The following is a 72,089-nucleotide window of genomic DNA, read 5'->3' as shown; positions in this document are numbered from 1 at the left end:
TGAACAAGTGGAGGGTGAGCAAGGCAAAGAGGTGCTTTATTGAGCAACAGAAGAGCTCAGAGGAGACCCACAGTGGGTAGCTCCTCTCCGTAGGCAGGTTGTCTTGTCATATGCCCAGTGTATCTAAATTTGGGTTTTTATGGGCTTCAAAGGGGAGGAAATGCCTGCTGACTGGTCCATGGGCAGCCATGGGCAGGCCCAGAAAAAGCACAGTAAGTTCTCACTCCAGTCCATGGAACTGGCAGCCCGGCCCTCAGGCCTCAGGCCTTCCCTCGTCTGAAGGTGGGGTTTCACCAGGGACCTGCCTCTTTCCACCCAGGAGCCTGTCTGCCTTCTGCTGCCGTTAACCTGCTGCTGTCCACGCTGCCCACAGAGCCAAGGTTGTTCGTGCCCATGGTGCCTGCATTCCTGTGCTGAGCCGCCCTTAGTCCCCACTCAGCCTCCTGCCAGTGCTCCTCAGTGCCCAGAGTCCGGAGGGGGCCGAGGTGGCAGTGGGCTGGCTTGTCAGCACTGCCCTGAACACACACACAGCTGCCAGGTCATGATAGAGCCCTGGCTGGGCCATAACTTTGCTCGGAAATAGGAGCAGTCACCGGGAGTGGGGAGAGGCCAGGCAGAAGGAGCAGGAACTTCCGAGCCTGCAGGGCAAGGTCGGGTGGGGGGCGGCTTCCCAGGTCCGCAGCTGCAGCCGCAGCTGTGTGGCTGCAGCTACAACTAGGAAGGTAGGGCCCCCGCCCCTCCAACTTGGAAGCGGGCGGGGCTTTCGCCTGTTCCCAGATCCGCTCAGCTTCGTGGAGCACGCAGCCCCGAAGGCGCCTCCCCCACTGCAGCCAGCGTCATGGCAGCCCACTTCAGACAGGCTGACACTGCCATCAAAACTGGCAATCAAGGAGATCACCTTGATTTGTGTGACTGCAGCTGAATCACAGAATCACTAATTTCAATTCTGTCGGCTAAGAGGACTTTCATTACATTTAGTACGCTGTTTTTGAGGCAATAGAGTATCTCTATACTACTTATTCATTTATTTATTCAACAAACGAATATTAACCATGCGCTATGTTCTGGGACCTATGCTAGGCCTAGAATTTAAGGCCGTTGCCCTTAAGGGTCTTATGTTTAGTGGGGAGAGAAAGACACTTAAACAGATGATAGCAATGTAGTTGGAGTTTTGAAGATGAGTAAGAGTTGGCCAGATGAGTAAGGCAGAGGGATTACTATTGGTAAGAACTGGAACTATGAAAGACTGTGTTGTTTAAGAGGACCACTTGAGGTAACAAAATGGGAAGTTAATAAGGTTGGCATTGGCCATGAGGTGGTGGGTCTATATACTGAACTCTGAAAATTTTACTTTATCATGAAGGCTGTGAACAGCTGCTGAAGGTTTTTAAACCAGAGTGAAGATCAAATGTGTGTTTTAAAAGAATTACTTGGGCATTCACTTGGAGTTTAGATTAGAGGAACTAAAGATTTAAACCAAAGATACCAGTGAGGAGGCTACTGCTCAGTTGAAAAATGATGAGTATTTGAACATCTGTACTAATGCGCTCTTAATAGTGAACTTGTATGTGGAGAGAACAAGAAGAGAGAGAGAGAAAGAAATAACAGGTCCATTTCTGAAACTTCATCCCACTAGGATTTAATCAACTGTGGTCCTACCAACATATATAACATTCTTTTTTTTTTTTTTTTTTTTTGAGACAAAGTCTTGCTCTGTCACCCAGGCTGGAGTGCAATGACATGATCTTGGCTCACTGCAACCTCTGCCTCCTGGGTTCAAGTGATTCTTCTGCCTCAGCTTCCCAAATAGCTGGGATTACAGGCGCCTGCCACCACACCAGGCTAAATTTTGTATTTTTAGTAGAGACAGTGTTTCACCATGTTGGCCAGGCTGATTTCCAACTCCTGACTTCAGGTGATCTGCCCACCTCTGCCTCTCAAAGTGCTGGGATTACAGGTGTGAGCCACTGTGCCTGGCCAACATTCTTTTTTATTAAAATATTTAATTGAGAATTGATTATTAAGAATAGTAAAACTGAATTTTAGAATAATATGGTAGGGAATAATGAATAAAATTATTCTAATATTGTTGAATCAATAAATCATATAAATTATATGTAAATTATAGCAATAATGCTTCTAATTTAGGAGAATGGTTAGTGGTCTAAAATCTACTTTTTTTCATTGATCCCACACTAGTTAGCGTAACAGAGGTAGCCTTTTCAGATGAAGAATTTCAAACTTTGTTTTCCCTGAGAGTATCCAGACATGACTTTTAGAAGTTGGTTTAATTATGAACTGGACTGCAGTAGTTTGCCATGATTCTAAACATGATACTGCCTAAATTTAGAATAGATTCCTGCCCACTGAAAGTCCCAAGTTGAATTTGCTAGAAAATATCAAAAGCTAGGGTTGGAAAAGGAGGGCATAAAAGACAGTTTTGACTTGGGGCCATTATTCTCAGCTTATGGATATGTTTAAACAGAACAAACCCCAGAATAAAACACAAAACAAATATCATTCCACAAAGTTGAAAACATAATTTTCTAATAAATATTCATATATATTTAATTAGTAAAACTGCTCCACATCCTCTTCTGTGATAGAAAAAAAGCCAGTTATGCTGAAAAACTCTTTATCAAAGGTATTTTAAAACCAGGTGACATATTTTTATATGTTGAGTGATTTTCAAGTCATTGTGTCAACACTAATTTTCAAAGGAAAATATAAAATCATATTTCTGCTTTAAAGATTGGTATTCAACTTTACCTGGAAAATGATGTTATTAAGGTCTGAGCCAGGACAATGCCTCCTCAGGCAACAGATATAAAAGCCCAACTCTTAATATGCAGTAAGTCTGAAGCTAACATCTTTACTCTGCTCACTTTCTTACTTTGTTAGTTAAATGTGTATTGTGCCATGGAAAGCTGTGGCACATCTGCTAACAATGCACTTTTCATTATTCAAAGCCTTAAAAAAAGATCTTAGTAATTTTGCAGTTCTGAAGATTAGATTGTCATAAATGTCCAGCTATATAAGATCAGAATTAAATCATTTGTAAGCAAAGTAGCTTAGAAACTAGCAAAAAACACTTCAGAATTTCTGTATTCTTCTCTATATTCACAACACCGTGCTGCAGGTAATTTTGAGGTGGCAGCACTCCATTTATTGTACAATTATGTCATGTTATTTTCTTATTGCCACAAAGCTGCCATGAAGCATGCTCCATATATGCCTGAAGAGTTTACCTTGTGTGAATATTTGCATTAAATAAATGAAAATTCACCTCTTTCTACAGATATCATGCAGAGACACAAAAGTGTTCCCTGCTATTAGAAGTGGGCTTTTACCCATAAAAATTGTAAATGAATTTTTGGTTGATTTGTTCCATTTATATAAAATAGATTGAACATGCAGCTTTATGAAAATGTGTTTATTTAACCAGAAACCACAAATATTTTTAAGAATGCACTTTCCTATTTAACTTTTAATTCCAGGATTTCTCTTTATGAATGTTCATAGTGATTTTATTGAACTGTAAGCTAAAATAAATGCACCAGTGGGATTTTATAGTGTTTCTTTTTTTTCTTAACAAAATGTTTGTTTGGGATAGAACATAACTTTAGAGCCATGATTGATAGATGGTTGAAATAAAATAACTGCAAAAGCAGAGAGAGCAAATTCAGGACAACTTCACTCTGAATATTTAACCATCCAGGGCAATGTAAACGCTAACGGACAAAGGAAATCTCCCAGAGTAATTATGCATTTTTATTGTGATTAAAAATTCCCACATGACCATACCTTTCTTCATTTGCAGCCTCAGCAAGAAAAAAGTGGATCCTTTATACAGTAATTTTATGACTATTTTGAAATGCTAGGAAGCCAAATAGAAATAGCGGTGTCCATTGTGAACATTGGTGCTTGTACTCTATTCTCTGCAAAAAGCATGCAAATATACATAGATAATAATTAGTTATAGAATTTAAATAACATCTGAAGAAAACAAATGCATCCAGAGAAATGAAGTCAAAGTACAGATGTATTTTGGTTATCCTGTCGGTAATTCATGCTAGATAATCATGAACCCAGCAGTTAATGACCTCTACTCTGATACATTAAGTCCAACCAAAGATAATCGTGTCCTGGGCAAATTAACAAACCCAGTGGTAAACTTGCTTCCAGTTCAGCAGGAGACAGTGTGCAAATTAGCGTAAGTTCTTAATAAGATCAGTGTCCTGCAATCCTCAGTTCTTCAGTGTTCATAATGCTGTCTCTTTTCAGGTGAAAATTGTTTCTCCTGAGAAGCCTTACACAATACGTTCTCTTGACAGAGATCGTTGTCATCCTAATCAGTCCCCCACCTTAAAACTTTCTCCATTTTTCCCACTTTCATGCTGTGAAGGCTGCTGTGAGTTGTTGAGAATGATTATTCATTTGTAAGCTTTTTTAATAACATTTTTGTTAGATGTTGAGGTTCCCGGTGGAGTCAACGAAGAACTTGATTTTATAATTATAACCATTCATAAAAAGTTACGGTCAGTGTGTGGGTAATCTTGGTGGAATTTACTAATCACCACCTTACATATCTTTTTTCAAACAGAATTTATATTTTGTTGAATAACTGGAACACCCATAGACAAGTAGGTGCTGAGTTACTTTGTAGGACACTGGATCTCTTAGGCATCTATGTCTGTCCTAGGTTACATTTGGAAAAGAATAAGACCTGCAAGGAAAGAAGGGGGTTATTTTTAAAATCCACTTGAAAGGCGTGTTTTACTACAGAGTTTGGAAAATTACCTATATTTGAAAGCAACTATTTTTGTAAAACCTTGTGATACATATGATATTGGTGCATATCTGCTATTTTTTTGAAATAAGTGTATTTAGCTTCATAGAGTACCTGCTAAAAATGATATATGGAGTCTTAGTATTTCAAAGAGATGACACTTAAGTGTCTAAACAAGTAAGGAGTGTGCTTGTGCATGTGTGTGTGCATGCTTGTGTATGTACATTTATGTGTTTACAACCACCTATCTTAGAGTTGAAGCACAAGATGATGAAAGAGTGCATGCATATTTCCATGGGTTTGGAGTGTTTGGGATACAAGTTCTCATACATTATCTGTCAAAAGTTTCGTAAGCTAAAAAAAGTTAAATACATGAATCTTGTCTGAAGAATCCTCTCGTTGTAAAATGTTTACCTTTTGTGACACATATTATTATTTCATGATTATGTTAAAATACTCTTAAGGAGTTTTACATGTTAACCAGCTACTAAGAATGCCTTAATAGAGTACTAATTTTTGTTAGAGGTGTCTCGACAATTTGAATTTTATATGCATGCATTATATTTTCTAAAAATGGGAAAATTATGCATCTGAAGGAATCTGTCTAGAATAATGGGGTTCTATAGAGGTTACTTTAATCACGTTCTCCAGCAGTTATAGCTGTTTTACATCTTATTTGCAACAAAAGGGAACTCTAATTATCTTCAAAAAGAGCATAAAATGGTGTGTCTTGCTGCTGATGTAATGTTGATTCCTGAATGCTGCTGATAGGAACTGACAACTAAATGCATGTCACACTTTTCAAAAATCAGCCGTGGTGACAGGATAACCACCTTTTGTGACCTAGGAGCCCAAAAAGGGAGTATATATTTGCCTGTTAAGTAGAAACAATTTGCAGTCTTTCTTTTTTAAAAATAAAAATACACTTGTCCTTAGGTTAGCAATAATTTATTTACTAATGTTAAAACTTGCTTGTGTGATTTAAATTTTTAGTAGCCTTCTATTGTAAATTATACCAAGTGCATTTAATCTCAGTTTGAACCATGGGAGAGGAGAGTATACTGAATGTCTGACCCCTCATTTCCTTGCTTTTTTTTTTTTTGGCCTATATACATAGGTGGGTATATATTTACACCCAATACCAGAGTTCTGCAATATGTGATTAACATGTGCTTCAGTTTTATATCCAACTCACATGGATCTCATTTATAAACACAAATGAGATGCATATAGCCTATTACAAAATATTAAAATTAGAATTGAAAAGAAGATTGCATGTTTTAAGCCTGGCTGCAGTCGTCGTGTTATACAGTGTTTGTGAGATTGAACTGGTTGATTCTGAGCCCTACATATGAAATTAATCAGTGCAGGTCTGTAATATACTGCAAATAACCAACCTGTACCACAAGACTTGATTTAAGGTTCACATTAAGTGATGGTGAGCTGGTTTAGAAAAGAAGTCACACATCCATACACAGCATGTTCAAATATACAGAACTCAGCTGCAAAACTAAGGTTGAGCCTTTGTGAACAATAAAACTTATAGTTTACACTCAGGCCGACTTTTATGGACAACAGTGACATGACATCAGATCCTATTGCTTCTATCTGTCTTTATTCCTCTCCTGCCTAGAGTAGGAGATTTGAAGGGGGTTAGGGGGCAGAGGTGAAGACCAGAGGAGACATTTACCTGTATCATATAGTAAATTACATAAAATATATCTCTATTACGATTGCTTAGACCAGAGCAGATTTTTAGTGAGCTCTGAATTTTGAACATATAATACACATTTATTGGTCAACTATTCACAAAATGAATTGTTACTTTTAGAATTAAATCGGCATTCGCTTTTTTCCTTTGCCTGGCTATCATTCAAGTTTTCAATAATACAACTGAACTATAAGGAATCATACTAGGCAGAGAGACAGACAGAGAGAGAGAGAGAGTTAAAAATAGAAGGAGGAGGCCGGGCACGGTGGCTCACATCTGTAATCCCAGCACTTTGGGAGGCCAAGGTGAGTAGATCACTTGAGGGCAGGAGTTTGAGACCAGCATGGTCAACATGGTGAAACCCTGTCTCTACTAAAAATACAAAAATTAGCTGGACATGGTGGTGCACACCTGTAATCCCATCTACTCAGGAGGCTGAGGCAGGAGAATTACTTGAATCCCAGAGGTGGAGGTTGCAGTGAGCCGAGATTGCGCCATTGTACTCCAGCCTGGGCAACAAGAGTGAGATCTATCTCTAAATAAATAAATAAATAAATAAAAGGAGGGATGCAGAGAGGAGTGGAAGAAACATACATCTGCAATCAAGTTTGATAAAATATAAATAATCTCAAATAATTATTTGCCTTTTAGGATATGTGTACCTTCTACTTCAAATATAGTAAATAAAAATGGGTAGAAATGAAACCTTACATTTGAGCAGATGATATAACTCGAATGTATTCCTTCATTCCTCCAACAAATATTACCGCAACTTCTCTTGAAGGAGGTAAGTAGCCTAGGTCCTGAGGACACAGAAGTGAACAATGCCACTAAAGAGATGACATTGTAGTTGAGGAGATACAGGATATGATTAATAATCAAATTACAATCCTGATAAGGTCAAAGGAAAGTGCGAGGTACTCGGAAGTTAGGGAAGATATTTTTGAGGAAATGGTGCACAGGTTACAGAGGGTAGGAAGCAAGCGAAAAGTGATGGCTGTCCAGATTGTTTGCAACTGTAGAGTGTAAGAGATGAATAATGTCCCTGGAATTTAGTCATTCTTATACTCCCTTGGTGGTAAAAGCAGTGATACTCTTCACTGTTCTTTGCTTCTTAGATCAAGGAAAGATTCTTGAGTGCTCTGTGACTGTGATGATAGAAAAGCATTTTCTATTGTCCAAATTAACTAATTTCTTTAGTTGTGAATATAGAATGGTATGTGAAAAAGACTAGCTCCAACAATTTCTTTTTTTTTCTTTCTTTCTTTTTTTTTTTTGAGAAAGAGTTTCACTTTGTTGCCCAGGCTGGGGTGCAGTGGCACGGTGTTGGCTCACTACAGCCTCCGCCTCCCAGGTTCAAGGAATTCTCGTGCCTCAGCCTCCCACTCCAACAATTTCTAACTGTGTAACTTGGGGCAATTTACTTGGAGTCTCCATTTATTCATTTGTAAAATAGAGAAAACACCGACATTACTGGGTTATTGTGAACAGCAAAATACATATAACATCACACCTAGTACACAATAGGTACTCAGAAAAACGAATCTCTAGTTAAATTAGTTAGTAATTAGTAAACAAAGATTTTCTGGAAGAGATTTTGAGATACAAATGGAAGAAAATAAAAGCAAAGAGTTGGACATTAATGGAGAGAGTGATTCCCAGAATGCCTGCTACCTAAAAATCCCTTAGGCAAGAATACCTTACTCCTTGCTCACTTTCAAAGCTCCACCATCAAATAACCCATCATGTTCCTGTCCTTGGAATTTCAACCTCTCCAAGCCGGATGTCTTCATTCTGCTTTCATTTTTCCTATACCCTTACCTGGCATAGGTTGTATCAGAATTTCAGCAAGTTAGTTTTATGGGATATTAATACATGTTATATGTAAAAAATAAACCAAAAGTTTTTTGGCCAAATTAATTTAGGAAGCTCTGGCTATATAAAGCCAACCCTTCACAGAACTTCTTTATTTTTTAACTTTTATTTTAATTTCAGAGGAACATGCAGGTTTGTTACATAGGTAAAATTGCTTCATGGAGTTTGTTGTACAGATTATTTTGTCACCTAGGTATTAAATCTAGTACCCATTAGTTATTTTTCCTGATCCTCTCCATCTTCCCACTCTCCACCATCCAATAGGCTCCTGTGTATATTGTTCCCTTCTGTGTCCATATGTTCTCAGAACTTCTTTTCCTTTCTTTTTTTCTTTTTCTTTTTTTTTTTTTTTCTTCTGGAGATGGAGTCTTGCTCTGTCATCCAGGCTGGAGTGCAATGGTGCAGTCTTGGCTCACTGCAACCTCTGCCTCCCTTGTTCAAGCGATTCTCCTGCCTCGGCTTCCTGAGTAGCTGGGATTACAGGCACCTGCCACTACGCCCAGCTAATTTTTGTATTTTTAGTAGAGATGGGGTTTCACTATGTTGGCCAGGCTGGTCTCGAACTCCTGACCTCCAATGATACACCCACTTCAGCCTCCCAAAGTGTTGGGATACAGGCGTGAGTCACTGCATCCAGCCTGTTCTCAGAACTTCTTAGTAAGCTTATGTGCATTATGTACTCCTCAACCCAGGCCCACCTTCCAGAAAGTAGCATGGTGTACCTAAGTGTTCTAAATGTTCTTAACGTATCAGAGCATCTGGAGAAATACTTTTTCCCTAGAGGAACAAAGATCTCTTTGCTCCTGTTGGAAACTTTAATATGGTCTGTCTCATTTTCTCTTTCTCACATACACTCACACATTTCTCTTGCGAGAAAAATGTTTATTAAAACTTGAAAGATTCTCAAGACAGTGTAGTAGGCATGAGGATGGAAATGCAGATCAAGGAAATAGAATTGAGAGTCCAAAAATAAATCTTCACATTTATGAGTCAGTTAATTTTTGACAAGGGTGCCCAGGTGATTAAAAAAGAAAAGAATATTCTTTTTGACAAATGGAACAATTGGAGGTCCACATGCAAGAGAACAAAGCTAGACCCCTTCCTTAACACCACACACAAAATTAACTCAAAACATATCATAGACCTAAATGTAAGAGCTAAAACTATACAGTCCTTAGAAAAAAAATGTAGGGGTCATTCTTTGTGACTTAGGGTTGGATGGTGGTTTCTTAGTTATAATACCAAAAGCACAGTAACAAAATAAAGAATGTAAATTGGATATTGTCAACATTAAAAAATTTTGTGCTGCAAATAGTACCATGAAGAAAGTGAAAATAGAACCCACAAAATGAGAGAACATATTTGCAAATTATATATTTGATAAGAGGTTTGTATCCAGAGTATATAAATAACATTAATATTAATTAATAAAAATACAAATAACCCAGTTTGAAAATGGGCAAATGCTTTGAACAGACATTTCTCCAAATAAAATACATAGTTAATAATCATATAGATATATATACACTCAACAACATTAATTAGAGAAAAGCTAATTAAAATCACAATGAGATATTATTTAACATCCACTAGGATGTTTATAATTTTAAAAAGACACATAATAAATGTGTTGTCAAGGATGTAGATAAATTGGATCTCTCTTATATTGCTAGTGGGAATGTAAAACGTTGAAGCCACTTTGAAAAACCATTTGGCAGTTTCTCAGTAAGTTAAACAGAGTTACCATATGATCCAGGAATTCCATTCCTAGGTATATGCCCAAGAGAAATAAAAACATGTGTACCCACAAAAATTTGTACATGAATTGCTCATAGCCACATTATTCATAAAAAACAAAAAATGTAAATAATCCAAATATTCATCATCTAATGAATGGATAAACTAAATATGGCATATTCGTACAATGTAATATTATTTGGGAATAAGCAGGAACAAACTACTGATAGATACAACAACATTAATAAACCTCATAAATGTGATGTGAGTGAAGAGCCAGCCCCAAAAGCCACATAGTGAATAATTCTACTTACATGAAATGTCCAGTATAGGCAATCTATAGAAAGGTAAAATAGCCTAGAGCTGTAGGAAGGTGAAGGAGGAAGGGGAAATCACTGCTGTTGGATATAATGTTTCTTTGGGTAATTAAAAAAATGTTCTAAAATTAGATTGTGGTGATGGTTGCACAACTCTGCAAATAATATTAAAAACATTGAATTGTATATTTTAGGTGGGCACACTTTATGGAATGTAAATTATATCTTAAAAGAGCTGGGGTTTTTTTAGAAAAAAAAAAAAAAAAAAAAAGCACTAGATGATAAAAATGTTGAAGGATTCTGCTAGTCTTGGATAAGACTCACCAGGATGAGACGCAGGGTCTTCCATAATTTTCTAAAATAAAAGCATTGGTAGGGAAATAGAAATCCAAATATCACCAAGTATTTAAGAAAATAGTATCAAACTCAAATTAATTATCATAAAACAAAATAGTTTGTGAATGTAAGTAGCATATACTCAAATTTACACACAGAAAAATAAAACTCTGGGAGATCACTGCTATCTACTTACTGTCACCATTGTGACTAGAATATTGACTTCTCACAGCATACATTTTTGTTTTACAGAGTTGTATTCTATAATTTTAGAAGAGTACTGTGTTTATTGGAAACACAATGCACTTCTAAAACCAAAGAAATAGTTGGTATTTATCTGGACTGTCAAACCTGCATAATGTATCTAAAATGTATGTACGTATATATATAAAATACATAAATAAAAAAGAAAATATTTCATTTTATATCTGAGTGCTTTTTATGCAAAGAATCTTTATAAACTACTGACCTGGAAGTAATATTACTTTTAAGGAGGAATTTTGATTTAATCACTTGGCACTTCTCTATTTTTGTTAACTTTACATAATACATGAAGGAAAACTTATGTTTAAACTCTGTGAAGCTAATTCCTTCTTTCATGACTTTTAAGTAGATACAAGGAAGAAAATTTTTTTAAAGACTGAGGCATCATTTTTAGACCTTAGTATTACTAGTATATTGCTTAATCTAGATAGGATTAAATATATAGCAATCTGCAGAAGTTTTTTCCTTGAATTGAATTATTTTTATATTTATTTTAGATAACCAATATTCCTGAAATTATGTGAGTGCAGATCTATGGTAAAAGGAGGAATGGATAAACTGGAAAAAAGCTACTATGTTTGCATTTCTCTAATGGCAAATGACTTTGAGTAAATTTTCATGTGCTTATTTGCCATCCATATATCTTCTTTGGTAAAAATGTTGCCAATCTTTGGCCTATTTCCTAATTGGATTGTTTGTTATTTTACTGTAGAGTTGTGAGAGGTCTTTATTTATTTTAGATACTAGTTTGTCATATGACATGCAATTTGCAAATATTTATTCCCAATCTGTAGCTTGTCTTTTATCTTCTTACTAGAATCAGTTACTGAACAAAATTGTTTAATTTTGATGGAAATTCAGTATTGGTGTCAAGCCTAAGAACTCTTTGCTCAGTCTCAGATCCTAAAGATCTTATTCTATTTTTTTCTAAAAGTTTTATGATTTTACATTTAAGTCTGTGATCCAAATTGAGTCAATTTTTATATAAAGTGTGAAATGTAGGTTGCAGTTTGTTCTTTTGCTTTTGGATGTCCAGTTGCCCTAGCACCAGTTTTTGAAAAGTCTATCTTTCCTCTATTCTATTGCTTTCAGATCTTTGTTGCAAATAGTTCTGTGGATCTAGTTCTGGATTCTATATTCTATTTTATTGATCTATGTCTTAATTACTGTAGCCATATAATGTCTTGAAATCAAATAGCTGGACTCCTCTCACCATATTCTGCTTTTTCAAAATTGTATTAGCTCTTCTATTTCTAATGCTGTTCCATATAAATTTAAGAATAATATTGCCTACATTTAAAAAAATCTGGCCGGGCGCGGTGGCTCACGCCTGTAATCCCAGCACTTTGGGAGGCCGAGGCGGGCGGATCACGAGGTCAGGAGATCGAGACCATCCCGGCTAAAACGGTGAAACCCCGTCTCTACTAAAAATACAAAAAATTAGCCGGGCGTAGTGGCGGGCGCCTGTAGTCCCAGCTACTTGGGAGGCTGAGGCAGGAGAATGGCGTGAACCCGGGAGGCGGAGCTTGCAGTGAGCCGAGATCCCGCCACTGCACTCCAGCCTGGGCGACAGAGCGAGACTCCGTCTCAAAAAAAAAAAAAAAAAAAAAAAAAAAAATCTTTAAAAATGTTTAATAAGAATTGCATTTAACCTGTATATTAATTTGGGAGAATTGACTTTTTTTCTATGTTGTCTTGCCAATCAATGAACATGGTCTGTCTCTCCATGTATTTAGATTTGTTAATTTTCATCAGCATTTTGTAGTTCTCTCAATATAAGTCCTGTACCTTCTTGTTAGATTTAATAGCTAAGCATTTATTTTTCATTTTTGGCTTGTAAATTGTATTATATTTTAAATTTCAGTGTCCCGCATGTTTATTGCTGGTATAATTAAATTCAACTGACATTTGTATATTCATCTTATGTCCCTGTGACCTTGCTGAATTCACTTATTAGTTTTAGGTCTTTGGGGTTTTACCTTTAGATGTATTTCTTAGATTTTGAAATGTCTTCAGGCTCATTCTTCCACAGTTCAGATGAATAGCATTTGGTGTCCTTCTCTCCATACTAATCTCCCTATCAAATGGTCACTTGGCCGCATCCTTGGTGTTCTGTCCCAAACATGCTTTTTCATTGATTACAACATGGCCAGGCTGATAATGTTTCAGATCTTTAAATTCTCCTTCCCTTTTGATTATGGATTCTATCTTGAAGTCATCACTCTCACATTTTACTATAAGCAGTCAAGAAGAGCCATGGCACTTCCTCAAAACACCTTCCTTAGATATTTCTTCTACCAGATATCCTATTTCATTGCTCACAAGTCCTCCTTTCTCAAAACACTAGGATATGAACACAATTCACTAAGATTTTCTTTTGCTACTTTATAACAAAAATTGTCTTTTTTCCAAGTTTTCAATATCATGTTCCTCGTTTTCATCCAAGACCTCATCAGAATGAATTTTACTATCCATGCTTCTACCAACACTCTGTTTATAACCACGTAGGTAATCTCTAAGAAGACAGAGGCTTTCTTTACAGGCCTCTTCTTCTGAACTCTCACCAGCATGACTCTTAATACTCCATTCATGGCAATGTAGGCTTTTTTTAGTATGCACCTCAAAACTCTTGCAGCCTCTAGGCCGGGCGCAGTGGCTCACGCCTGTAATCCCAGCACTTTGGGAGGCTGAGGTGGGTGGATCACCTGAGGTCGGGAGTTCGAGACCAGCCTGACCAACATGGAGAAACTCCGTCTCTACTAAAAATACAAAATTAGCCACGTGTGGTGGCATATGCCTGTAATCCCAGCTACCTGGGAGGCTGAGGCAGGAGAATCGCTTGAACCCAGGAGGTGGAGTTTGCAGTGAGCCGAGATCACGCCATTACACTCCAGCCTGGGCAACAAGAGTGAAACTGTGTCTCAAAAAACAAACAAATCAAACAAACAAACAAAAAACAACTCTTGCAGCCTCTACTCAATACCCAGGTTCAAAGCTACTTCCACAACTTTAGGTGTTTGTTAGAGTAGCACTTCACTCTCAGTACCCAATATCTGTCTCAGTCTGTTAAAGCTGGTATAATCAAATTAGCAGCTTTAGACTAACTAATTTGTAAACAACAGATAATTATTTCTTGCAATTCTGGAAGCTGTGAAGTTCAAGGTAAAGGTGCCAGCAATTTCAGTGCCCAGTGAAGGCTTGTTCCTGATAGATGGTGCCTTTTCTTTGTCCTCATAGGGTGGAAGGGGGAAACAAGCTCCTTGCCTCTTTTATAAGGGAACTGCTTCCATTTATAGGGGCTTTACCTTGATTACCCAGTAACCTCCCAAAAGGCCCCACTTCTCCGTCACCTTGTGGTTAAATTTTAACATACAAATTATTTTTTTTGGTTGCATTGTAGTTTGTGTTTTTCCAGGAATTTATGTGTATAGAGGGATTTGTATTTCCTTAATATCTATTTGATGTCTGCAGAGTCTGTACTGATGTTTCCTGTTTCGCTTATGATATTGGTAATGTCAATTTCCCCTCATTTTTCTTATTCAGTCTTACTAGAGGTTTGATTTTTTTTTTATATTTCCAAAGAACTAGCTCATTGTTTTATTAATTTTTCTCTATTTTTTAAAAAATTTAGTTTCATTGATTTCTGCTCTTTATTTTTTTCTTTTGTTTACTTTGGGTTTCTTTTACTCATTTTTCTAGCTCCTGAGTGGGCGTTTAGATTATTGAGACTTTCCCTCTTTCCTAATTAACGTACTTTGTGATATAACTTTCCCTCTCAGTACAGTTTTGTCTGTGTCCCACAAGTTTTAATGTTTAATTTCATTTAATTCAATATTTTTTAATTTACTTGAGACTTCTTGATCCTTTGATTATTTAGAAATATGTTGTTTAGTTTCCAACTATTCCAGTGTTCTCCTGTTATCTTTATGATATTAATTTCTACTTTGATTTCATCATGATCAGAAAACATACTCTGTATGATTTCTCTTCTTTAAATTTTTTGAGGTTTATTTTATAGACCGGTATATGGTCTATCTTGGCATATATTCTGCTGACATTGAAAGGAATGTGTATTGTGTTGGCTTTGGATGGAGTGTTTTATAAATGCCAATTAGATTTTCTTGGTTGATGGTGATGAGTGTTCTTATATCCTTGAAAATTTTCTTCCTAATAGTTCTATCAAATATTAAAAATATTTGATGTCTCTAATCATAATTGAAAATTTGTTTATTTTTCTTTTCAGTTCTGTCAGATTTTGCTTCATGTATTTTTCAGCTATTGTTTAGTGCATATACTTTTAGAATTGCTATGTCTTTTATTAATAGTTTGATCCTATTATTATTATATAATGTTCTTTTATATTCCTTTCCTCTGATATCTACTTTACCTGAAATTCATATTTATACTCCTGTTTATTCTTGATTAATATTTGTATGATATATTTTTCTATTTTTTTTTTAAATTTCAACCTGCCTATATGGTTATATTCTAAATGAGTTTCCTGTAGATTACATATAGTTGGGTCATGTTTTTTTTAAGCCACCTCTCAATCTCTACCTTTTAATTGCATTTAGACCATTTCCATTTAATGTAATTATTCATATGGTAGGTACTAAGTCTGCCATTTTATTTTTTGGTTGTATGTTTTTTCTTTCTGTTTTTCATTGCCCTGTTTTATTTTAACTGCCTTCTTATAAGTTATTTGAACATATTTTATAATTACATTTTCACCTATTTATAATGTTTTTGAATGAATCTCTTTTTTAGCTTATAGTTGATTACTTTGTGTATTACATTAAATATTACTTATCTCAGTTTATTGGTGTCATTTCACCAGATTCAGTGAAGTATAGGAATCTTACCTGCCTTTATATCATTTTATTTTCTCCCATTTATAATAGTATAGTCTTAAATATTTACCTGCATTTAGAACCAAATCAGATATCATCATGACTTTTGTTTCGACTGTCAAACATAATTGAGAAGACTCAAGAAAAGAAGAAAAATCTAGTGTATTTACCCACACTTTTGCTTATTCTATTTATTCTTTCTTCCTGCTCTTCCAAGATTCCTTTCTTTATTGTCCCCTTTTCTATTAAAAAACTTCCTTAGCCATCCTTTTAGGGTAGGTCTGCTGGCAATACATTCTCTTAGTCTTCCTTTATCTGAGAATGTCTTCGTTTCCCCTACATTCCTAAAGGATATTCTTGTTCTGTGTGTGTTTGTGTGTGTGTCTTTTTTTTTTTTTCCTTTTAGCACTTACAACATGTTATGCCACTTCCTTCTGGCCTTCATAGTTTCTGATGGGAAACCCACTCTAATTTGAATTGCTTTCCTTTATAGGTAAAATGTCTTTTCTTCTTCATTGCTTAAAGACATTTCCTTTTTCTTTAGTTTTCACAGATTTGATTATCATGTATCTTGTCGTGAATTTCTTTGGATATATCCTATTTTGCATTGATTAAATCTCTTGCATATATCGATTTATGTCTTTTGCCAAATTTTGGAAGTATTCAACCATTATTTTTTTGAGTACTTTTTCAGCCTTGCCTTCTTTCTCTACTCCTTCTGAGACATAGACTACATGGATGTTAGACCTTTTGTTAACAGTCCCCCAGATTTGTGAGAATTTGTTCTTTTTCTTTTATCTCTCTGTTGTTCACACTGGATAATTTCTGTTGCTGTATGTTCAAGTTTATTTATGTTTGTTGTTGTTGTTTTGTTTGTTTGTTTTTTGTTTTTGAGACGGAGTCTTGCTCTGTCACCCAGGCTTGAGTGCAGTGGCACAATTTTGGCTCACTGCAAGCTCCGCCTCCCGGGTTCATGCCATTCTCCTGCCTCAGCCTCCCGAGTAGCTGGGACTACAGGCGCCCGCCACCATGCCCAGCTAATTTTTTGTATTTTTATTAGAGACGGGGTTTCACCATGTTAGCTAGGATGGTCTCAATCTCCTGACCTCATGATCCGCTCGCCTCGGCCTCCCAAAGTGCTGGGATTACAGGAGTGAGCCACCGCGCCTGGCCAAGTTTATTAATTTTTCCCTCTGTCCCCTCCTTTCTCCTGTTGAGTCCAGGTTTTTTTCAGTTATTATATTTTTTAGTGCTAACATTTGTTTGGTTCCTGTTTGTATTTTCTTTGCTGACAATATTTTTTCATTTGTTTCAAGTGTGTTCATAGTTGTTCATTGAAACCTATTTATGATAATTGCTTAAAAATTTTGGTCAGATAGTGCTAACATATCTAATTTTTGTGTCATCATTTATTAGTTGTCTTTTTAAAAAAATCAGTTTGAAATCTTCCTGGATCTTGGTATGATGATTTTCGATTGAAACCTTGGCATTTTGGGTATTACGTTATGAGACCCTGGATTTTATTTAAACCTCTGTTTTAGATGGCTTCTTCTGATACTATGCTGGCAAGCAAAGGGGGAGCACTCTTTTTACTACCAAGTGGGGTTAGAAGTTCAAGTTCTCCACGTGACTTTGTTGACATCTACCGATGAAACTCTTCATGACTACTGAGTGAGGGTGGGAATTCTCGTTCCCCATGATGCCTCCATTGGCTTCCCTGGTTGAAATGTGTAGGAATGCCTCCTAGTTGCTCCCCAAGGGCCCTTCACTGACAACATGGGGGTCAGGCGGGTGGCTTTACCAGCATTCGATGGTGGGGAAAGTCCAGACACCATCCCAGCAGGGAGGGGGAGGGGTTTCTCATTAATGCGGTGGTGATGAGGGGGTGAAATTTCAGGATCCCCACCACCTGAGAATCCGTTGACACGGGGAAGAGGATAAGGGAGGGAGGAGCTCATTACTACCTAGTAGGGTTGGAAGCCTTGACTCCCTACTTAGACTTCTCTTACACTCCCCCAGTGGAGGATTTGGATACCTCAATACAACTTGGTTAGGCTGGAAGTCTACGCTCCTCACTAAGATTTTGCTAACGTGTGGGGTTGGGGGCTACGATTTTTTTCCGTGTTGTTTAGCTTCAGCAGAGCAGTTGTTTTCTAAAAGTTTCCATTCTTGCAAGGCTACTCCTTTTCTTATCCTTTTGCTAGAGAAAGTAAGCTGTTGTTGTTGTTGTTTTAATGCTCATTGACATTTCTGGTATTACTTGCTTCAGGAACAGGTCTGATATACAAGAGGCAAAAGATAAATGGAAATCACTGCCATGTGATTCTATGTGTCCTCATGTCTCTAGTATTCTGCCTTCTCTTACCTTTCAGAGCCTTTGTGTTTGTTTTATAAATCATGTCGAGGGATTTTACTTGTACTTAATGAAAGGAATAGAAAAAAGTATGTCTACTCCATCTTGCCAAAAGCCAAAGTCTCCCTGTTTACGGTTTTGTTTTTTCTGTATTTTGTTTCTTTAGAAGCTGCCATATCATTTTCCAGAGTGGCTGACTGTACCATTGACATTCCCACCAGCAACATGGAAGGGGTCTAGTATCTCTACACTCTCTCCAGTGTTTGGTGTTGTCACTACTGTTTATTGCTGTTGCTCTAATAGGTATATAGTTATATCTCATCATACCCTTAATTTGCATTTTCTTGATGGCTATTCATGTTGAACATCTTCTAATTTCCTTATTTGCATCTATATATGCCCTTTGGTGAATTTTTTTATGCCTTTTGCCCATTTTGTAAATGATTCCAATTTAACTATATCAGATTACCGGGAAAGTGAATTTTCATGATTATTAAGCCATGCTCTGTCAACAATACTGGGAAATAGAGAAAAAAGACAACATCATTAGGAAACAATATCATATATTATTTAAGCCAAAGTTGCTCAGCTTAAGCACCATTGATACTATTGATATTTTAGGATAAATATTTTTTTGTTGTGGAGAAATCTTCTATGCATTATAGCATATTTAGCAGTATCCCGACTCTTTATTCATGGGACACCAGACTCCACTCTATCTCTCCTCCAACTTATGATGACGAACGCTATCTCCAGACATTGCCAAATGTCCTCTGGGTGGCAAACTCACCCTCACTTGAAAACCACTGATCTACACTTGTTTTAACCCATATCAGTGGAGAAAAATATATATTAAATTCAGGACCTTTTAAGTACATAGGTTCAACACATAACTCAATTTTATCTTCTGTCATAACTTCTTCACTTATGGTACAACACCTCCTTTACTCCACAAGCTCTGCTGTGGCATACCCCCGACCGCAGCTCTTCCCACACTTTCTTTCATGTTGATGTTTTATAGACTCCATGTGAAACTGCCTATGATTATGATTTTTCTCATTTGCACGTAGTTTTTCTCATCAAAATGTCATTATCACAAGGTGGAAGCCCCTTAGTTAGGGTGTCATGGAAAAGATCCATTGGCAGTTCAATCTTTAGTGAAATTTTAACTCCATTTGGTAAAGCTCCCACTGTGCTATTGGCTCACTTAGGGTTTGTAGTCAAAAACTGCTTAATATTCTACCATTTCTTTTATTTTCCATTATTTTTCCCATCTGTCCATACTTTCTTGCTGAGCTTCACAGTTTCTCCTGAATATATCTTAACTCATTTTTTTTTCTGCTAACTAGACTTGATACTTTCTGCTCTTCTTTTATAATAGATTCCTCATCTGAATTCCCCTCTGGTCAATCATCCCTAAATAAAGGTAGGAACCTACATCAATATTAATGAAAAAATTCTTATTTTCTGACACAGGAAAAATAAAAATAGAAATGTGAACTCTTTATAAGTAGCATAGTTGAAATTGTGTTCCAGGGAAATCGAAACCTAAGAAAAGAAAATTTTACTGCATAAGGAGATCTGGCTAGGGAAACCCTATTTCATGCAGGTATATTGACAGATAGGCATAACGTGATAATATGTGTATCTTTGCTATATGGCATTCCTTAATGTGGAGCTGTACCACCAGGGACAAAAAACAAATATTAGAGTTCATTATTTGTGGTATTGTAAATACAGTACTTAGCAGAACCAAGAAGGTTAAATCATAATAATGACCTTTCTCCTTTTCATTTGTAGAATTGATTGAATCAACGTATCACCTTTTGCTAAGAACTCAGCCCTGGGATCATAAGTGTCTAAAGACACTTCCATGAGAATTAATATTTTGTGCTGATGTACTTCATCTTCCTCACTTTGAAGCTGCATTATAGAAAGCATTGAGATGGTGTATTCAACTATTTATGGAATATCAACATTTAATTTTTTTTTAACTTTCATTTTAGCTTCAAGGATACATGTGCAGGTTTTTCAGATAGGAAAATTCTATGTGGTGATGGTTTGATATATAGATTATTTTGTCACCCAGGTAGTAAGTATATTACCCAATGGCTAGTTTTTTGATCCTCACCATCCTCTCACCCTCCAACCTCAGGTAAGCCCCAGTGTCTGTTGTTGCCTTTGTTGTGTCCATGTGAACAGAGATAGTTTGACTTCCTAGCTGCATGCCTTTTATTTATTTCCCTTACTTGACTGCTCTGGCCAGGACATCCAGTACTATACTGAATATGAGTGGTAAGAGTAGGCATTCTTGTCTTGTTCTGATTCTCAAGGGGAATGCTTCCAGGTTTTGCTTCCAGGTGCTGGCTGTGGGTTTGTCATTGATGGCTCTTAATATTGTGAGGTATGGTCCTTCCATGCCTTGTTTGTTGAGGGTTTTTAATGTGAAGGTTATGTTGAGTTGTATTAAAAGTCTTTTCTGCATCTATTGAGAGGATCATGTGGTTTTTGTTTTTAGTTCTGTTTATGTGATGAATCGTATTTATTAATTCCTGTATGCTGAACCAACCTTCTATTCCAGGGATAAAGCCTATTTGATCGTAGTAGATTAACTTTTGGATGTGCTACCGGATACGATTTGCTAGTATTTTGTTGAGAATTTTTGCGTCTATGTTCATCAAAGTTATTGGCCTGAAGTTTACTTTTCTTTGTGTCTCTGCCAGGTTTTGGTATCAGAATGATGTTTGCTTCATAGAATGAGTTAGTAAGGAGTTCCTCCTCCTAAATTTTTTGTAATAGCTTCAGTAGGAATGGTTCCAACTCTTTTTTATACATCTGCTAAAATTTCGCTGTAAATCTTCTGGTACTGAGCTTTTTCTGGTTGATAGGCTTTTTTTTACTGATTCAATTTCGGAACTAGTTATTGGTCTGTACAGGGATTCAATTTCTTCCTGGTTCAGTCTTGGAAGCTTGTATGTTTCCAGGAATTTATCCATTTCTTGTAGGTTTTCTACTTTGTGTACACAGAGGTGTTCATAATAGTCTCTGAAGGTTTTTGTATTTCTGTAGGGTTTTATTTCTGTGTTGGTAAAATGCCCCCTTTGTCATTTCTGATTGTTATTTGCATCTTCTTTTTTATTAGTCCAGCTGGCAGTCTATCAATCTTATTTTTTCTTTCAAAAAACAAACTCCTGGATTCATTAATCTTTTGAATGTTTTTTTGGTCCCACTTTCATTCAGTTCAGCTCTTATTATGGATATTTCTTGTCTCCTGCTAGCTTTGGGGTTGCTTTCCCCTTGTTTTTGTAGCTCCTCTAGTTGTAATGTTAGGTGGTTGTTAATTTGAGATCTTTCTAACTTTTTGTATGGGCATTCAGTGCTGCAAATGTTCCTGTTCACATTGATTTAGCTGTGTCCCAGAGATTCTGGCATGTTATATACTTGTTATCATTAGTTTCAAAGAATTTCTTCATTTCTGCCTTAATTTCACTGTTTACCCAAAAGTCATTCAGGAGGAGGTTGTTTAATTTTCATGTAATTGTATAGTTTTGAGCAATCTTCATTGTATCAATGTCTATTTTTATTGTGTTGTGGTCCAAGAGTGTGATTGGTATGACTTTTTTTAATTTGCTAAGAATTGTTTTATGGCTAATTGTGTGGTTGATTTTAGAGTATGAGCCATGTGGCAATGAGAAGAATGTATATTTTGTTGTTTTGGTGTGGAGAGTTCTGTAGAAGCCTGTTAAGTTCATTTAGTCAAGTGCTGAGTTCAGGTCCCAAATATCTTTATTAGCTTTTTGCTTTGATGATCTAATACTGTCCAATGGGGTGTTGAAGTCTCTATTACTGTGTGGTAATCTCAGTCTCTTCATAGGTCATTAAGAACTTGTTTTATGAATCGGTGTGCTTCTTTGTTGATGCATATATGTTTAGGATAGTTAGGTATTCTTGTTGAATTGAACCTTTCTTAGTCTTTTTTTATTGCTGTTGGTTTACAGTCTGTTTTCTCTGAAATTAGAATAGCAACCCCTGCTTTTTTCTGTTTTCCATTTGCTTGGCAGATTTTTCTCCATCAATTTACTTTGAGTCTATGGGTGTCATTGCATGTGAGATGGGTATCTTGAAGACAGTATATAGTTAGATCTTGCTTCTTTATCCAACTTGTCACAGAGTGACAAGTTGGAGCACTTACCCTGTTTACATTCAAGGTTAATATTGGTATGTGCAGATTTGATCCTGCCATTTTGTTAGATGGTTGTTATGTAGGCTTGACTGTGTAGTTGCTTTCTAGTGGCTGTGGGCTATGTGCTCAAGTGTATTATTTAGATAGCCAGCAGCAGTCTTTTATTTCCATATTTAGCACTCCCTTAAGGACTTCTTGTAAAGCAGGTCTGGTGGTAATGAAATCCCTTTACATTTACTTGTCTGAAAATAATCTTATTTCTCATTTGCTTATGAAACTTTGTTTAGCTGCATGTGAAATTCTTGGTTGGAATTTATTTCCTTTAAGAATGCCAAATACTTTGGGAGGCTGAGGCGGGTGGATTACCTGAGGTCAGGAGTTCGAGACCAGCCTGGCCAGCATGTTGAAGCCCCATCTCTACTAAAAATACAAAAATTAACCAGGCGTGAGGGTACATGCCTGTAATCCCAGCTACTCATGGGAGGCTGAGGCAGGAGAATGGCGTGAACCTAGGAGGCGGAGCTTGCAGTGAGCCAAGATCGCACCACTGCACTCCTGTCTGGATGACAGTGTGAGACTCTGTCTCAAAAAAAAATATATATATATGCCAAATATAGGCCCCCAATCTCTTATGACTTGTAGGGTTTCTGCTGAAAGGTCTACTGTTAGCCTGTTGGGGTTCTCTTTGTAGGTGATCTGCACCTTCTCTCTAGCTGCCTTTGACATTTTTTCTTTCATTTTGAGATTGGATAATCTGATGACTATGCATCTTAGGGATGATCTTCTTGTAAGTTATCTTACTGGGGTTCTCTGCATTTCCTGAATTCGAATGTTGGATTTTCGTCGATGTTGTCCTCAAAGATGTTTTCCAAGTTACTTGTTTTCTCTGCCTCTCTTTCAGGGACTCCAATGAGTCATAAATTTGTTCTCTTTACATAATCTCTTATCTTTCAGTGGTTTTGTTCACTTTTTAATTTTTCTTCTTTATTTTTGTCTTCTGGTTTCAGGCTCTGAGATTCTTTCCTCACTTTGGTCTATTCTGCTGTTAATGCTTGTGATTGTATTATAAAATTCTTGTAGTGAGTTTTTAAAACTCTTTAAGCTCAGTTTGGTTTTTTCTTAAACAGAAGATGGCCTATTCATCTTTCAGCTCTGGTATCGCTTTATTGTATTCCTTAGATTCCTTAAATTGGGTTTCAACTTTCTCCTGAATCTTAATCATCTTCACTTCTATCCATATTATGAATTCTATATCTGTCATTGCTATGTCTGTCATTTCAGCTATTTCAGCCTGTTTAAAAACCATTGCTGAGGAACTAGTCATTCAGAGATGAGAAGACACTCGGGCCTTTTGAGCTTCCAGAATTCTTGCACTGGTTCTTTCTTATCTATGTGGGCTGATGTTCCTTTAATCATTGAAGTTGCTCTTCTTCTGGAGGGAGTTTTTTGCTCTTATCTTCTTTGATGCCCTTGAGGATTTCCTTGTGGTATACAGTGGTTTCAGTTGACTGGCTTCATTTCTGGAAGATTTTAGGAGGCTAAAGATCAGCTCAGCACTCCTGATCTGCATTCTTTAATTTTGGGGGGCTGGTACTGGGCCCTTGGCTTTGTTCTCTGGTCCCTTGAGGTTAGGAACCTGTTGCACTGAAGGGGCTGAGGTGTTCCCAGTCTGTTGGCCACAGCACTGTAATGGGGCTGCCAGCCAAAGTGCTTCACTGGGGCATTGGCAGAAGGATGCATGCTCACCTGCATGTGCCAGCAGCCATGATAGCATAGCAATGTGCACACACGTCAGCCTAGGGAGGGCACTGGCAGTGGTGGGTCAGGGGAATATGCATGCACCCATGTCTGATGGGGGAGGGGAGGGAGGGTCTACCTATGTGCAACCACTGGCAAAGCAGTGGGGGAGGGGAGTGAGTGAATGCTGGCAAAGCAGAGAGAGGAGACTGCAGTGGGGGCAGGCTGCAGATGGGCTGGTGCATGTTGACAGGGGCTGGTCTGCTGAAGCATGTTCTGCCTGTGAAGGAACTATGATAAGGGCCCCAAGAGGCACTCTGGTTGGGCATCTAAGGCTGTGCTGTAAGCAGGTGCATCAGGCTCTGGCCCAAGGAGAAGCTAGCAGACAGGGGACACTGACATTGGACTGACCCTGTCCCATGGGCAAGACCGCTCTGTTCTGTTAAGACATGTTTTTCACCCAAAGACTAAAACCTCCTAGGGGAGCATAGCAAACTCTGGGAGACAGGCATCCCTGGCCATGATCTACTGCAGCTGTTCCCATGCCAAATCCTCTGGGCTTTGCACAGGCTGGAGTCCTGCCCCTTCCACTTCTCTAAGCAGCTCTACCTGCCAGTTCAGTTGTCTGCGGGGGTCATGGAGGATTCTGGAGGTCTATTGGAAGAGCAGGCCACTCTTCACCTGTTCAGCTTACTCCTTCCTCAGGAGTCATGGGCCAGGCATCAGTCCTGGTGCTCAGCAGCCCTGTACACAGTTCTCAGCTTCCTCCTGGTTCAACCCAGCAACTGTGTCCTCTCTCCATCCACTCTCAATGCCTTTATTCTGAAGATCTGCTCGGAGTGTGCTAGTCTTCCCAATGTTTTGGTCTCTCAGTGGCACATGTTGCTCCTGGCTCATCCAGTCAGCCATCTTGGCTCCCATCTCCTAAATTTTTAAAAGACGTGTACATCTCTGATAATTTTTGAATACAACGTCTTATTTTAGTATTCAGTTCCAATATTTTCCTAGTCAAGGAAGTCAAGATGTGATTAGGCTTTACTTTTTCCGAAGAAATTGAAGGAATATTTTGCCATCCTCAACTTCAGTGATTTCTTAGAATATTTGAAATAACTATGTATAGATAAAATTTAGGTGAACTTTTTAAAAGCCTGACTTAACTTTTTTGAAGGTGGTTGATTTCACATTGGAATTCAGTGAAATTGAAGCCAGTGCTTCCATACAAACTCTTTCATATTGGTGAGTCATATGGGTGTTGGAGATTTGAAAAGTCATGATGTTTTCTTCAACATGTAATACTAGAAAATTTGACATGCAAGGGCCAATTTGTAGGATGTATCTTTCTCAAAACATTTTACAACTTAGGAAATGCTCCATTTCAGCATGCCTTAAAGCCTGTTCTAAAAAGCATCAGTTTTTAATTAATGCCAACTATTCAGTTTGAGGATTATTCATATCTCTTGCTGTTACTATTTTTTATACTGCTAACCTTTTATTCATGACCTTGCTCATTAGCACATCCAATTGGAGGAGAAGCAAAAATAAAGTAGAAAATATAAATTAGTTGATTACATAATTTTCCAACCACCCTGGTAAATTTAGAAGTGGAGATAGTACAATCTATGTGCCAAATTACCAATTTGTAATACTTGTGAATTTTAAATTACATTTTAGGTGGCCCAGAACCAGCATAAGTGAACTAAATGAATATGCATGCATATGTTGTCGTAATTATTTCCTGTAATACACTTAACAGCCTCAGTAAAATGAAAGATTGAGGATGACATTAACCAGAACATAGGTTTATTAAATTCTGATAGGAGTTAAAAAATATTTCTTTTAGAAATATAAGGCTTACATTCTGTACAACAGAAGACTGGCCTTCCATTAAAATCTTTGAGTTACTAAACAAAATGTATACATGTGTAGAAAAATAGCTCTTTTTAAGATTAAAATTATATCGAGCATATGTGTGTCATATATGTATACATGGATATATATCTATATTTCTATCTACCTATGTCTTTTTTTATTGAAAATATAATTTGTTAGTTGTGGCAAATTTAATATTATTTTTTAGCCAAAAGTGAAGATAAAAATAACCTTGTGTTCAGATGAGAGAAGAGGATTTAGTCTCTTAAGATATCTTCTTGGGGAAGTAATTAAAAAAAACACTTTTTAAAATCAAAAGACAATAAAGAATTTAAAGAGATCTTTAAAGTATAAGTTCAACTAAAGAATTGTTTGGAATATTTTCTATGGTCACAATATAGAGAAAAAAAGGTGAGAATTTCCAACTATATGTGTATAGGACACACACACACACACACACACCTCTCTCTCTCTCTTCAAGACCTCAATGATCTTGGAGTCAACAATTATCTGTCTTTATCTGAAAATATCTTATATAGAAATGTTGCTTTAAATGCTAATGTAGATGAGTATTCAATTCTATTGACAGTTATTGTCCCTCACATTTATATAGGTTCTATTTGGTTCCCTTAAAATAACTTCTTCTTTCTTAGTTTTTTTTTTTTCTTTCACAGTTTTTTTTTTTCTTTCACTATGCTTTCTATTTCTTCTTATATATCTTTTGTCATTTTAAGTTTACTTATTTTGTGGCCTAATATTATCTCAAGTCCTTAGGATGCAAATTCTCTAATTTATTAGGACTGTTGATCATATTTCTTGGTGGATCATTTCCCCTTGTGTTTTTTTTTTTAATTCTGGAAATTTTGCCAATTATAAAAGAGAAATATTATTTCCTGGGAGTCCAGTGCTCTCAGAGTTGTTTAAGTTAGACAATAATAACTTTTCCTTGATGAATTCCAGCTTTAAGCAGTCCAAGATAAGGTTTTATGTTTGTGTAAATGTAATTTCCAATTTTCACATGATGTAGGCCTGGAATTAAAGTTTATAAATAAACCTTTTTTCGTCTTGTCCTGTCATGCCATGCTTTGCCTTGCCTCATCTTAATCCTGAGGGAAAGGCAAGTTTTGGTATTACTTCCTAAGCAGAAGAATAGGATATTTCTAATTTTTCTTTCCATGAGAACCCAGCACATATAGAGTCTCAGCTCCATGCAGAAATTTCTCTTCCAGTGTGCAGCCTCACCTGGGCCCAAAAATTATGTTCCTCAATCTGTGTGTATGTTCAAAACTCAAGAAAAAACTCAAGAGCCTAGCCGTCAGGGTTCATAGTAGCCTGACATTCTTTTGGGGCTATAGAATTATCTAAAGAGTCACAAGTTTTCCATTCTAGATTTGTTTCTTTTTTTCTGCCCTTAGTGATTTCCTTTTCAGGTATGTGTTTTGAGTTTTTTCATTATATTTTATTGTTCCATGTTTTCTTTGAATTGATTTGTTAATTATACATCTTTGATTCTTCTTTTTGTGGGCGTCTTAGAGATTACAAAATATATCTTTGACTTTTTGAAATCTAGAACAAACCATTACATTTAATACTTTCTTAGTAATGTAGATACTTAGAGCATACAGTCTCCATTTTTCCATCCTCTGATCTTTTGCATTATTGTTGCCATGCATTTTAGTTCTCCCTATATTTTAAACTCCAAAAGCCATTACTATTAATGTTTTATACAGTAAGTACATGGTTTTTATTTACTTGCATATGTATACTTTCCAATGTTCTTCATTTCCTCCTGCATGTCTATGTTTACATTTGGGGCCATTTTCCTTCAGCCTAAATAACTCTTTTTAGTTTATATTATTATAGGCCTATTAAAAACCAATTCCATTAGATGTTCTTTATCAGATAAAATTCTTATTTTACCCGTACTATTGAAAGATAATTGTGTTTGATGCAGAATTTTAGGTTGGTAATTATTTTCTTTAAGCACTTTAATATTTCTTTCCATTGTCTTCTGGCATATACTACTTCTTTTAAGAAGTCAGATGTCATTCTCATTGCTATACCTCTGATGGTAATGTCTTCTTTCCTCTGGTTGCCTTTTAATTATTAATTTGTCTTGAGTGTTTAGCAATTATATTATGATGAGCCTAGATGTGTGTCTTTTTGTATTTTTCCTGGTTAGTTAAGCTTTATGTCTCTGTAAATTTATGTCTTCCATCAATTTTGAAAAATTCTTCTGCTTTATCTCTTTGAATATTGCTTCTGCCCCATTTTTCTCCATTCTGCCTTTCTAGAATTCCACGTTCCTATAAATACAAATTTTGAGCATGTTCTATATTTTCCTCTTGCTCTTTTCTTTCTAAGTCACATACTTACTTCTCACTATACTTTAATTTCAGTGTTTTCTATTGATTTGTCTTCCTGTGTATTAATTCTGTCTTCATTTTTTTCTAGTCTACTGTTAAATCCTTGATTGTTTTCTTAATTCAGATATTGTATTTTTAGTTCTAAAATACTCATTATTTCATATAGATTTCAGTTCGGTATTTTTTTCTCATCTTTTTACTTATTTTTCCCCAATTTTAAAATGTATTTTCCTGAACATATTAGTGGTAATTATTTTTAAGTACGTGTCTGCTACTTTAAAATTTGGATTATATGAATCATTTACAAGTTTGCTTTCATTTTCTATCACTGCTACTATATGTCAGAAATTGTATATATGAAAACCCATATACCCTCCAGATGACATTCTCTTCCATCAGAAAGAATTAAACACTTCCTCTGTTTAGAACATAAAGTTCAAGGTAGGGTAGGGTTGGAGGGCTTATCATATCAATATAATCAGGAATTAGGTTGTGTTGAGGCTGGGTTGTAATTTTGGTAAGACTCAATCTATACCTGGGTCTTCCTGATTCCTAGGGCATTGCCACCACAGATTTCAAGTGAGAGATTGATGGATCTTTGCCTCCATCAAAGATCTGTAGCAGAAACACCGTGGACATTATTTCCACCTATCAGAGGTTTTAAACTTAGCTCTTTAGCCTCACACTCAATAAAACTTCAAAATTTGGTCTTGAGGAAAAGACTGACATTGTGTTTGATGCCCTCACGTCTCCAATTTTAACAGTCTGGCTCAACACAACACCAAAGTGTTGGTTGGTTTCTTGGTATCTCAGCAGCAGCCTTCTGCTAGCTTCAAGCCTGGGTTATTAGCCTCCAGCTATGCTCAACATTAAAAAGTGTTTCTAGGGAAAAGGTGCCTGTGGATACTTAGTGTTAATTCTCAACTCTATTTAAAATTCCTTCTAAGAATTTTGTTTCTTGTTCGCTTTTTTTAAAAAAAGTCATATCTCCTGCTTCTGATAGGTCTTTACTCTCTAAGGCCCATGAAACTATAGGGTAGTCTACTTTTTCCACAGATTTCAGTTTAGCTTATTTGCTTCCCCAATGCAGCCTCGCAACTCAACAAATGTCTCATGTGGAGGTTAGTCAACTTTTATTTAAGATCTCTTGAGTTTTACAATTTTGTCACTCCCATCTCTGTGATTACTAACAGATTTTCATGTTTCTCTTTTTAGCAAAAGCAACCTGTGGTTCTCAACCTCTAGCCTGTACCTATAATTAGCAGATGCTACATGGAAAGATCAGCTATCATCTCACCTCACTTCTGGACACTTTAGCCCTCTCTTGAAATTTAGTTTTTCTAGTTCTCATTGCCTCTATAGTTCACTGATACTTTTTTTTTTTTTTTTTTTTTTGAGACAGAGTCTCACCCTGTCACCCAGGCTGGAGTGCAATGGCTCAATCTTGGCTCACTGCAACCTCTGCCTCCTGGGTTCAAGCAAATCCCCTTTCTCAGCCTCCCGAGTAGCTGGGATTACTGGTGCGTGCCACCACGCCCAGCTAATTTTTTGTATCTTTAGTAGAGATGGGGTTTCACCATGTTGGCAGGCTGATTTCGAACTCCTGACCTCCTGATCTGCCTGCCTTGGCCTCTCAAAGTGTTGGGATTACAGGTGTGAGCCACCGCTCCCAGCCACTGGTACTTCTTAAATTATAATTTCTTTTTCTGTGATGCTGTGAGCATTTCTAATTGTTCTGAGTAGATTATTTACATCTTGCTTGGAATCAGAAGTCAGATTTGCTTCAATATGTTTCATCTACATTATTTGTATTGGTTTGCAGCAAGAGGAGGTTCTGTTTAGGAATATCATTATAATCATTACTAGCATTATCTCCAAATACTTTTGTTGAAAGTTTAAGCTAGATGCTTTACTAAATGCTTAATATGGTCTACTTCACTTAATTCTTATAAAAAGCCTATGGGAAAATTTCACTATTAAAGTCACTTTACAGATAAGAAAAATTGAAGCTCATAGGCCAACTATCCTAAGGTCAAACAATAATAATTGGTGGAGTTGGGATTTTAGTTCAGACTACTAAACTCTACTACTTCCACAACATCCTTCTATAGGATAGGACATTATAATTCGTTTATATCATTTTCTGGGTCTTTCATATGCATTTGATTCTCTCCCCCCAAATAGGATAAAAATCTAAATTATTAGTACCAAGTTTAATACTATACTAATAATGCCATTCTTATTTCAGGTACTTGAGAATATATTGACATGACATGTCAATAACATGTACAATCTAAGTGTATGTGTAGCAAATACTAATAAAAATGTAGTATTTAGAAAATGGACCCAACATGTGGCATTGTCTACTAAGTCTCTGCTCATGCTGATTCCTGATGGTTTTGTGGAATATTGTGTTAGTTTTTTTAGGGCTAATGAATTTGACTTAATTTCTTTACCCCTCTCAGCCAAGTCTTTCCACATTGTGGCTTCTCCCATGGGGTCCTTGCTAATAAATATTTTAATTGAACTGCTTTATTAAAATGAGTGTCTATATGATCATCTAGACACCCCACAGATGTAAGGGGAGATTACGAGTTCAAATTAGATTGGAGTAGGCAGATCCAGGTTTGATCCTGCTACCGCATTATCACAAATTCCGCTAATAAGGGAATCCAAGTTCACACAGATTAGTAAATATAATGAAATGAGACTTCAAGTACTTGTAAGTTTTCTTTCAGTAAATCATTGATATTTATTAAGCATGAAAGACTGACAGTTTCCAAGCAAAGAAAGCAGATAAATGCTATTAACCACATATTAATTTCAGTTGCTATGTAACTTGATTATTTGCTGATTTTATTCATCCAGGTGGGTGATTTCTAGTTTATTGTTCCTACAAAGAATGTCTTTCATTTATTTTTAAAACAAAATGATACAGAATAAAATTTCTGCCTCTATTTCTGTTTAGAATAGCATTTCTCTATTATTTTTCTTTTTATAAGCAGCCACAACTATTCATAATTCATTTAATTGTGAATAATTTTATCATTTTATAATGTTTCAATTTTTATATGGCCTTATAATTATGTGTATAATTCTATGCAAACTGTCAAAGAATATAACCTAACAAATTGAAATTTTTAAAAAGAACAAAATCTCCTTAAAATAAAATTCCAGGTCTTATACTTCTGAAAGTTTTTCTTATCATATTTGTTCTCTATATTAATTAAAATCTAAATAACATGTAAATATTCTTATATTAAGCTTTCTTATTTAACTGAAACCCTTCAATAGCAGGGCTGTCAAATATTTCATATTCTAAGACAAGGACAAAAAAAGTCAGACTAATGCCAGTATTGATGGCAGTGGCTGCTGCCATCACCCTGGCTGCAACAGGGAGGCACAGCTTGGGTTGAGCACTCCATGGGGCTGGTGGGAGCCCCGCCTTTTCTGAGTTGGAGCGGGACGTCCTCAGGTGCAGCTGTAGTTGCTCAAACCGCGGCTGCAGACGCAGGCCTCCTGCTCTATGGAGCTCTATAGAGCAGGCAGCCTCCCAGACCGCAGCTGCGGATCCAAGCTTCCCTGTGGTCTTGAAGGAGGATGGGGAGCAGGCAAGATCTGCCTTCCTGGTGCAGCTGCAGCGCAGGACCCAGCGTCTCTGCAGCCTGCATCCTCAGGGGCCCCGGGAAAGACTCCCCCAATCCCCGTCCCCATCTCTGCAGGCTCAGGAGTGTCTGCTCCCATGGCCTGGCCTCTCTCAGCTCCTAGTTTCTGCTCCGATCCGAGTGGGGTTGGGGCTGAGTCCTGGGGCCTTGAATGGCAGTGGGAGGCAGACACAGTCCTGGGCGGAAGGAAGCAGGTGCCCAGCTAGGCCCCATCTTCAGGCAGAGGAGGGCCTGAAGGCTGGGGGCCAGTTCCGTGGACTGGAGTGGGGACTCGTGGTGCCTTTTCTGGTCAGCCCATGGCCACCCATAAACAGCAGGCACACACTTCCTCCTCTCTGAGGTCCATAAAAGCCCTGGGCTCAGCCAGAGCAGGGCAGAGGACAGCCAGAGAAGGCAGAGATGAGGGGATGAGATGACTAGTTGCAGAGAGGAGTGCCCTCTCCACAGAGAGCTACAGAGACGACCTGCTGGCAGAGAGAAGCTATCCTCTCTACTGAGAGCTTCAGAAACTGGTGGAGAGGAGCTACTGTCTCTGCTGAAAGCTTCAGAGACCTGCAGAGACATCTGAATGACCTGCCTGCAGAGGGTAGCCACCCTCTCCAGGGCCTCCACTCTGTTGAGAGCTGAACACTCAATGGGAAGACCTGCGTACAGAGAGGAGCACCCATTCTATGTCCCCTCTGAGCTGTTCTAACACTAAATACAACTCTCATCTTCTTCACCGTTCTCTTGTCTGCATACCTCATTCTTCCTGGACGCAGGACAAGAACTCAGACAAAGGCGCCCCAGCCACAGAGGTTTCTGGCTAGAAAAATTGACACCCCAGAGATCCTATAACAATATTTTCCTCTATTGCTAAACTGAAAGCAGGTTTTATTATTATGGTTTGGGAAAGGAGGCTGAGACTTCTCTTAATTTAAATGGCAACTCACTTGGTAAATAATTCAAAAGGTGTAAAGGATGATGGAAAAGAAAGGGATAAGGTTATTGGTATGAAGTAATCCAAGACAAGTCTCTTGTTGGGAAGGTAAAAACAGAGATCTAAAGGTGATTCAGTTAGTTATACAGAAGAGGTGTGAATGACAAATTGATGAATATTACATTTCTTTATATAAATATTATTTCCATTTAAGCAATAACTGAAAATTGCTTGTAAATAAATCTTTTCTAATCATTACTGTTCTGGATAGCTTATTAATTTGAAAATAAAAATGCCCATTAAATTTTTCCTGAATTTTACCAAATCTTAAGAATATTGAAGTTTACTGTCAATTTAATTTGTATTCCATCAAAGACGGAACGACAAACTCTAAGGCAGCCTACTTGAGGGTGGTGGACGGGAGGAGGGAGAGGTTAGAAATAATAACACTTGGGTACTAGGCTTAGTAGCTAGGTGATGACATAATCTGTATAACAACCCCCCATGACATGAGTTTACTAATACCTATATGACAAACCTGTGAATGTACCCCTGAAACTAAAATAAAAGTTTTTAAAAATGGGCACATATTCCATTTATTATAATACATGGGCCCCTTAAATTGGCTCATTTTAATCTGGTTAAAGCAAATTTTCTCAAATTTTCTTTGAGGCACAATAAGCCTTTAACACTGGTTACAGTTCCCCTCAGCCACATCTGGTTTGGGTCATCTTTTAGGCTTGCTAAAATAATAGTAATAGAAATAATAGTAGTAATGATGATAATAAAAGTAAATTAATACCCATAAATACAGCACATTATTGGTTTCCTAAATTTCTTTTAAGATGTGTTTCTGCCTCCATTCTTAATTTTTGGGGCAAAATTCCTAAATGCTTCCACGATGATTATTAATTTCCTGTCTCTCAAATTATCTTCTTTGTGACCTTTTCTGCTATTTGAAAATATTTAGGAATATTTTAACCCATCCTAGAATTTAAACCATGAAAGAGAATAGGCCAGATAAAGTACCTTCCCAGAAGTTTCTTTGGGTCCTATGCAATATGCATCTACTCTTTCCTTCTCAAGTGACTGCTGCATACAGCAGCTTTGTCAAGTCACAAAAGATTCCTTACTCTTCCTCCTAGGGTAATAGTTATCTGCTGTTTTATATTTATGTGATTACATTACTATATAATTATTCCTAAAACTAAAAGAGATCTGCATAGTGATGATTTTCTGTCTCCACAGATAGGTGGCTAGCTACAGTTAAATGATGGAAATGATGGACTTCTTTCGGTAATACATACATGAATGCCACATTTTCCACCTGTTCTTCATGCCCCAAATTCACACAAATCAGTGGGTACCTATGAAAATCCCAATCTTTGCTAGCAATTGTGTGAGGATAAAGGCATATGGCTACATGAGGCACATGGCCTATTCTCAAGGAATTTACATTATGGATGTTGATAGCTTGCCATATATTTCTGTGAATGTTGGCTGCAGAGAAGGTAAATTCCAGTTTCAGTGCCACTTTAAAGATGCTGTTTCTTTTCTGTGTGGCTCCAAGTTAGTCTCCCCTGCCCAGAAACAGCAATAGGAGATTTTCTGATTGAACTGTTTCATACCCAGAGATCATGTATTTTACCAAAATGACATGCACACATATATTGTACCTTCTCTTCAAATCTCTTTTATCCTCAGTCAAAGCCATGAGTATAAGTACTGCCTCCAGTTAGTTAATTGACCAGCAAAGAGAAATTTCTTTTCTTTTTTCAGAAGAAAGGTTTAAAATAATAAATTATAGAGGTTTTGTTTTTATTTTTGTTTTTGTTTTGTTTTGTTTTAGTTTTAGATTCTGGAGTACATGTGGAAGTTTGCTACATTGATATACTGCTTGATGCTGAGGTTTAGGCTCTAATGGTTCCATCACCCAAGTAGTGAAAATAATACTCAATAGATAGTTTTCAGCCCTTTACCTTCTTCCTAGCCTGCACCTTTGGAATTCCTAGTGTTTATTGTTCCTATCTTTGTGTCCATGTGTACCCAGTGTTTAGAACCCACTTGTAAGTGAGAATTTGAGGTATTTCGTTTTTTGTTTCTGCCTTAATTCACTTAGCATGATGGCCTACAGCTGTGTCCATGTTGCTGCAAAGGACATGATTTCATTTTTTTAAATGGCCTTATAGTATTCTATGGTGACTATGTACCACATTCTCTTTACCCAATCCACCGCTGATGGGCAGCTAGGTTGATTCCATGACTTGCTACTATGAATAGTGCTGTAATGAACATACAAGTGCATGTGTCTTTATGGTAGAGCAATTTATTTTCTTTTGGGTATATACCAAGTAATAGGATTGCTGGGTCAAACTGTAATTCTACTATTATTTCTTAGAGAAATCTCCAAACTGCATTCCACGGGGGCTGAACTAATTTGTATTTCCACCAACAGTATATAAGCGTTCTCTTTTCTTCCCAACCTCACCAACATCTGTAATTTTTTGACTTTTTAATAATAGCCATTCTGACTGGTGTGAGATGGTGTCTCACTGTGGTTTTGATTTGCATCTCTGTGTTGATTAGTGATGTTGAGCATTTTTTCATATGTTTCTCGGCCATGTATATGTCTTCTTTTGAGAAGTTCCTGTTCGTGTCCTTTACCCACTTTTTAATGGGTTGTTTGTTTTTTGCTTATTGATTTAAGTTTCTTATAAGTTATGGATATTAGTCCTTTGTCAGACACACAATGAATATTTTGTGAATATTTTCTCTCATTCTGTAGGTTTTCTGTTTAAAATTATAAACTATAATTTTTATAGTTTGAGGTCTTACATTTAATTCTTTAAACCATCTTGAGTTAATTTTTGTATAAGGTGAGAGTTAGGTGTCCAGTTTCATTCTTCTGCATATGGTTAGTCAGTTTTCCCACCACCATTTACTGAATAGGGTATCCTTTCCCTATTGCTTTTTGTTTACTTGGTCAAAAATAAGTTGGTTGTGGGTGTGCAGCTTTATTTCAGGGGTCTCTATTCTGTTCCATTGGTCTGTGTGTCTATTTTTATACCAGTACGATGCTGTTTTGATTACTGTAACCTTATGGTATGGTTTAAAGTTGGATGTGATACCTCCAACTTTGTTCTTTTTTGTACGATTGCCTTGACTATTCAGGTTCTTTTTTATTTCATACGAATTTTAGAATATTTTTTTCTAATTCTGTGAAAAATAATGTTGGTAATTTGATAGGAATATCATCAAATCTGTAGATTGCTTTGAGCAGTATGACCATTTTAGCAATATTGATTCTTCCAACCCAAAAGCATGGAATGCTTTTCTATTTGTTTGTGTCATCTCTGATTTCTTTCAGCAGTATTGTATGGTTCTCCTTGTAGAGATCTTTTACCTCAGACGTATTCCTAGGCATATTTTTGTGTGTGGCTATTCTAAATGGAATTGTATTCTTGATTTGATTCTCAGTTTGGAGGTTATAGGTGTATAGAAATGCTACTGATTTTGTAAGTCGATTTTGTATCATTAAGACTTTACCAGCAAAGGGAAATTTTGATGGAAATCTTTTTTATAGGAGTAAACCTGAGGCTAGTAGGTGGAAAGCCAGGTAAAATGATGAAAAATGCCCTCAGTTCAAAGTCAGTAGACATGTTTATGAACTCAGTTTTGCCATAAAGTGAGAGTGAGTCCATAGTTTCCTGGGTCTCTATCTCTCATCTGTAGCACAAGAGACATTTCTTAGCTCAGAAACTCTCTGATAAGAATAATCATTTCAATCATCATTTACAACTGCAGAAATTGCATTTAAAATGTAGTTTGCTCTCTCATTAAGTAGAAATTTTTGAATCAGGTTCAGTTAGAGGAGCAGAATCCTGGCAGGAGAGTCTTCTAGAATCTCCTTCAATTGAGTTTTGGCCTTTGTCAATGCAGATGATGTCTCTGGGACTTTCTGGGTCCAAGAAGAGTACGTCAGTACTCTTCTGTAATTATGTAGGTTCCACTTGCTTCAACTTTTTCTAAGTGTCTCTAATGAAATATATTTGAATATAGTTGATTATATTTACTTGTAGCAAATTTAATTATTACATACTTTAAGAAAGTAATATCTTAGCAAAATCCTTTGAATAATTAACTATTAATTACAGTGTTGGCTGGTATTAAGGAAAAATGTACTTTTCAATTTTTATGTGAGTATCTATTTTCCCTGTAAGTAAATTGTGAAGGACAAATACTTCTACATTCTAATTTAAATGTTTTTTAACTCAAAAGAGGGACTGTGGAGTTATTGTTTATTAATAGAACAAAAGAAGCACATGATTGAAAATCTAGAGAAAATAGAAGTGGACTTTTTCCTTTTATCTAGAATCTAAAATTCTTCCTCTTCTCTATCTGTCAATCTCTTTCCCTCTCTCTCTCCCCCTCTCTCTCTCTCTCCCCCGCCCACCCTCATTTCCGCAGAGTTCCAAAACACTAGAAATCATTATGTTGGTACCAATGACATTAGAAAATACATAAATGCATGAAGATCCTATATAACCATATATCCAAACAGATTGACTAAGAGTGCCAGTACAGTAGTTGGATTTGATGTGTTAAATGTTTATACATTTTATCTTTTATTAAATGCAGTAAATAATATAAATTCTGCCATTCACAATGTCTCAAGATTTTGAAATGGATTGAGGTAGAGATTTACATTTGCTCTATCTATGAAAAAAATATTTTCTAAGCAAAGTCATTATTGCAAATATATTTCAGCAGGAAGGCATTTATCCCATTTAGGACATTTGATCAAGTAATTTGAAAATCACCCAGTGTTAATTTATTTACACGTAATCAATATGGTAATTACAAGTAGTTCTATCATTTACTTACTTGCATGTAATAAATATAACTTCTGTTTGTTTTCATTTTCTTTTTAAAATTTCAACTTTTTAAATTTTAGATATGGGGGTATGTGTGCAGGATTATTACATAGGTATACTGCACCCAAGTAGTGAGCATAGTATCTAAGAAGTAGTATTTCAACCCATGTCTCCCCTCCACCACTCTAGTAGTCTACAGCATTTGTTGTTTCCGTGTTTATGTCCATATATGCTCACTGTTTAGCTTCTACTTATAAGTGAAAACATGCAGTATTTGATTTTCTGTTCCTGTGTTCATTTGCTTAAGATTATGGCCTCCAGCTGCATCCATGTTGCTGCAGAGTACATTATTTCATTATTTTTATGGCTGTGTAGTATTCCATGGTGTATATGTACCACATTTTCTTTATCCAAACCACCACCGATGTGTACCTAGGTTGATTCCATGTCTTTGCTATTGTAATTAGCACAGTAATTAATACAGAAGTGAATGTGTTTTTTTGGTATAACAATCTATTTTCTTTTGAGTTATATACCCAGAAATGGGATTGCTGGGTTAAATGGTAGCTCTGTTTTAAATTCTTTGGGAAATCTCCAAACTACATTCCACAGCAGCAGATCTAATTTGCATTCCCACCAGCAGTGTATAAGCATTCTCTTTTCTCTGTAGTCTTGCCAGTTATCTATTGTTTTATGACTATTTAAAAAATAGTCATTCCGACTTGTGTGAGATTGTATCTCATTGTGGTTTTGATTTACATTTCTTTGATGTTTAGTGATAATGAGCATTTTTTCATGTTTGTTGGCTGCTTGTATCCCTTCTTTTGAGAAGTATCTCCTGATGTTATTTGATCGTTTTTAATAGAATTATTTGTTTTTTTCTCATTGATTTATTTAAGTTCCATAGAGATTCTGTGTATTAGATTTCGGTGGATGCATAGTTTGCAAATATTTTCTCCCATTCTATAGGTTGTCTGTTTACTTTGTTGATAGTTTCTTTTGCTGTGCAGAAACACATTAGTTTAAATACGTCCCACTTGTCAATTTTTGTCTTTGTTGCAATTGCTTTTGGGGACTTAGCAAAAAATTCTTTGTCAAAGCCAACATTGATAAGGATACTTCTTACGTTTTCTTCTAGGATTTTTATACTTTGAGGTCCTATATTTAAATTTTTAATCCAACTTGAGTTAATTTTTGTATATAGTGAAAGGTAAGGGTTTAGTTTCATTTCTTCTGCATGTAACTAGACAGTTATTTCAGCACCATTTATTGAATAGGAAGTTCTTTCCTCATTGCTTGTTTTTGCTGGCCTTGTCAATGATCATATGTTCATAGGTATGCAGCTTTATTTCTCAGTTCTCTATTCTATTCCATTGGTGTATGTGTCTGTTTTCATACCAGTACCTTGCTGTTTGGTTACTAGAGCCTTATAATATAGTTTGAAATTTGGTAGTGTAATGCCTCTGGCTTTGTTCCTTTTGCTTAGGATTGCTTTGGCTATTCAGGTTCTTTTTTCATTCCATATAAGTTTTAGAATTTTTTTTTCTAATTCTGTAAGGAACAATGTTGGTGGTTTGACAGGAGTAGTGTGGAATCTGTAAATGGCTTTGAGAAGTATGACCATTTTAACGATGTTGATTCTTTCTTTCAGTTCATGAGCGTGAAATGTTTTTCCATTTATTTGTGTCATTTCTGATTTCTTTCAGTAGTGTTTTGTAGTTCTCCTTGTAGAGATCTTTCACCTCCTTGGTTAGCTGTTTTCCTAGTTATTTCTATGTGCATAGATTTTTTCATCGTATCTCTAATGATCTTTTATATTTCTGTGGGATCAGTTGTCATGTCCTCTTTGGTACTAATTTGGATCTTCTGGGTTTTTTTTCCTTTGTTGCTCTAGCTAGCAATCTATCAATCTTTGTTTTTTCTTGAAGGACAAATGCTTTGAAAGTTTCATTGATCTTTTTTATGAACTTTTGCATCTTAATTTCATTAAGTTATTCACTAATTTTAGTTATTTCATTCATTTTGCTAGCTTTGGGGTTGGTTGTTTGGTTTTGTTTTGTTTCTAGGTCCTTTAGGTGTGTTAGATTGTTTATTTGAGATCTTTTCAACTTCTTGATGAAGGCTTTTAGGGTTATTAACTTTCCTTTTAACACTGCTTTAGCAGCATACCAGAGATTTTGGTTATTCGTGTCACTATTTTCATTAATTTCAAAGAGTTATTTGGGAACAAGTTGTTCCATTTCCATGTATTTATGTTGTTTTGAGAAATCTTGATATTGATTTCCATTTTTATTGCATTGTGGTCCAAGCATAAGCTTTGTATGATTTCAATATTTTTGAATTTATTGAGACTTGCTTTATGACCAAGCAAGTGGTCAACCTTATAATATGTTCCATGTGCAGATGAGAAGAATGTATATTCTGTTTGTTGGTCAAGTGTTGAATTTAAATCCAGAATTTATTTGTTAGTTTTCTGCCTCCATGATCTGTCTGACACTATCAGTGGGGTGTTAAAGTCTCCCATTATTATTATGTGGTTGCCTACATCTTTTCATAGGCCAAGGAAAACTTGTTTTATGAATCTGAATGCTGCAATGTTGTGTACATATATATTTAGGATAATTAGGTCTTCTTTTTAGATTGTACCCTTATTATTATGTAATACCCTTCATTGTCTTTCTTAATTTTTATTGATTTAAAATCAATTTTATCCTATATAAGAATAGTAACTTCCACTCTTTTTGATTTCCATTTGCATGGTATATTTTTCTCCATCTCTTTACTTTGAGCCTTTGGGTATCACTACAGGTGAGATGGGTTTCCTGAAGACAACAGAAGGTTGGGTCTTGTCTTTTTCTGCAGCTTTCCACTCTGTGTCTTCTAAGTGGAACATTTAGCTCATTTTCCATCAGGCTTAATATTGATATGTGAGATTTTGAGCCTGTCATCGTGTTGTTAGCTTGTAGTTATGTACACTTGATTGTGTAGTTGCTTTATAGTGTTTGTGGGTTATGTGCTTAAGTGTGTTTTTGTGGTAGCTGGTGGTGGTCTTTCGAATCCATGTTTAGCGCTCTATTAATTACCCCTTGAATGCTTGTTAATATAAATTCCCTTAGCACTTGCTTGTGTGAGAAAAATTTTATTTCTCCTTCACTTATGAAGCTTCATTTGGCAGGATATGAAATTCTTGGTTGGAATTTCTTTTCTTTAAGAACACTGAAAATAGGCCCTTGATCTTTTCTGGCTTGTGAGATTTCTCCTGAGAGATCTTCTGCTAGCCTAATGGGGTTCCCTCTGTATATGACTTGACCCTTCTCTCTAGCTGTCTTTAAGATTTTTTTTTCTTTGTACCCTTGTGATGGTCATCTTATGTAGTATCTAACCAGGGTTCTCTGTATATGCATATCAACCTCTAGCAAGATTAGGGACATTTTTATGGACTGTATCATCAAATATATTTTCCAAGTTGCTTATTCTCTCTCCTTCTCTCAAGAATGTCAATGAGTTGTAAATTTAGTCTCTTTACATAATTTCATATGTCTCAGAGGTTTTGATCATTTTTAAAATTCTTGTTTATCTTTATCTTACAGAATTAATTTGGAGAACTGGTCTTGAAACTATGAGATTCTTTCCTCAGCTTGGTCTATTCTCCCGTTAATACTTCCAACTGTATTATAAAATTATTGTACTAAATTTTTCAGTTCCAGAATTTCAGTGTGATTCTTTCTTATAATGGATATTTCATCTTTTAGTTCGTGGATCGTTTTTCTAGATTCCTTGAATTCATTTGATTTGGTTTCATCTTTCTCTTGAATCTCAATGTGCTTCTTTGCCATCCAGATTCCGAATTCTATGTCTGTCATTTCAGAAAAACTAGATTTAAAAAATACCTTTTTTATTGCAAGGACTACTTACTATAGACTATTTACTATTTATAGTTCCCTTCTCTCCTTTGCCAATCTATTTCTCCCCCAATGAGTTGAGTTTTTATATGTATAGAAATTATGTAACTGGTCATTTATTCACAGTGTAAGAGTTGCTCATCTTATTAATGTGCTCTAAATTTACCTGTACTCATCCACTATATTACAGATAGATAGATAGATAGATAGATAGATAGATAGATAGATAGATAGATGATAGATGGATAGGTAGATATACAGATATGGATAGATAGATCACCTTTCTTCCAAAGAGCTCTCTGTGTTTCATTCATTTTATCACTTCCCCCCACCCCAGGAATGGACATTATCACATTGCACAGAAAAATAAAAGCAAAATTAAGAGTGGGGCCTAGAATCCAAATTATCTGTGTCTGATGCTGACTGCAGATTTTTATAAAACAATAACAAGCATTTATTGAGCACACACTATATGCCTAGCATTGTCCTAGAGGTTTCACATGCATAGTCTCATTTATTGTCCTTTAAGACAGGTAAAATCAATAACTCCATTTTGCAAAGGAGAAAATGAAGGTGTGGAGAGGAGAGGTTAAGTAACTTGCTCAAAGTCTCAGGTTAATAAGTGGCAGAGCTGGACCCATCCTGGTATATGAACATTCAATGCCTTACTCTAAGCACTAAACTTAATACAGCCCCATCTTTGCATCATTGGTGTGCTCTCCTATGTTCATTTTTCAAATTTTTTATGCCAGAGAAGTATTTAATATTAGGTACATGAAGCTGTAAGCTTCAGGGTCCCCTTGGTTGTTGGGAGTTGCTGCAGGTTTCAGAAGGGGAGAGAAAGCCTGTTTATAGTCACGAAGAACTTCTGTTTAAGTATTTCTCGTAAATTGCCTAAAGAGATCTCAGAAGAAAGAAATCTAAATCTCCAAGTCTCCAGGAAATTGTTGTGATTTTTTCATTTATTCCATGTAAGTATTTATTTTCATATTTAATTTTGTAATTATACCTTGATATTCTTTTCCTTAAAAAGGGCACCCATAATTGTGTAAGTTTTCATCTATGAATCCTGGCTCCTCTCTTTATTTACCTTTTGGAATTTTTGCATATAGAAAATTATAGCATCTATTTCATAGTTAGAAACATGCTGAATGCTAGGTACCAGTGGGAGGGCTGATTGTATGGACAGAATCAGACTGCCTTAACAGGCAACTAATAATTTCAGGTGCTATTGCAGGTCTGTATTTTTTAAGATAGTAGGAGAGGCCAGGCGCAGTGGCTCATGCCTGTAATTCCAGCACTTTGGGAGACTGAGATGGGTGGATCACGAGGTCAAGAGATCGAGACCATCCTGGTCAACACGGTGAAACCCTGTCTCTACTAAAAATACAGAAATTAGCTGGGTATGGTGGCATGCGCCTGTAGTCCCAGCTACTTGGGAGGCTGAGGCGGGAGAATCGCTTGAACCTGGGAGGCGGAGGTTGCAATGAGCCGAGATTGCGCCACTGCACTCCAGCCTGGAGACAGAGAGAGACTCTGTCAAAAAAAAAAAAAAAAAAAAAAAAAAAAAGATAGTAGGAGATAGCAGATGACCTATTGTTTCTGAATTCTCTCTTAATAGTCTGTCACGGGGGAAATTTTCCTGGTCAAAAAGCATCTCCTTAATGCTAATTTTTAATCCAATATGTAAATAACCAGTGGCTTTCAAACATTTTTGAACGCAACCCACATAAATAAATATAGGTTACATGCTTGGCGTGACCCATTAAAAGGATTTCCCAACTTGCTAACAGGTGACAGAATTTAGTTTGAAAAAGACAGTTCAAGAACATACTGGCTCCCTGAAATGAATTTTTTTCCATAAGCAAAAACATGGGGGACATAGGGAAAGTGCACTAATCTAGTTGTCCCTCCTTGTCCAATCACTATCCACAATGAGAAGTAGAACTAGCTGTTCCAAAGGGAAACGAACCTCAGACAGTAAGCAGGAATCAGTCATCCAAGGTACTAAAGAGTTGTCATTGGTTTGTTGGTTCGTTTATTAATTGGGAGTGAGCCATTCCATGGCTTTTACTGCCCATTTTACAGAGGTACCTCGCACTGGTCCATCGGCTACATTGTCTAATCATCCACAGGAGGCTAATTTAAATGACTATGCTATTCGTGATTAAGCCATCAGTTGATGATGGAACTAAAGGTTGTTAGTTTAAATTCCCCTCCGAAGATTTTTTTTTGTAAATATTTAAACACAGAAACTAGCTGAATATAGTGATGAAGAAATTTGATACACTGTATAAAGAGGAATGTTCTTCCACAGTATGTATACGATTGCTGCTGATTCATAATCAGCATATGTTACCTAAATTGCACATTTTGTGAAAAAAATATATAGCAAATTGATTGAGTGCTCAACATCTTTGAAAACTACAGACTTGTCACAGGGCTTATTTTTGTATCCTATGTCTTTGCAAAAAATGAAATTCACCAATAACTTTAAAGGTAGGCAGCCTTGGAATGTGAATTTATGAATCAGTTATCTTTTCTTTTAAAGTTAATTGCTTTTTAAATCAAGGAAGCTTAACATAGATATTAATTGGCAAAATAGAGCTGCAGGTGCACTTTTGGTTTCGAATTTAGTATAGCAATTTCTTCTTATCTGTAATAAAGTATATTTATCAAATGTTAGCCACCTGTAGGAATGTGGAAGTCACCTGGAAGACTCAAATCAAAATGCAGCCTTTTTAAGTCTGAAGAGTTTATTTGTAACCAGTTTTTAATATATTGGCAAAATGTCCAGTAACCCTGGTAACAGCCATTGGGGCAAGCATCTGCTAAGTGCTTAGTTATTCCCATTTTGTAGATGAGGTGATCAATGATCTTTTCAGCAGATTTCCTCAGTAAGAGGAAAGCTCTGTTCATGACTCACTGCCTTACATGAAATATGTTAGCTCACTGAGCCTGATGTTGGTCTTAATGAATGTGTATACTTGAGGATATAGATAAGTAAGGAGAATGGTGAGAAAAAAAAATCCCTCTGGGTTATGTGAGCTATTCCTGATCATTCTCTCATCACATAAGCCTGCTGAGAACCACTATGGGGGAAACTTTATGCTACAACAGTTCACTCCTATGCCTAAATGACAAGGTCAATGCCTGGTCTTGTTTTTCCAGTGCCGGTGAATATTTTACACAATTATATTTAAGGGAGTCCTCTAAAGAAAATGAAGCTCTTTAGTGTTAGTCCCACTTGTTCAATCCTGTCCACTTTGATCAAGGCAGGATATTTTTCCTAAATGCCTGGATGAAAAACCAAGAGGATTTGGGTAGGCAAAAAATGAAAATAAACATTTTTAAACACTTATTTAGATCAATATTTAGTGCCTCTGTCCTGAGCTCTATGCCAGGTGTTTTCCTGATAGCATCTCAATTAAACCTATACTGATTTCTCTAAGAACTTTCCTTATTCCTGCCTTACAATAAGGACAATCAGACTCAGGGAAGCAAATCCCTGAAAGATGGCTGAGAGATAGTAAGCAGCTGAGTCAGAATCCATGAGGAAGTGTGTCTGAAGACACAGCTCATTACAATATGTTCTTGGAGATCCCAAATTAATTCAGGGCTTGTCTGAGACTAGAACCAAGTTATAATCTTCATGACTGACTTTCCTTGCACTAGACTATGCTGCATCATGACATGGCCTCGGATTTATCAACTAAGGGAGAGATTGTCTTCTAAACATGGGCTCTTTACTAATAAAGTATCTTAGGTGAAAGGTCCTGAGCTCTCCATTGAGAGGCTAGTCATTCAATGAGTCATCCTACTACATATTTGTGACACAGCAATCAGAGGTCTGAGTCAATCAAAATCAAATCTGCCTCCATAACTACAACCAAATGTTGTTGCCATCCAGGAGGAAACTTGGCTTCACTGATTAACAAGTAGCCATGATAGTTGATTGAGAACTGAGCAAAGCAGTCTTGCTTACGCTATAAATGGGGCCTTTCCATTGTGGTCATAGTCTTGAGAGTCTTCAGAACTTATAGTCAAGACTGCTAAGCTCAACCTGCTCTGTCTTGATTCTTTGGTGCAAAATTGTTCTAAGCTATAATTACTTACAAAAACCTAGGATAGCTCTTGTCTAGCTTTCCCTTCTCTAAACAGTGCTGTTGATTCTCTGTTCCATGATAACCATTGCTTTCTAGATCAGGATAGATGCCAAAGAAATCATTAAAATTCTCAAAGCCAGTTAAATACAATGAATATCAACTACCTGCTGCATGGCAGGCATAGTCTAAGGGCCTAAGGAGGTTACATAAATGAATGCATAGTCCATCAAAGGAGAAAGACATGTGCACAAATAACTCTAATGTCAATTGTGCTGTGCTTGAAAATAGAGGTGCATGATAGAGTTGGCCACCTCTTACTAGGAGAAACAGCAATATATGAAAGAAGAGAAAACACTGGATCCTGGTCTGGAAGACAAAGAGTATTTTAACAGTAGGAGAAGGGCCTTCGATGACAGGGAGGAGAAAAGCAAGAACATTACACACAGGGGAGACAGCACAAACAAAGGTACATTGGTATGAATACATATCACCAGAATAATACAAGTAGCACCAAAATGAGAGGTGAACAGGGAAGAGATGGTTGAGATTCAAGGGGCAGATCAATCTGGAAATTCTTGTGAAGCAAGCAAGATTGCTGAGCAATGCCAAGAAGTTGTAATTTCATTTGGTAGGAAATAGGAAACCTTTATGAATTTATAAGTAGAACAGAGGAAGGAATATTGCTTAGGACACATAGCAATTTTTTTTATTTTCTTATACTTCAAGTTTTAGGGTACATGTGCACAATGTGCAGGTTTGTTACATATGTATACATGTGCCATGTTGGTGTGCTGCACCCATTAATTCGTCATTTAACATTAGGTATATCTCCTAATGCTATCCCACCCCCTCCCCACCCCCAACAACAGGCCCCGGTGTGTGATGTTCCCCTTCCTGTGTTCATGTGTTCTCATTGTTCAATTCCCACCTATGAGTGAGAACATTCAGTGTTTGGTTTTTTGTCCTTGCGATAGTTTGCTGAGAATGATGGTTTCCAGCTCCATCCATGTCCCTACAAAGGACATGAACTCATCCTTTTTTATGGCTGCATAGTATTCCATGGTGTATATGTGCCATATTTTCTTAATCCACACTATCATTGTTGGAAATTTGGGTTGTTTCCAAGTCTTTGCTATTGTGAATAGTGCCGCAATAAACATACGTGTGCATGTGTCTTTATAGCAGCGTGATTTATAATCCTTTGGGCATATACCCAGTAATGGGATGGGGCTGGGTCAAATGGTATTTCTAGTTCTAGATCCCTGAGGAATCGCCACACTGACTTCCACAATGGTTGAACTAGTTTACAGTCCCACCAACAGTGTAAAAATATTCCTATTTCTCCACATCCTCTCCAGCACCTGTTGTTTCCTGACTTTTTAATGATTACCATTCTAACTGGTGTCAGATGATATCTCATTGTGGTTTTGATTTGCATTTCTCTGATGGCCAGTGATGATAAGCATTTTTTCATGTGTCTGTTGGCTGCATAAATGTCTTCTTTTGAGAAGTGTCTGTTCATATCCTTCACCCACTTTTTGATGGGGTTATTTGTTTTTTTCCTGTAAATTTGTTTGTGTTCTTTGTAGATTCTGGATATTAGCACTTTGTCAGATGAGTAGATTGCAAAAATTTTCTCCCATTCTGTAGGTTGCCTGTTCACTCTGATGGTAGTTTCTTTGCTGTGCAGAAGCTCTTTAGTTTAATTAGATCCCATTTGTCAATTTTGGCTTTTGTTGCCATTGATTTTGGTGTTTTAGACATGAAGTCCTTTCCCATGTCTGTGTCCTGAATGCTATTGCCTAGGTTTTCTTCTAGGGTTTTTATGGTTTTCTGTCTAATATTTAAGTCTTTAATCCATCTTGAATTAATTTTTGTATAAGATGTAAGGAAGGGATCCAGTTTCAGCTTTCTACATATGGCAAGCCAGTTTTCCCAGCACCATTTATTAAACAGGGAATCCTTTCCCCATTGCTTGTTTTTGTCAGGTTTGTCAAAGATCAGATAGTTGTAGATATGTGGCATTATTTCTGAGGGCTCTGTTCTGTTCCATTGGTCTATATCTCTGTTTTGGTACCAGTACCATGCTGTTTTGGTTACTGTAGCCTTGTAGTATAGTTTGAAGTCAGGTAGCATGATGCCTCCAGTTTTGTTCTTTTGGCTTAGGATTGACTTGGCATGGGGGCTCTTTTTGGGTTCCATATGAAGTTTAAAGTAGTTTTTTCCAATTCTGTGAAGAAAGTCATTGGTAGCTTGATGCGGATGGCATTGAATGTATAAATTACCTTGGGCAGTATGGCCATTTTCATGACATTGATTCTTCCTACCCATGAGCATGGAATGTTCTTCCATTTGTTTGTATCCTCTTTTATTTCCTTGAGCAGTGGTTTGTAGTTCTCCTTGAAGAGGTCCTTCATATCCCTTGTAAGTTGGATTCCTAAGTATTTTATTCTCTTTGAAGCAATTGTGAATGGGAGTTCACTCATGATTTGGCTCTCTGTTTGTCTGTTATTGGTGTGTAAGAATGCTTGTGATTTTTGCACATTGATTTTGCATCCTGAGACTTTGCTGAAGTTGCTTATCAGCTTAAGGAGATTTTGGGCTGAGACGATGGGGTTTTCTGCATATACAATCATGTCATCTGTAAACAGGGACAATTTGACTTCCTCTTTTCCCAATTGAATACCCTTTATTTCCTTCTCCTGCCTGATTGCCCTGGCCAGAACTTCCAACACTATGTTGAATAGGAGTGGTGAGAGAGGGCATCCTCTCTTGTGCCAGTTTTCAAAGGGAATGCTTCCAGTTTTTGCCCATTCAGTATGATATTGGCTGTGGATTTGTCATAGATGGCTCTTATTATTTTGAGATATGTCCCATCAATACCTAATTTATTGAGAGTTTTTAGCATGTAGTGTTGTTGAATTTTGTCAAAGGCCTTTTCTGCATCTACTGAGATGATCATGTGGTTTTTGTCGCTGGTTCTGTTTATATGCTGGATTACGTTTATTGATTTGCATATGTTGAATCAGCCTTGCATCCCAGGGATGAAGCCCACTTGATCATGGTGGATAAGCTTTTTGATGTGCTGCTGGATTCGGTTTGCCAGTATTTTATTGAGGATTTTTGCATTGATATTCATCAGGGATATTGGTCTAAAATTCTATTTTTTGGTTGTGTCTCTGCCAGGCTTTGGTATCAGGATGATGCTGGCCTCATAAAATGAGTTAGGGAGGATTCCCTCTTTTTCTATTGATTGGAATAGTTTCAGAAGGAACGGTACCAGCTCCTCCTTGTACCTCTGGTAGAATTTGGCTGTGAATCCGCCTGGTCCTGGACTTTCTTTGGTTGGTAAGCTATGAATTATTGCCTCAATTTCAGAGCCTGTTATTGGTCTATTCAGAGATTCAACTTCTTCCTGGTTTAGTCTTGGGAGGGTGTATGTGTCAAGGAATTTATCCATTTCTTCTAGATTTTCTAGTTTATTTGCATAGAGGTGTTTATAGTATTCTCTGATGGTAGTTTGTATTTCTGTGGGATCGGTGGTGATAGCCCCTTTATCATTTTTTATTGTGTCTATTTGATTCTTCTCTCTTTTCTTCTTTATTAGTCTTGCTAGCGGTCTATGACTTTTGTTGATCTTTTCAAAAAACGGGCTCCTGGATTCATTGATATTTTGAAGAGTTTCTTGTGTCTCTATCTCCTTCACTTCTGCTCTGATCTTAGTTATTTCTTGCCTTCTGCTAGCTTTTGAATGTGTTTGCTGTTGCTTCTCTCGTTCTTTTAATTGTGATGTTAGGCTGTCAATTTTAGATCTTTCCTCCTTTCTCTTATGGGCATTTAGTGCTATAAATTTCCCTCTACACACTACTTTAAATGTGTCCCAGAGATTCTGGTATGTTGTGTCTTTGTTCTCATTGGTTTCAAAGAACATCTTTATTTCTGCCTTCATTTCATTATGTACCCAGCAGTCATTCAGGAGCAGGTTGTTCAGTTTCCGTGTAGTTGAGTAGTTTTGAGTGAGTTTCTTAATCCTGAGTTCTAGTTTGATTGCACTGTGGTCTGAGAGACCGTTTGTTATAATTTCTGTTCTTTTACATTTGCTGAGGAGTGCTTTACTTCCAAGTATGTGGTCAATTTTTGAATAAGTGTGGCGTGGTGCTGAGAAGAATGTATATTCTGTTGATTTGGGTGGAGAATTCTGCAATGTCTATTAGGTCGCTTGGTGCTGAGCTGAGTTCAATTCCTGGATATCCTTGTTAACTTTCTGTCTCATTGATCTGTCTAATGTTGACAGTGGGGTGTTAAAGTCTCCCATTATTATTGTATGGGAGTCAAAGTCTCTTTCTAGGTCTCTAAGGACTTGCTTTATGAATCTGGGTGCTCCTGTATTGGGTACATATATATTTAGGATAGTTAGCTCTTCTTGTTGAATTGATCCCTTTACCATTATGTAATTGCCTTCTTTGTCTCTTTTAATCTTTGTTGGTTTAAAGTCTGTTTCATCAGAGACTAGGATTGCAACCCCTGCCTTTTTTGTTTTCCATTTGCTTGGTAGATCTTCCTCCATCCCTTTATTTTGAGCCTATGTGTGTCTCTGCATGTGAGATGGGTTTCCTGAATACAGCACACTGATGGGTCTTGACACTTTATCCAATTTGCCAGTCTGTGTCTTTTAATTGGAGCATTTAGTCCATTTACCTTTAAGGTTAATATTGTTATGTGTGAATTTGATCCTGTCATTATGATGTTAGCTGGTTATTTTGCTCGTTGGTTGATGCAGTTTCTTCCTAGCCTCAATGGTCTTTACAATTAGGTATGTTTTTGCAGTGGCTGGTACCAGTTGTTCCTTTCCATGTTTAGTGCTTCCTTCAGGAGCTCTTTTAGGGCAGGCCTGGTAGTGACAAAATCTCTCAGCATTTGCTTGTCTGTGAAGCATTTTATTTCTCCTTCACTTGTGAAGCTTAGTTTGGCTGGATATGAAATTCTGGGTTGAAAATTCTTTTCTTTAAGAATGTTGAATATTGGCCCCCACTCTCTTCTGGCTTGTAGAGTTTCTGCCGAGAGATCCGCTGTTAGCATGATGGGCTTCCCTTTGTGGGTAACCCGACCTTTCTCTCTGGCTGCCCTTAACATTTTTTCCTTCATTTCAACTTTGGTGAATCTGACAATTATGTGTCTTGGAGTTGCTCTTCTCCCTGAGTATCTTTGTGGCATCAATTTCAAGGTGAGAAATAACTGTGAATCAGTTAGGAAATAGAAAGCAATTCTGTCCACCTCAAAACAATACTTAAGAAGGATGTAAATAAATTTCACCTAGAGTCATATGACAACGAGTCAGTTTCAACCTTGGATGTCAATACTCCAGCTCACGATTTGAAATATACTCCAAGCTGAAGTTTTTTGAAGTGCAGGCTTCTGTTATGTAGCAAATGTCTGAGAAGGGTTATTATCTGAATACTTGCTGGGTATTCAATGGAATAATACAACGAAGGCACAGTTTCTCTCTCACTAATAAAGATGATGGAATAAGCATCTCAGCCATGCTGTTTGGAAATTATGGTCTCTTAACATGAAAGGATTTGGTTTGGGAAGTATAATTCTAAAAACACTAAGCATCAGGTGCAATTCAGAAACTTTCATGACTTTATGAATTACCAGTGCTATTAGAGGAGAATGACACCCTAGCCTTTTGCTTCCCTTACTTTATAAACTTCAAGATTCTAGAGACTCATAGGTATGTAACAAGAAGATATTAGAGAACATGAACAGAAAAGGGTGAGAAAAAAATCAATTCATCTCTATTATTATTGTCTTTATGAGAAAAACAAGTTGATCATCTCATTCCTTTACCCCAGTAATGGCCTCTTAATTTCAATTACATATATTTCCTAATGCAAATTTTCTGAGAATGTGCTGAATTTTCTCTGTCCACTATGATGTGGAAGTGTACCCACATTATCATAGGATGTGTTTCCAATCCTTGTCTCTCCTATTTGCACATAGATTAATTAATTTTAATCCTTCCTTGGTGCTTTTAATGTCTCAAATGAGACTATAATGCCAACAGGTTGATTCTCACCCTTTTATTAACAAATGTGAAACATATGTAAGTCATAATCACCTGCTTGTTCTTAGCCCAGAGCAACCAGAAAGCCTTTTCAAGATATCTACTCTTCCCTTCCTAGGCACTCACCAAAAGGGAGTACTAGACTCAGCCATTTTAACCCTGTGAATCTGGTCCAGATTTAATTATTCAGGGTTTCTATTTCCTACATTCTGTCATAAATCCAGCCTGGAATTTATCTAATAGATATTTTAAGCTAAATGTTTAAATAAAAATGACCAACACTAATGAAGACTTCCAATGAGAGAGTAATGTTAGACTGAGTCAAGAACTCAGTTTCAATGTTTGTTTAGAAAGCGGCATATTATACATAGATACTCCCTGTTTTAATGAATTTTCTGCGTTAAACGCTCTTCCAGACAACCACAAATTTCTAGTTGTAGACACTTATGTGAGTACATTGATTACAGATATGTGAATCCAAGATGCTTTTCAGAATAAAACTAATTGTCCCCTTATCCAGCTAAACGATAGCCTGGCAGGCAGAAGAACAACTTAATTAAAATTCTCGCAAGTAATAATTTATTCTTAGGATCATTGGTCACAGAGAACCACGAGAAATTTCTCAGTTGCTCATTCCACATCTAAGAATGTGTTGATAGTTAATATGGGTTTTCTTATTTAAGAATAATGATTTTAATATGATAACGAATGAAAGCAACCTCCAAATTGTACTGATTTTTGTTATTACTGGTGATTGGGATTGCTCTTCGTACAGCCACCTTCTCCTTATCATCACATTGTGACCTGCTGAGACAGGGGCCCTAAACAACACAATTTTGAGGGGCCCCGTGACACTGTTGCTATTGCAGTATCATCTTCTTTTCATAGCAGTTATCACTACCATATATTTTCTTGTTTACATATTTATATATTGATTTACTGTCTCTCTCCACTCTAGAATGTAAGCTCCATGAAAGCAGGAACATTTCTGTCTTGTTCACCACTGTATTCCCAGTAAGTAAATCTGTCTAGAATTAGCTGGGAGCTCAATTAACATCAAGGTATCATTTTGATGCACTGGGACATATTGCTTCTAGAACTTAGAGAACATTTGTTTTATTTAATGGTATTAATTAATATCTGTCTTTTAGATATAAACTTTTAAAATCCCTTGGAGGCAGGCATTTTCATGTTAAAACATTAAGAGTAAGGAAACATCTGTGTGTCTTGTTTGCATATATATTGTAACCATATTGTCATAGACTGAATTGTGTCTCCCCCACAAAAAAAAAAAATTAATATGTTGAAGCTGTAACTGCCAATATGGTAATTTTTGAAGAAAGGACCTTTTAGAAGGTTTTATCATAGTCCATTTTCTGTTGCCTATAACAGAATACCTGAAACTGAATAATTTATAATGAAAAGAAATTTATTTCTTACAATCATGGAGGCTGGGATATCTAAGGTCAACGGGGTGCATCTACTGAGAGCATTCTTGCTGGTGGGGACTCTCTATGGTGTTCTCTGGCAGTGCAGAGTATAACATGGCGAGGGGGCTAAGAGTGCTAAAATGTTAATATACTAGATGAGGTCTCTCTTCCTCTTCTATAAAGCCACCAGTTTCCCTCCTATGATAACCCATTAATCTGTTAATCCATGAATGGATTAATCCATTCATGAGGGAAGGGCCCTCTTAAAAGTTCCACTGCTCAATTGTGCCACTTTGGGGATTAAATTTCAACATGTTTTGCAGGGGATATTCAAATCATAGGAGAAGGTAATTAAGTTTAAATAAAGTCGTAGGGGTGAGACCCGTAGTGTGATGGGATTACTGCTCTTTGTCCTTATAATAAGAAACACCTAAAAGCTCCCCTTCCTACCCCTTGCCATGTGAGGACACAGGAAGAAGGTAGCCATTTCAAGCCAGGAAGTTCTCACCAGAAAGTGAATCTGCCTGCACCTTGATTTTGCACTTCCAACTCTCCAGAACTGTGAGAAAATGAATTTATGTTGTTTAATCCACCCAGTTTATGATATTTTCTTCTGGCATCCTGAGCTAATACACATACAAATCAACATACAATTTTTAAAATGACTACATTAGAAATTTCTCTATTTTTCATGCTCCATTGCTCAGGCCTTTTTATGCTTATGCTATCGATGGCATTTGAAAGCTGTGGTGATGGGGTTGAAAGGAGAAGGGAAACCACAGTTCTGTGAGATCAGAGCTGAAATTGCCACGGTGTAAAGTTTTTTCCTCTACATGCTTCATCATTTATTATGTGCTATGTTCCAAAAATAGGTGGCATTGAATGTACAAGGGAAAGCATATTGGTTGTCATTATAGGATCACTGCTTCAATTTTAGATTGGTCAAGGGGATAGACTTCAGGGAGGAGCTTTGTCTTCAACTGGCACTAATATTCTCTTAGATCAAGAAAATGGATGGTGCAGTGTTTCACCACTCTTTGGACCTTAGAAAAGCAGGTTAACACCAAAATCGTGACCACAAATAATTCCCATGTTGCTCTGTGTTAACTCTGACTAAGTGCTTACGCTGTTAAATAACTTAGTAACACTTCCAAATATTTGGGAACCTAAGTTTTATTTTATTTTGTTTTCAAGAAGTGAAAGCTACAGGTATTTATGAGCATGAAAAAAAGTCATTGTTGCCAAAGGTTCACCAAAATCATGATTATTTTTAAATGATGTTGATCATTTTAAAATGCTCCATATACTAATAATCTAAATTAATGAATTAAGCAGGTGCTTACATTGCTTTAATTAACAACACCTGCATTATAGCAACATTGTAGGAGCTTTTTGTGACATCATGTATTAAGAACATGTTGCCAATGCATTTTATAACATGCATTATAAAAAGTTATTAAAAGATGTGACTACATCTTAGAATCATTCAATAGATATTAATAAAGAATGTATGATTATGCATTAAAAGTTCATTATCATTCAAACAGATGTTAGACATCAAACGTCAATGAGCCACTCAATGGCATAAATAGTACAGTAGTAGTTAGCAGTTTCCCTGAGTGTGTGTTAAATATCCTTCCCTTTATTATTTTGGAAATAGTCTCCATCTAAATGGTAGCTCCTGAGTCTCCTTGTGTGCTACCCAAATATTAACAGGAAAATAGACCAAACAAACCAAAAAACTTTAACTGCCTCAAATCTTACCTCTGAGTTTTAAACTATAGCTACATGTAATTCATGTATTAGATACTGATGATGGTTGAATTTTTCACGCCAGATATAACTATTATAGGAAATTGGTTAATTTCCTTTAAATTCTCTTGATTACATTACCAAATATATTTATTGAAACAGAATAATTCTCTGAAGTCCTAGTGGGATTCCATAGCCCATTAATTGCTTTGAAATCACATGAATCAGCTTGCAACTTGCTTTTGGTGTAGGTAGCAGTGCTCAATGGAATGGCTAAAAACGGAGCCACTTAGTTCATAAATCATTTGTTTTACCAAATATCAATTTACAAAATAATGCTAAGGAATCTTCTGTAGATGAAACAGGCTGAAAATAGATATGGCATTTTTAGAATTAGAGATTCTTGTACAAATCAATAAAAAGTCCTGAAATATGTTCTTTTTAGAAGGTAAGAAATTCAAAGACTTTGTAAACTACAGCTATGATGATTAATAAGCTATGAAAGCAAACAAATTACAGAATTAACATTATTTCTCTCTCTGTGATATAGAATACAAAATTATGAATAACTAAAATTTAGCTACAATTCTTTTACTTTTATTAAATGGAATCCTAGAATGTGATCTCTCCCCACCCCCAGCAAGCCTATTTGCAATGAAGTTTGGATTCTTAGGCCAACCAAACAAGCACTATTGATACCACCTTTCATTGTGAGTAGATAAATCTCTTAAACTTTCTGGTTTTTCTCAGTTAAAATAGATTCATTATTTCTAGCCTAAATCCCTTAGCTTTTAAACTAAGACAGAGATTTACTACAGCTCCTTTATTTATTTATTTATTTATTTAGCCAAGAAATGCTTATTAACTTCTTTTTCTCATCTTAGGCAAACAAACCCAGAGGACAACCATGTTTCCTATCAAATAGATCCTGTTCTTAAAGCCTTCTTTCATATAAAAGAAGGCTAAATCCTCAAAGAACCCAAATCTTTAAACCTGTTTGGTTTGTACCATCTCAGGCAACATTTCATGGTGAGGAATATGCCATGGGGTGAGTTGACCTTGAAATTTTCTTATTTTAAAAACAGAAGTATATATATATTATATATCTATATATAATATAGATATATTTGCTTTTGCCCTTTTTTCTTTCCTCCCTTCTTCTCCCCATATATAGTCATATATATATATATAGTTATATGTATATATGCTGCTTAAAAATATGGATTCCTAAAACTATATTTTTTAATCCAAGAAAGTTATTACATATAATTATGATTTACAGTTTTCCAAACCCAAGTAGCATTTTGCTCTTGATGCATAGAAAACACCATAGCTTATAAAGTATGTGTACATTGTATGCTTCATATTATAGAATTATTAGCTAATGATAATTGAGCAATTGTTATATTTGGTAGTGTTTCAAGTGCTTTATATTATAAATAATTTAATCCTCCTATCAACCTGATAAGATAGACAGCAGTGTAGTTTCCACTTAATAGTTGAGGACACTGAGACACTAACTTGTTAAGTAACTCTAAAGGCTCATAGCTAATAAGTAAAGGAATCAAAATTTGAATCCAGGGTAGAGACAAAGCCAAAGCTTACAAGATATGCAATTGTGCCCTGAATTTCCAGCCTTGAATAAGTTTAAACCCATTTCTTGGGGCTTCTATGTGAAAAAAGAAAGAAAGAAAGAAAAGACTCAACACAGTGGATCGGTTTTACTTTAAAAATTTATCTCAAATTTCAGATGGGTTCTCAACATGGTCCAGGAATTCTGCAATTCTTGTATAATAAACTTCGTCTCTTGCTTTCTGAGATGATGATTTCATAATTTTTCCTCTCTTTAAATGTTCTACATCAGCTTTTCTCTCCCAGTTAGTTTTATTATTGCCTTTTTTTCTAAAAAAAAAAAAAAAAAAAAAAAAGGAGAGGGAGAGAAATAGTAGAGTAGCACTTTCTCATTTCCCACCAACTCTGTGAACATTTATGCCTTTCTTCTCCTAATATAATTAAGCAAAAGGTTCTCTTTATTGCAAGAAAACTTTCTCTGTGAGGGTGCTGGATTTGAGTCCTACCCACCAGCTTCGCCCAGCACCCTCTCAGCTGAATTGGCAATATCTTCCTCTCTAATAGACCACCCTTGGTACCTTGCAACCTACTCTGGCCTTTTCATCCTAAAGATAATACAGACTTCCACAGAACCTCTTGTCCAGTCCATCTTCCATACCATTTCTCTGATCCTCTTCACAGAAAATTACTCCTCTTGATTTCTCTACTTCCTCATATTTATTCTCTTATCATCCTAATTCATTGTGGCTCTGTTTCCATCATGCAACAAAAATGGCATCTGGCCACGGTGCTAAATCCACTGGACACCTTTCTGTCCCTGTCATATTCCACCTCTCAGCAATATTCCACATGGTTATTTACTCTTTTGAAAACTCATCTCTCTAGCATTCCATAATGCCACCTTTGTCTAGTTTTCCTCCTGCCTCTCTAAAGCATTTTATTAATCTCCTTTACAGGTTCTGCTGTCTCAACCCAACTTATTATCTAAACAATGGCATTTCCCACAATTTTTTCTGAATCTTTTTCCTCTATTTTCTCCTTACCCTCTTCTTAAGACCTTCAACATATTAAACTGTCTTTATATGTTTGTGGTGGACTGAATAATGGCCCCTCCAAAAGATATCTCTATCCTAATCCATGGAATCTGTGAATGATACCTTATATGGCAAAAAGGGAAGTTTCAGCTATGACTTAATTAAGAAACTTGAGATGGTGCAATTATACTGGATTCTCCATGTGGGGCCTAAATGCAATCCCACATGTCCTTATGAAAGGAAAGCAGAGGAAGATTTAGGGCATACAGAAGGAGAGAATGTGATATGAGTACAGAGGCAGAGATTGGAGTCATGCAGCCACAAGCTAAGGAATACTGTAGCCCCAGGAAACTGGAAGATGCAAGGGACAGATTCTCTAGCAGAGGCTCCAGAGGGAGCATGGCCTTATTGACACCTTAATTCTTCCTTGATTTCAAGCTTCTGGTCTCCAGTACAGAGAATAATGTCTGTACTGTGGTTCTAAATCTCTTGTAATTTGTTACAGCAGCCACAGTAAACTATTGCAAAGCTAAAGGTTACTAACTTAAATATACAATCCAAATTTCTTTTCTGAGCTTTAGAATCATAAAGTAGTATCTTCTGGCCTTCGCCATGTGAATACCTTAGAGTTATTTCATCTGTAACATGTCCACCATGGAATTCTTATCTCTGTATCCCTTCCCCATGCTTGCTCCTTTCCCAATCTGCCTGTGTCGATCAACGGTATTGTCATCCACCCAACATCTCAGGCTAGAAATTGCATCCCTCCCTTGATTCTTGTCATCTTCTTGCCTTAGAAATGCATGGAGGGATCCCCACATCTAATCTGTCAACACATCGTGGCACCTTTTTGGAATCTCAGGTACATTGAATTGGCTTAATCACGACACTCTCTTATCATTTGTCCATGCGTGGTTTATTTTTATTTATAAGCACACCTCATTTTATTGTACTTCACTTTATTATACTTCACAAATATTGATTTTTTACAAATTGAGGGGTTGTAGCAACCCCTTAGTGAGGAAGCTGGTGGGTAGGACTAGAATCCAGCACCCTCACAGCATCCTGCATACAGTAAATCTATTGGTTCCATTTTTCTAACAGAGTGTGCCTTCTTCATGTCCCATGGTCATATGTTGGTAAGTCTCACAATATTCCATACTTTTTCACGATTATTATATTTGTTTTTGGTGATCTGTTATCTGTGATCTTGGATGTTACTGTTGGCATTGTTTAGGGATGCCACGAACCACACTCATCTAAGAGGGTGAACCTCATCATAAATACGTGCGTTCTGACTGTTCCACCACCTGTTGTTTCCCCCTTTCTCCCTCTCCCTGGGCCTCCCTATACCCTAAGACACAACAGTATTGAAATTAGGCCAATATATCACCCTTGGTGGCCTTTAAGTGTTCAAGTGAAAGGAAGAGCCACACATCTCTCACTTTAAATCAAAAGCTATACATGATTAAGCTTAGTGAGGAAGACATGTCAAAAGCCAAGATATGCTGAAAGCTAAGCCTCTCGTGCCAGTTAGCCAAGTTGCAAATACAAAGGAAAAGTTTTTGAAATAAATTAAAGTGCTACTTCAGTGTACACATGAATGATAAAAAAGCAAAACGGTCTTATTGCTGATAATGGAGAACGTTTCAGTGGTCAGGATAGAAGATCAAACCAACCAAAACTTTCCCTTATGTCAAAGCCTAATCCAGAGCAAGACCTTAAATCTGTTCAATTCTATGAAGGTTGAGAGAGGTGAGGAAGCTGAAGAAGAAAAGTCTGAAACTAGCAGAAGTTAGGCCATGAGGTTTAAGAAAAGATGCCATCTCCACAACATAAAAGGGCAAGGTGAAGCAGCAAGTGCTGTTGTAGAAGCTGCAGCAAGCTATCCAGAAAATGTACTTAAAATAACTGATTAAGGTGGTGGCATTAAAACAACAGATTTTTCACGGTAGAAGAAACAGCCTTCTATTGAAAGAAGCTGCCAGCTAAGATTTTCATAGCTAGAGAGTAGAAAGTCAATGCTTGGCATCAAAGCTTCAAAGGACAGGCTGACTTTCTTGGTAGGGACTAATGCAGCTGGTGATTTTAAGTTGAAGTCAATGCTTGTTCCTCATTGTGAAAATCCTAGGGCCCTTAAGAATTATGCTAAACCTACTCTGCTCCTTCTCTATAAATAGAACAACAAAGCCCAGATGAGAGCACATCTGTTTAGAGCATGATTTATTGAATATTTTAAGCCCACTGTTGAGGCCTACTGCTCAGAAAAAAAAATTACTTTCAAAATATTATTGCTTATTTACAATATGCATAGTCACCCAAGTGCTCTGGTGGAGATGTACAAGGAGATGAATGTTTTTATGCCTGCTTTCAAAATATCCATTTTGCAGCCAGGGGATCAAGGAGTAATTTTGACTTTCAAGTCTTATTATTTTAAAAAAATGTTTTATAAGTCTGTAGCTGCTGTAAATAGGAATTCCTCTGACAGATCTCAGCAAAGTAAATTGAAAATCCTCTAAATTTGTTTTTACCATTTTAGATGCTCTTAAGAACATTTGTGATTCATGGGACGAGGTTAAAATATCAATACCAAACAAGAATTTGGAAGAAGTTGATTCCAACCCTTGTGGATGACTTTGAGGTGTTCAAGACTTCAGTGGAGGAAGTAATTTCAAATGTGGTGTAGATAACAAGAGAGCTAGAATTAAAAGTGGAGCCTGAAGATGTGACTGAATTGCTCTAATTTGTTAAATGATAAAATTTTATCAGATAAGTTGATTTTTATCAATGGTGAAGAAAGTGGTTTCTTGAGATGGAATCTAGGCTGGGTGTGGTGGCTCACACCTGTAATTCCAGCACTTTGGGAGGCCGAGGGGGGCTGATTACTTGAGGTCAGGAGTTTGAGACCAGCCTGGCCAACATGGTGAAACCCCATCTCTACTAAAAATAATTAGCCGGGCGTGGTGACACGCACCTGTAATTCCAGCTACTTGGGAGGCTGAGGCAGGAGAATCACTTGAACCTGGGAGGTGGAGGCTGCAGTGAACTGAGATTGCACCACGGTACTCCAGCCTGAGCGACAAGAGCAAAACTCTAGCTCAAAAAACAAACAAAGAAACCAACAAACAAGGAGATGGAATCTATGGCTGGTGAAGATGCTGTGAACATTCTTAAAATGGCAACAAAGGATTTAAAATACTGCATAAACTTAGTTGATAAAGTCGAGGCAGGGTTAGGGAGGAATATTTCCAATTTTGAAAAAAAGTTCTACTATGGATAAAATGCTATCAAACAATATTACATGCCACAGAGAAATCTTTTATGAAAGAAAAAGTCAATCTCTGTGGCAAACTTCATTATTGTCTTATTTTAAGAAATTGCCACAGCCACCCTAACCTTCAGCAACCACCACCCTCATCAGTCAGCAGCCATAAACATTGAGTCAAGACCCTCCACAAGAAAAAAGATAATGACTTGCCAAAGGCTCAGATGCTGGTTAGCAAGTTTTAGCAATAAAGTATTTTTAAATTAAGATATGTACATTGTTTCTTAGACATAATGCTAATATGTCTTAAACTTATTATTACTTAAAATTAAATTTCTATTAAAATAGATGACTGTATAAAATAGATTACTATTTACTGTATAAAATAGATTACTTTTTAAAAATTAATATGATATTGCTAAAATTTAAGCATATTTGTGTTGATATAGATTGTTTTTGCTATTGTCTAACTTCCATATGCACTGAGAAATCAGAAAATTTGTGTGACTTATTGTGATATTCACTTTATTGCAGTGGTCTGGAACTGAACACACAATATACCTGAAATATAACTGTAGTTAGTTTTCAAGTTTGTGGTTATCTAATAAGCACCTGTGAACCCAAAACAAACATCTGTGAACTCAAAATAAAACTTAAGACCAGAAAATAACCTCCATCTAATGCTTTTCTCTCTCATTGCATAAGCCTGTCTCACTCAACCTGAGCTAAACTATCATCTTGGATGCCATGTCTATCATTTTCTTGCTTTCCTTTTTAAAAACAGTTTTTTTTAAAAAACTCTGCATGTACATTATTCCAAAATAGTATATCTCGTTATTTTAGTTATTTTAATTTTATTTTTAAAGTGGTTTCATGTAGCTAAGAGTTGGACTTAAGTTTTTTTAAAAATTAATATTATATTGCTAAAATTTAAGCATATTTGTGTTGATATAGATTTTTGTTTTTGCTATTGTCTAACTTTTCACTATGTGAGTGACTATGCCACAGTTTGTTTGTCAGCTCTTTTGATGATGTGCACCTCCATTTTTTCCATATGTTCCTTTTGTAATTAATGCTGCTATAATCATTCTTATACATGTCTACTATTGTATAGGTGCATACGTTTGGGCATTATATATTTAGTGCCAAAATTACTGAGTCATTTTCTCATAACTTTTGTTTCCTAAGCACCCCTTCTCTCCATCTGTACCACCCATTCATCTATATCTTCATCATCTCTACCTAGTCTCCTACAGTCTCTTCCCTGGTATATTTTCTGGTTTCTCCTGGCAATTTAGGCTTCACAATGCAGCCAATGTAATAGTCTTTATGAAGAGAATGAGATTTTTTTCCTCTCAAATTAAAACTCCTCACTCATTTCTTATTATTTTTCAACAAAATCTAAACTCCTTGCAAAGGCCAAGTGGCCCTTTCCTGCCCACTGCTCCAGCCTTCCAGCATTCCTTCCCTGCTCTCTTTTTACATGCCAATCACACTGATGTCCTCTCAGTTGCGCAAATACCCCAGGCTCTTTCCCACCTCAGTTACCTCATATGTGCATTTCTTTATACCTGAAATATTTCCTCCTGCTTCTAATGTGGCCAAGCCTTCTCTTCATTCAAGTCTTATCATAAAGCTCATCTTCCAGAAAATTGTTTCCTCACCACCTGTTCATTGTTAGATCCTTGTTTATTATCTTTTGCAAAATCCTTTCGTTTCCTTCATAATATGTGCCGCAAGTTGTAATACTTATTTCTGCCACTTTTTTTGCTATACTATAAAGTCTGAAAAGGCAAGGACTGATTTTATCTTCTTATAGTGGCCTAGCAAACTGTTTGCCGTACACAGATCAAACGATATGAAATGAACAGTATATACTTCTTTCTTACTATAAAAAGGCAGCATCACATGATCATCTGGTTAAAACTAAGAATAGTTGGCACTCAATGAAAAATTCTTAAAGTCCTAGCTAAATGAAGGAGTGGATGGATACACACGCTATAGGGTAAGGACAGTGGCAGCACAGTGTACGTTGGGAATTCTCGAAGAAAGGCACCTCATGAGTTAGAATGCTGTTATGTTTTGACTCCACCTTTCAACACTCCACACAAGAATAATCAAGTTTGAGACAACTTGGTGAAGTAACAACTTCCACTTTTATTGCCTGCTCGAACATCCTAGCACCTGAAGACACTTAGCCCAATTAACAATGTTGATCAATCTCCTCCACACAATGGAAACCAGTTCTGTAATTTTTTAATTTATCCATTGTAATTTTATTCACTATCTTATTTCTTTTATTAATTTTAACTACATTCTTGTGTCCCGACCTGCCTCAAACAAGTTCCAATTGCCATAGCGATTCTTTAAACATATGGTATTTTTTTATTCAGTTTATTCTGAGTCTAATAGTCAAAGTCTGCCCCCTGTTCTTACCAGCCCATACTTTCTCCTTTTGGCTTGTGTCCAGCTGTGGCAACTAGTGTTATTCTGTTTTGTTTTCCATAATGCTTTTTCTATTTCTCTCTTGCTTTTTTTTTTTAAGAGACAATATCTCACTCTGTCACCCAGGCTGGAGGCTAGCTTACTGCAGCCTCAAACTCCTGGGCTCAAGCAATCCTCCCACTTCAGCCTCTCAAGTGGCTAGGACTACAGGTGCATGACATCATGTATGGCTATCTTTTTTATTTTTTGTAAAAACAAGGTCTTGCCACATTGCCCAGGCTGGTCTCAAACTCCTGGCCTCAAGTGATCCTCTTGTCTGAGCCTCCCAAACTGCTGGGATTACAGGCATGAGCCACTGTGCCTAGCCCTTTATATAAGAATATCTCATCCTGGACATTCATATACTTTCTTTTTGTTTTTATTTGTAGTTACAATGGCTAGAAATATATACCTTCTTTATCTGCAGTATTTACTTACTTCAGTGCTATTGACCAATTTTTTTTAATCCACTGAGATTCATTTTTGCTCTTGGGTTGTGATATAATTTGTCTCTGTGTTCCCACCCAAATCTCATCTCAAATTGTAATCCGCATAATTCCCACATGTTACAGGCAGAACCAGTGAGAGGTGATTGCATCATGGAGGTGGTTCCCCCATGCTGTTCTTGTCATAGTGAGTGAGTTCTCAGGAGATCTGATGGTTTTGTAAGTGTTTGATAGTTCCTCCTTCACAAGCTCTCTCTCTGGCCTGTTACCATGTTAAGATGTGCCTGCTTCCTCTTCTGCCATGATTGTAAGTGTCCTGAGGCCTCCCAGCCATGCATAACTGAGTCAATTAAATCTCTTTTTTAAATAAATTACCCAGTCTCAGGGAAATCCTTTATAGCAGTGTGAAAATGGACTGATACAGGCTGTGAATCAGATCTAACTTATAAGCAGTGAAAATGTTATTCTTGACCTTTAGACTTAAAAGCTTTTGGATACTATATGCTAAATTGTATATAGTATATTGTACTATTTACAGTAGTCAAGACAAAGACTATTTTGTCATTATCAGAATATATCCCCATATATATAACAGAGTGATGAGAACTTTCTGGTTCTCAAACCCATTCTCAGTCAGATCTTGCTCTGGAACACAGGGTAATGCAAAGTTTTCATAAAGTACATTTACGGGATATTTTTGCCTAGATTGTCTATGTTTAGGAAAGTGGCCCATTATTTGCAGCTGATTCATTTTAAAGTTTTGCCAAAGTACTATACAAGTAACAAAACTATTACATTATGTGTTAATATACTAATAATTACTCATCTATATTTAATGTTTTTAAAATACCAAAATGATGACTTGAGCTTAAAAACAAATAAGAACAAAGAAAATCTCAAATAGTATGAAAATATAAAAGTTTAAAAGTATCAAAAGCTTGCTTTTTCAAGATCTCTTTAAGAGATCTTTTCTCCAGACTCTTTTATACTCACGTTTGAAGCTGAAGGTGGGCATCTGGAAGAAGCATCTATCATAAACCATAAGAATGATTAATCCTCCGGGTCATATATCCCCCCACCATTTGCTCATGGCCAGATTCCTCTTGAGCTTAAAACTAATTCCATTCATGCTTTGGGCCTGGAGCACTGCAGTCATTTGCATAACACATTTTGCACTCACTGGATGCCAAGTGTAGATTAATAATCTGATTTGGGGAATAGTGAACAATTGTTTGGGAAAGTTCAATTGTTACTGCTTTCGGGGTGCTTGAATTACAAATCTAGTGACAAGTAGCATATTGATCCAAACATGTTTATGTCATAGAAATAAATATCATAGAAATATCAATATTTGAATTTAAAATACGGCAGTCTTGCCCGACATTCACTGCCTTTTGGCAGGCAATTCAGTGAATCTGTGAATGTATTCATGCGAATAATTGTTCATGATCACACTAAATCTCTTGACTGCTATTGTTAGCTCAAACCACACAATGCCATAGCAGGGTTTTTGGAATTATTTTTGAATTTTTCTGAATGGAATACATACCCAGGGGCCCAGAGTGGGATTTTAACTGGGTTGCATTTATTTTTGGCTCTCTATCTATCTGTTTGCTCATACCTCACAGCACTTCAATCCAAAGCACATTTTTATAAAATGTAGAATTACTTGGTTCAGGTAAGCATTATTTGAATGCTGCTTTCATGGTACCAAAGAGATAGTTAGAGAGTCAATTATTTTCCTATTTTGAGAGGCCATAACAATCCCAACACCACCCCTCACTAATATTGACCAAGTGTATGGGTCTTCTTAATAATGTTTTTCTTTGTAAATGATCTTTTGGCCAGAGCCATGAGACCACAATCAAGTCACTGGAAATCCCTGAGAAAGAAAACATTTTGTTATAAAGGGTTTATGAAAAATGACACTTTGTTGCAGTTTTTCCAAGCAAATTATAACTGCCTGTCATGCAGACAAGGGTTGCCATGGTAAGCGGTTTTTTGAATAGGTAAACCAAATAAAAGTGAGACAGAGCATGTGTAAAGCTCGTGGGAAAGGGAAGTTCAGGTTGCCTGGAGCAAGAATAACCTCAGTATTTAAAGTCACGGAAGAACCCAACACCCTTTCCCCAAATGTAGTGCAGGCAAATGTCTATTTTCTTTCTCAGGCAGTTTCTTTCTAAAATGTTTAGCATAGAAATCACTAATGGTTTGTAGGAGAAATGGCTGAATCATAGTACTATTATCATTGTGGTAGGGTTAATTGTTTATTGATTCTAAAAAAAAATGAACCTCTCTTCTCGTCAACGTACATCGTTGTCATTGTGCCACGTATAGAACAGTATTTCAGATACTTAGTCTTCAAACAGTAGCCAAAAGGCAGGTTAAAAGTTTCACAATTCTAACACATAAGCTTATTAAAATTATTCAGTAGGACACTGTCACTTCTAAGTAGCCCTAATTCAAGAACTGTTATGTTTATATTATGATTTCACTTGCCAAAATGTATCAATACATATCACATTATTGAACACACAGCTTTTAATACCCTTTCTATGATGCTGGCTCTCTCATGTAAGTGTCAAAAACTCCCGTCCAGTATTCCATTCTCCCATCCTCAGACTTGTACCTACATGTGCCTACAAATATCTTTATTTGCATGTCTAACAGATAAATCTATTCTTCAATATAGTGGGCTGAGCATGAGCTAAGTTGTCCCTCTCTACATAAAGTCTGTAAGAATGACATATATTAGCAATTAAACAAATAAATAAATCATGCATAGAAACTAAAAGTTAGAAAAGGGAATACACTGGCAGAAAATTCTTAGAAGACCAGGTATGGTGGCTCAAACCTATAATCTCAGCACTTTGGGAGGCCAAGGTTGGCAGATGGCTTCAACACAGGAGCTACAGACCAATCTGGGCAACATGGTAAAACTCTGTCTCTACAAAAAATACACTCACCTATGGTCCCAGTTATGTGGAAGGCTGAGGTGCAAGGATCACTTGAGCTCAGGAAGTTGAGGCTGCAGTGAGCCATGATGGAACCACTGCACTCCAGCCTGGGCAGCAAAGTGAAACCCTGTCTCAAAAAATAAATAAATAAATAAATAAGAAAACTCTTAAAAATTCTGGAGGATGTTCATATCCTTCACCCACTTTTTGATGGGGTTGTTTGTTTTTTTCTTGTAAATTTGTTTGAGTTCATTGTAGATTCTGGATATTAGCCCTTTGTCAGATGAGTAGGTTGTGAAAATTTTCTCCCATTTTGTAGGTTGCCTGTTCACTCTAATGGTAGTTTCTTTTGCTGTGCAGAAGCTCTTGAGTTTAATTAGATCCCATTTGTCAATTTTGGCTTTTGTTGCCATTGCTTTTGGTGTTTTAGACATGAAGTCCTCGCACATTCATGCAGCCAAAAGCCACATGAAAAAATGCTCATCATCACTGGCCATCAGAGAAATGCAAATCAAAACCACAATGAGATACCATCTCACACCAGTTAGAATGGCAATCATTAAAAAGTCAGGAAACAACAGGTGCTGGAGAGGATGTGGAGAAATAGGAACACTTTTACACTGTTGGTGGGACTGTAAACTAGTTCAACCATTGTGGAAGTCAGTGTGGCGATTCCTCAGGGATCTAGAACTAGAAATACCATTTGACCCAGCCATCCCATTACTGGGTATATACCCAAAGGACTATAAATCATGCTGCTATAAAGACACATGCACACGTATGTTTATTGCGGCACTATTCACAATAGCAAAGACTTGGAACCAACCCAAATGTCCAACAATGATAGACTGGATTAAGAAAATGTGGCACATATACACCATGGAATACTATGCAGCCATAAAAAATGATGAGTTCATGTCCTTTGTAGGGACATGGATGAAATTGGAAATCATCATTCTCAGTAAACTATCGCAAGGACAAAAAACCAAATACCGCATGTTCTCACTCATAGATGGGAATTGAACAATGAGAACACATGGACACAGGAAGGGGAACATCACACTCTGGGTACTGTTGTGGGGTGGGAGGAGGGGGGAGGGATAGCATTAGGAGATATACCTAATGCTAAATGACGAGTTAATGGGTGCAGCACACCAGCATGGCACATGTATACATATGTAACTAACCTGCACATTGTGTACATGTACCCTATAATAATAATAAATAAATAAATAAATACATAAATACATAAATAAAAAATTCTGGAGGATGGCAAGCAATAAGATTGAAGCAATAGGATTGGAGTTGTTGGATACTGAAATTAGGAGGAATCATCAGAAGGCTAGAAAGCAAAAGCAGCCAAGTGCATCAGCACTGTTATAACTGGAGCCAAGCTGCTATGGCAGAGACTTTTGTCTCCAAGTAGTGGCAGGGGTGTGTGAGCTTTGGTCAGAAGACAGTGCCACATCCAGATGGCTAGCAAAGGCTGGGAGAAATAGCATACACGCCCAGAGGATGAGCTACCCAGGTATAGCACCAGGAAGTATATACCACTCTTCCTTAGAGCTCTCTGAGAAATAGCCAACATAGCTTCTCAGCAGGCACTCCTATCTCTCCCCTTAGCAGGCCTTAGGCCCATATAAATACTATTTAACAAGAAATCACCATATCAAGGATGGACACACAATCAAGGATCTCCAAGCACTGAGGAAAACCAAGAGCCTAAAGGCAAGACAATAGAATCAATAAATGAATTGCTTACACTAGAACAAACAAAAATAATAAAGCAAAGAGAAAAAATGTGAAAATGAATATAATTGATACCTGTATTGAGAAAAATAAAGGAAAATAGAATACTCATGAAAAAGGAACATGTTTTGTGCAAAAGAGCCAATTCAGAATCTCAGAAATGAAAAATACAATTGATAGTTAAAGAAAACTCAATGAATTCTCCCAGAGAGCCCCTTAGAAAGGCTGTGATGTGAAGGATATACACAAAAATTCTAGTGTTCATTTTGTAGTAACTTCAGGTTAAGAGAAAATAAAAAATGGAAGGAGGCAATATTTAAATGACTAAAGATAAGAAGCCCCCAGAAATTAAAAAAAAAAGGTTAATCAGTCTTTAGACTAAAAGTACACACAAGCCAAACATAATTTAAATTTTAAAAAAGTCTATTTATAATATGCTGGTATAAAATTTAAGAAACTGAAGATAAAGAGAAAAATTATAAACATTACTAAAGGGATACAAAAGCAGATTATTAATACAGGAACAAGATTTAGATTAATATCAGTCTTCCCTGAAGCAACCCTAGAGAAACAAGAAGATGATGGAGCAATATCTTGGAGGCAGTGATTAGGGAAAGTAGCTTTATCCTAGGATTCTACAGGCAAGTAGACATTCAAATGTGAGGGTAAAATTGAGACATGTTTTCATAGAAATAAGACAGAAAGGCAGCCAAGACTCTAAAAGTTTACCAGTTTATCAGTTCCACAGATGTCTGAAAGAATATAGTAAAGTAAGAGGAATGTCTACTGGCCTATGAAATGGACTACCATCAAAATGGAGCTCCCGATTCCCCCTCCACAATTCTGTCTCTCTCCCAATCTTCTCCATCTTGGCCAATGGCACAATTATCGACCATGACACTTGTGATTCACTTTTCACTCTTCCTCTTCATTTTTCATCTTCCTCTACATTTAATTCATCATATCCTATAGGTTCTATCTTCAAAATTATCTTGAATCTATTACTTTTCTCCAACTGTACTGCCATCACCCAAGCTCAAGCCACCTTCATCTTCTTCCCATACTGCTGCAATAACCTCTTCCTGGGACTTTGCTCATTTATTTTCCTCCTCAGAGTACTTGCATTTACTGTCCCCTCCATCAGTAATATTCTTCCACCACTCTTCATCTGGATTGTTCATTTCCATTTTTAGAGTCTTAGCTCAAATTTTGCTTCTTCCACCTTTTTTTTTCTTGACATTTGCTTTATAACACCCTGTTTTCTGCATGATACTTATCACAGCCTATAATCACTTTTTAAACTATTTTATTGTCTATCTTTTCCACTAACATGTAAGCTGAGGATAGTCGTCCCACTTGTATTGTTTATTAAGTTTTCTTCACCTCAAAGGGGCTCATTTTTTTCTGAGCCAATAACACACTTACTGACATAGAACATTTGGATGACAGCTACCTTCCCTGATTGAATGGACCCTAGGAGTTGCATGAGAAAGATCTTGAACCATATTAGGAATTGAGGTTCATAACATTCCCCCACAGCCATTCATACAAAGACAATTGTCCAGTAGACTAGAGGCAAGAAGGTGTGCAGGAGATAACCCTAACCAGAATCACAAATGGAAATGATGTGTCCCCTGTAATAAATTTACCACAGAAATGGGAGAAGCCTGAAAGGTTAGCCAGACTGAGCCTGGGGTTTGAGGCTGTTATCGCCTACCCTCCCCTTTTCTCAGCCTCCATCATACATATGTCATTTGGGAAGGAAAGGTTTTGGCAAGTCTAAGCCATTCTGCTCTAGAATACTCCCCTGAAAGAGCTGAGCTTAAGATAAGTGTTTTTGCTAAAATTCAGAGAGGAAGTGATGAGTAGCAGAGACTCAGGGGAGGTTGCCAGTTCTGACAAATGTTGTCCAGAGGAGGTCAGCAAACAGAAAAAGTACAGAAACAGCCTGAGGCCAGCACAGTACTGTGAGTGTGGAACAGTGGTCTGTGGGGCTGTAAGCGAGGGCCTTAAATCCTGCATGAAACACCTGCCTCCTCCCCATGGAGACTTGCGACCACCCTCTCCTTGCCAGAGTCTCTCAGGGGACAGTCATCTTTTCTTAGGAACCATAACTGGTTGGGGACAAACACATTACACATTTGACTCTCCGGATTCTCAAAAATGTTTGGGGAGGACACACTCAGAAAAAATAAAGACGCTATACTAATCTAGGAATTAGAGGCTCACAGTGTTGAAATTTGGGGATTCTCAGAACTGAGACATGTCTTGAGGGTACAAAGATATAAAGGCATAGTTTCTCTACTTATAGAGACCAAAATTAATTAGAGTAAAAATAACAGTGATGATGAAATGCAGTATTGATTCTTCTGTGTCAAGGTCTCTGCTAAACACTGTACACACTTTATCCATTTTAACTTTTCAGCAATCATATGAATCAAGTACAATTATTATCAATTTTTAGATGAAGGAAATGAAGCTTGTAATGATAATGTTACTTATCTAAACTGATAAGTTTTGGAGCTAATAGAATCCAGACAGTCCAGAGGTCACCTGCTTCATCACTGTGCTCACTGACTTCCTAACAGTACTGAGGAAATAAACCTATTAAACATTACAGTCACAATGCAGTTTCTAGATATTCCCTAACCACAATTAAACCTGAAGTTGCCCCTTGAATTCCTGGGGGCAGAGCATGGCTACCACACACAGAATATTGAGGCGGTATCTCTATAGAAGGGCTTCATTAGCTAGTGGATGCTTGGCCACCCATCTCCAAGAGGCAAAAGAGGAACCAATGCTTGGAGCAGGGCTGCAGCTGATTTGGTGGTGTAGGAAATACAAGTTTCCATGGGAATGCCCATGTTTGGCTGGGGAAGTCAAGGGAAGGATTATCAGAAGCAATAACATTTGAATTGACTCTGGACTAAAAATACAACATGAGAGGACTACGGTCCCATGGCTTAGGTTGAGGACAGCACTCTATTCCATGCAAAAATAAATGTGAGGAAAGCAGAGCACCAGGGCTGGAAAACTGGACTACTACATATACTATCTAGACAGAGACTCAGAAAGATAAGATAGAGACTCAGCCAAATGAGATATTAGTAAGAAGGCAAAATTCCAATGAATAAAACCACAGGTTAAGGTCAGAGTGGCATCAACCAGTAAGCTGGCTTGAAACTAATTCCTTGAAAATTGAACTAGAGCTTTAATTCCCCTAAAAACAGGATTGATCCCAACAAAGGAAACTGGGGAACTTTTAAAAAAAGAAGAAAAAGAAACAAACACCAATACTAGCAGAAGAAATGAGATAACTGAATTAGAAATGAACTGAATGAAACTGAGATGAAGAAATTCATACATAGGATCAACGAAGCCAACAATTGGTTCTTGGAAAGAATAGACAATATGTATAGATCTCTAGATGCATTAACAAAAAAAAAAGAGAAGACACAAATAAATACAAAAAAAATGATG

The 72,089-nt window shown here is 36.8% G+C and overlaps 1 annotated feature.

Moving 5' to 3' along the window:
• Positions 32,110 to 32,611: an enhancer, noted in NCBI's record as "H3K4me1 hESC enhancer chr15:37842319-37842820 (GRCh37/hg19 assembly coordinates)". NCBI's record gives its function as "activates a minimal SCP1, AML or CMV promoter by ChIP-STARR-seq in naive H9 embryonic stem cells {active_cell/tissue: H9 hESC(naive)}" and the evidence as "EXISTENCE:reporter gene assay evidence [ECO:0000049][PMID:30033119]".

Source organism: Homo sapiens, chromosome 15 (genome assembly GCF_000001405.40).
Source record: "Homo sapiens chromosome 15, GRCh38.p14 Primary Assembly".
NCBI classification, from domain to species: domain Eukaryota; kingdom Metazoa; phylum Chordata; class Mammalia; order Primates; family Hominidae; genus Homo; species Homo sapiens.
Note: the sequence above shows the minus strand (reverse complement) of the source record. Positions and strands in the feature narration are given on the sequence as shown.